At 37.9% G+C, this 60,948-nt stretch overlaps 3 protein-coding genes, 2 long non-coding RNA genes and 1 pseudogene across 6 annotated transcripts in view; 4 read left to right on the top strand and 2 right to left on the bottom strand.

Moving 5' to 3' along the window:
* Positions 1-507: 507 nt before the first annotated feature.
* Positions 508-4,001, bottom strand: LOC103965694 (annotated as a pseudogene).
* Positions 4,002-15,265: 11,264 nt separating this feature from the next.
* LOC103965696 (protein NUCLEAR FUSION DEFECTIVE 4-like) lies at positions 15,266-17,330 on the top strand. The gene has a single exon (XM_009378770.3). The coding sequence runs from the start codon at positions 15,386-15,388 to the stop codon at positions 17,219-17,221; it is 1,836 nt and encodes a 611-aa protein (XP_009377045.1). The 5' UTR covers positions 15,266-15,385; the 3' UTR covers positions 17,222-17,330.
* Positions 17,331-25,599: 8,269 nt separating this feature from the next.
* On the bottom strand, positions 25,600-26,575 carry LOC125469778. Its single transcript, XR_007251988.1, has 2 exons — positions 26,439-26,575; positions 25,600-25,900 (listed from the first exon to the last, which is right to left on the bottom strand). It is a non-coding gene; the product is annotated as an uncharacterized LOC125469778 (long non-coding RNA).
* LOC125469777 lies at positions 26,007-30,771 on the top strand. Of its 2 annotated transcripts, none has more exons than XR_007251986.1 (2): positions 26,007-26,313; positions 30,570-30,771. It is a non-coding gene; the product is annotated as an uncharacterized LOC125469777 (long non-coding RNA). The 2 variants fall into 2 exon arrangements; XR_007251987.1 differs by lacking the exon at positions 30,570-30,771 and adding an exon at positions 26,452-27,252.
* Positions 30,772-54,153: 23,382 nt separating this feature from the next.
* LOC103965699 (serine/threonine protein phosphatase 2A 57 kDa regulatory subunit B' beta isoform) lies at positions 54,154-58,494 on the top strand. Its single transcript, XM_009378773.3, has 2 exons — positions 54,154-55,789; positions 57,903-58,494. Exons 1-2 carry the CDS (start codon positions 54,620-54,622, stop codon positions 58,224-58,226), a joined length of 1,494 nt encoding a protein of 497 aa, XP_009377048.1. The 5' UTR covers positions 54,154-54,619; the 3' UTR covers positions 58,227-58,494.
* Positions 58,495-60,280: 1,786 nt separating this feature from the next.
* Positions 60,281-60,948, top strand: part of LOC108868579 — an 887-nt gene continuing 219 nt past the window's right edge. Inside the window, exon 1 of the mRNA XM_018651996.2 lies at positions 60,281-60,948. This exon is cut by the window's right edge and continues 219 nt beyond it. Within this exon, the coding sequence (XP_018507512.1) occupies positions 60,396-60,740 (345 nt within the window). The 5' untranslated portion in view covers positions 60,281-60,395 and the 3' untranslated portion in view covers positions 60,741-60,948.

Here is a 60,948-nt window from a genome sequence, read left to right as displayed (position 1 = left end):
TCATTTTAGGGGTCAGGAAGACTCATAGCGGTATTTTATCCTCCCTTTAGCCACCATCATGTGATTCATCAACATCAAGAATCGAACCCAAGATACGAGCCTGAAATTCATTCCCAATCATTGAGCCATCTCGTGGTGATCGGTGGTTTCTTTCAATTCACAAGAGTCCTTTTCTCATGCTTTAAAGGAAAAAAAAAAAGGTGTTTCAGGTCACAAAGTTGGAAAACTTTCACCAACTGCAGATAGGTTCACCTATTGCGTTCACTACAAGTTGAGCACTGCTGGACACTTCAATTTTCTATAAAGATTTGCAACACTAATTGATAATTCACATGCTTTTTTGAGGGGATTTTGTACACATACTACTACATTTTGTATAATAAGCGCACAAAATAATAGAAAACATGAAGAATCTATTCACTAGATAATTAAAAACACAAAATTCATGCCCAAAAGAACCCATGAAGGTAAAGGAAATAGTGATTTCCGCACTAGATAATAAAAAACACAAAATCCATGCCCAAAAGAACCCATGAAGGGTAAGGGAAATAGTGATTTCCGTACACCTCTATGGAGGATCAACAAACAAAAGTAACGAAAAGTGTGGGTAAAGAGAAACGAGGTGGACGGAAATCAGTTCTCGAATGTGACAACAATTTCTGGTTCTAGAGCTTCCAATATATCTTCAATTTGTGCAAGATGCCTGCAACTACTCCCCAGAACAAGATCTCACCAAATATCACATATAAGAGGGTTCCCAGCCTCTCTGAGTGCCACACATCGATGAAAACGTGGTTTTGGATCCAATTCACCTGTAAACAGTTCCGGGAAATTGTTACGAAGAAAAGCAATTTTGTATGATTTTTTACAAGGAGGGTTGGTACACTACTTACTAGGTTGTTGTCTTCGGATTCATAATACCATCCGTTTACGAATGCTGCGAAGATGCCCTGAGCTGCCATCACAAACACCAGCATTGCATTCATTCCTATCCACTCTAGGAACAAAAATGGCGTCCGAAAGCCCCAAACATCGATCTGTTTGTGCATCATATAGCAGATAGTCATTAATTATCTCTGCATTAGTTTCTAAATTGCACTTGAAATGAAAATGTGAACGGGCTTGAACATATTTAACTGGCTTACCAATAAGTAAAATGCAGAAAAAACTAGTCCAGCTGCACCGCCGGTGAAACAAACATAGCTGAAGCTGTAGAGTTGCTTGTTGATAGGAATAGCTGAAAGCGAGTGGACACGTTAATTAAGAAAACCTAAAAACATAGATTGCTTGAGACGTACGCGTAGCCAAGAAGGCACCAAAAAGGGAAGGAAGCTTACCGTCTGTGAAATGTAAAATGACGGCTATGATGATCATGACAACAGCCACTGAGACCCATTGTTTGAGCCTCTCCGCGTGACCCTGCATGAGAACCCAACTTCATCATCCTTATTGAAATTTCAAATTTAACTGAGAAGTACTGCAGTAATCTGCGAGTTTAGAGAGATGGGTAACCTTGAAATGGATCAAAATGTGGCCATAATGGATGCCAATGACGCCACTAAGGATAGCTGAAATCGAACTGCGAAAGAAGAGTGACCAAAAGTGGTTAAGTTTCACATTTGTTCCTTACAAGTATGCACTTTCCCTGGTTTTAGTGTTGGTCAACTGACATACCTCAACAAGCCTTCAGGTTCAAATGGCCCCCTGCACCAATCTGGAGCACCCTTTCGAAGAGGACCATCACTCGGAGAGCTAAGCGTGCAGGCCTACAAAATTGTCACATACAAATTAAAAATCATATTATATTAACAACAAACTCATAACGCAGGACCTCAGGTTCATGCATAAATGCTCGTAATGACTTGAGCTACAAGTAACAAACCCTTGCTGTAAGTCACGCCTCTATTATAAATACGCATACACAAACACAATGTAGTGCACTCAGTATAAAACTGCATCAAGTAGAGCTAAGAGCTAACCTTCAAGCGTCTCCAGACGGGTTGTGTGTAGAGATGGTTTATTCCCCAGACCTGTCGATCCACATATCCAACGGCATTGCAGGCAGGTCCCAGATGTCCTCTCATCCCACACTTCACCTGGAAAAAAAAAAGGTAAATGTTAAGCAGTGCCAGAAATTGTAATGTATGCTGAAAGCTTCCGATATAGTTAGTCCGAAACAAATATACATACCAAGAATTTTTTTGGTCCGTCCTTTTCGTCTACCACAAAACTCCAATCTGGAACGTATAATGAAAATGTTGTGATCATGTAGACAAGGAATGCGACGAACCCTCCAATCCTGCAGAATGGTAAAAAAATATATATTCACATAGATCAAAGATATTAAATTTGAATTAAGGATATAATCTGTTATATAACTCACCACTGCCATTTATATGCAGTGAAAATCGAGGTGTGTCCTAGGGGCAAGTAAAGTTGGTCTGAGCTTGGTGGTGACTGTCTCAATTAGAGCAACAACAAAGTAAACCAATGCTATTCTCTGCTCGCCATTTTACCAACACATACACAACACGAGGAGATTAGATTTGGAAACGTCAGATTAATTAGTCCTTAAGTAAGTTTCATTAGAAAAAAAATAGCTTAAACATAAATTTGGGTTGAGGGAAATACCTGGAGGATGCCGAACCATCGGATTTGTTTCATGTCAACTCCATAAGCAAGATCATCGGGGGCATGGGAGTATCCTCCTGCACAACACATGAGAGTGAAAGAATTAAAATTTGGAACAACAACAAATTCGATGTGTTATTATTTAAACAAAGTTTCTTGAAAAGGAAGGCTTTTTTCTTGACAGAGGACTTTCACCTTGCAAAATAATTCCCCAAAACATGAGCTTCAATGTCCTTAGGATAATCTTCTTGACTGCATCATTTATCTTCGGAATTTTCTGCAAAATCGAAAATTTTCACATATTTGGTAGTTATGGCAATGATCCAATTTGCATAAGGAGTATATTAAGAATTTGTTCACTTCTGCCATCTAGCTAGACTTAATTAACCAAAAGTCCAAAGGTAATAAGATTACTAATTACCTTATGTATTTAGTAGTGTGCGTTGCATAATATGCAAGAGCGATAAAAGAACTTGAAAGAAGCCTCTGGGGTTAGCCTAGCGGTGAGGTTGTGTAGGGTGATGGATAGTAGATAACGTACGTTTGAAGTTTAAAACCCTCCAATGTGACTTAAAAAAAAAAAACTTGGAAGGAGCAGTGTGTATGTATATGGTATACCTTGAAAGCAAGGGCTATAGCGACGCCTACAATGAAGAGGAAGAAGGGCATCACGAAATCAGCCAATGTGCATCCATTCCATGGTGAGTGATCAATACGCGCATATGCTCCTCCAGCATCATCTACCAATATCATCACCTACATGTGCACATACAGATGTGAGCAAAATGTTCTCTTACCAGAGCGTTCAAATTATGATATGTTGTTAATTACACAGTAATAACCTTAATAGTTGTTAAGTGATATTCAATACATAACGAATAATGTTGTTAGATTGTGAAGCATAACGGTTGAGTATGTGAAATCCAATGACAAAGCATATAGTAGACTCTTAACTTAAATGTACGTACCACTATGGTAAGGCCTCTAAATGCATCCAAAGTAGCAACTCTCTTGCTCTTTTGCTTAACCACTAGAACTGGTTGCTCCTCCCCCTTGATTTCCTTCTCTTCCAGAGGAGCCACCGCATCAACTTTCTTCCTCTCCTCATCCTCATGATCATGGGCAATGAAATCTCCACTGCCATTACGATCACTACGCGTTGTTACTTTTTTGTCAATCAAATCATCATCCTTCTTATGAAGACCTTCTTCCAATTTCTTAGCATCATCCTCCATAGCTAACTAACGTCTTTCCCCCTCAGAACTAAAGTTTGTGGAAGAAATTAAAGCCTAGACAGCAACAGAAGTGAGAGGAAGGAAAGAGCTAGCTACGTATGAATCTGAGCAAAGACAACTGTGTATGTTACAAGGAGGCCGGCTTTTGTTGGCTTGACTGGAGCAATGGGCCATGCAATTATAGGAAAAATATGGTAACTATATATAGTTGAAGATTTGACATAGGTTAAGGTTATAAATTGACAATTACATAACAATATATGATGACTTAGACAAATCAAAGAACTTTGAGCAATGAGAAGACAGAAATATGGTCTGGATTCCATGGTAGGTAGCTAGTAACTGCCACAGTAATCGTCCCTTTAAAACGAATGGTTAGCGACAATGGTACGTAGTTATCTTCTGTTTTGTACTTCATGGACTGAAACCTTTGGCTTTACTAACTTTGATTCTTGTGTCGGACCTATTATCTCTTGTTGTCAGGATAATGAATTAATGTCACACACTAAAATAAGGCACGTGTGACTATAATATCAGGTGACTTTCAAGTGTACCGATATATTACAAAGTAGATAAAAGTGCAAAATGTATATGAAATGTTTTTTTCAATCTCACTCGTTCATTTCACGTTGCATTGAATAAAACGTGATATTGTGTTTTTCCACAATTATAAACTATAATAACACTATAAACGTTCAGACAGCCATACAAGATAACAACCCATAACTACTTGATCGTGGACGGACTGTTTGACATTTGATTTGCTGTGTATGTGCTAATTAAGCAATCAAGAAATGTTCTAATTAACAATGAGACGGCCTTATTGGATACATCACAAGTGAACAAAAAAAAAATTGGTGGCAATTATGTTCGCAAAATAAAATAATAGAACAGATATATCCAGGAGTTGAGCTATCCCTTTCCTAATCGAAGGAGTTCCATTAGGCATTTTCCTGTGTCGATCTCATATCTAAATGGACTTAAAAATGGTCACTAGCTTAATCTAAATACAGTATTAAGCAAACATCTCAATGCAGGCCAACGAGCGACCAATTAATTTACAAACAAAAGCATGACCATCTAACCCCCATTTGGAGAGAGTAAGTGCCTCGCATGTGACTATTGCCCAATAGCTAGTTTCGTCTGATCTTTCTCTATCTGGAGAAAGAGGGAAAAAAAAAAAAAAAAAACAAAAAAAAAAGCTTGTATCTGAGTTTCGTTCTTTTGACATATCTAATGTAATACTTGATCTTGACCGTCCATTTGTTAGACTGTTTCATGGATAACGAAAACTTGAGTCTATGACAAGAAGTATGATAGTTCTAACAAGTAAGCAAGTAATAAACTGTGTAAAGAAGACTGATTTATGCAAAACCCTAGTTACAGTTAGGTTGAGATAAGTTATGTACAATCTGATGCAAACTTAATAGAGACTAGCAGAAAATACAAGTGAGTCTTGTACACATCAAGAACTCATAGTCGCCAACGAAATTGCCAACAACTTATGCTAGTACTGCAACGACAAAGGCAAAAAAGAGTAGGACTTGTAGGAATCCTTTATTTGGACTCAACTAGTATTGATAATAGTGAGTCAGCATATTTGAAATTATAAGTCAGTTGGGGTTTTTTAAATACGTGGAAAAACCATATCATACAATTGAGGAAGTTCATCCATAGTGCTTGTGGTTTGAAGCACGTGTCAGTTTCACTACATGCACTGCGGAATTAGAGGCAACTGTGCAATAACCATCCTCCACGATAGATGGAAGTTGGGGAGCACTAACTCTATATAAAGGATTCCCTACTCACAGAGAAGTTGTTCTTCGTATTTGGGACTATCACCATAAGAATATATATTAAGGTCTCTAGTGAGTAGAAGAGTCTCTTTGAAACACGACAATGCCTTCTGCAGGTTAGCTTCATCTATGTAATTAAAATTGCGATGTGTTCTAGGGTTCAATGTTAGAAAATATTTGAGTTTATTCCTACATTTGGTAATAGAGCAAACTAACAAGCCCTGGAACCAATATGTTTGTGTTTAATTTTCTGTATGATGAGTTCTGCAATTTTAAATTCATATCATCATGCACTTTTTGCATTATTTAAGTTGTTTAAATGTATACACTTTATTCTCTGGTGATGAGATTCATGCAACGTCCACATTTTTCTCAAAAGAAAATATGTATGAGCAGGCAAGCTATTTGAATCACGCATGGTGTCTTTGTTCAGCATAAACTCTTGTCCAAAGGCCTGAGATATACGCATGAAAAGATTATCCTTCAATGACAGTCTGTACCTCTTGCTCATAAGTGTGGTACAAACATGCATTGGTTAGTTACTGACGATAATCAGTTGTCTTTTGCAGTGAATACTCCAGCCATGAATTTCTCTTCGATTGAGCCTTTAAGTGGAGGAAATTTCAAGAAATGGAAACAAGACATTGAGATTGTCCTGGGCCTGATGGACCTCGATTTGGCACTGAGGGAGGAAGAGCCTGAACCACTTACTGATGTTTCAACCGCTGAACAGAGGTTGAAACATGAGAAATGGGAGAAAGCTAATAGGATGTCATTGATGGTCATGAAAAGGACCATGAGTGAGACTGTGCGTGGAGGAATTGTTGTTGGTGACAAGGCCAAAGACTTCCTGGAGGCAATTGGGGCAAAGTACAGGGAATCAGAGAAGGCTGAAATGGGGAATTTGATGACCACTCTCACCACACTCAAGTTTGATGAAAATAAGAGTGTGAGAGAGCACATTCTTAAACTGGTGGAAACTGCTTCAAAGCTCAAAGACTTGGAGGTGCCTGTGGACGATGCTTTTGTCGTTCATATGGCACTAAATTCACTGCCATCAAGTTTTGAGCAATTGAAGGTCTCCTACAACACTCAAAAGGAGAAATGGACACTAGATGATCTCATATCGATCTGCGCTCAAGAGGAAGCAAGAATTAAGAAGAACCAAATGATCAACCATGTCAATTTCATGCAGGCAGATAGGGGTAAGAAACCTATGTATCAACATGGTAAGATTCCTAAGCCATTCAAATCTTATGATACTGCCATGAATGCCTCCTCCTCTAAGGGACCTAAGATGTCTAAGGAAAATATGGACAATGTCAAATGCTATTTTTGCAAAAGATATGGGCACATGAAGAAAGATTGTGATAAACGCAAGAATTGGAAAATTAAGAAAGGTATTTCTTTTGTTGAAATTTTTGTTTGTTTTGAAACTAATCTTGTTGAAGTCCCTCCAAATTCTTGGTGGTTTGACACTGGTTGTTCGGTGCATATCACCAATTCTCTGCAGGGGTTCACAAGAGGAACTACAACAACAAAAAATGAAGTTTTTCAAGTTTATGTTGGCAATGGAAATAGGTAGTCGAGGCTATAGGGAATCTAAAGTTGAAACTGTCAAGTGGTCATGTTTTAGAGTTGTTTCATGTTTTATATGTACCTTCATTAAGAAGGAATTTAATTTCTGCATCTAAGCTTGTAAAATCTGGTTATGCTTTCGTTGGTGATAATGAAAGCATCAGAATTTCTATGAAAAATAATCCAAACGTTGTTGTTGGAATTTGCTTCTTAGTAAATGATCTTTGGCAGTTGTTGTGTTCCATTTTTTCCAATTCAAATTGCTTGCATGTTGAGACCTTTTTGCCGAGTAAAAGATTGCAATCAAATGAATCATCTGCCATGTTGTGGCATAAACGATTAGGCCATATTTCAAAAGTCAGAATGGAAAGATTAATAAAGGACAACATATTGCCGACTTTGGACTTTGGTGATTTAAAGGATTGTATTGATTGTTGCAAAGGTAAACTAACTAAAGTCAAGAAAAAGAGTTCAATAAGGAGTGAAAAGCTTTTGGAAGTAATCCATACAGACGTGTCTGGACCTTTCCCAATTAAAACTCTATGTGGAAATATATATTTTGTGACTTTTATTGATGATTACTCAAGGTTCACATATCTTTATTTGATCAAAGATAAGACTTCAGTGTTTGAATGTTTTAAAATTTTTAAAACTGAAGTTGAGAATCAATTGGATTTGTCCATAAAAGTTTTAAGGTCAAATAGAGGAGGGGAATATTATGGCAGGTACACTGAGATTGGTCAGGCAAAGGGTCATCTGGCAGTCTATCTAGAGCAGTGTGGAATTCAAGCGCAGTATACATCTCCAGGTACACCACAACAAAACGGTGTGGCTGAGAGAAGGAATGGGACTCTAATAGAGATGGTGAGGAGCATGATGAGTCGTGCAAAACTTCCACAATACTTGTGGGGAGAAGCTTTACAAATGGCAAACTATATCTTGAATAGAGTCCCAACAAAGGCTGTGAGTAAGACTCCTTATGAGGTATGGATAGGGCGTAAACCAAGTCTTAATCATTTGCATATCTGGGGGTGTCGTGCAGAAGCAAAAGTTTACAACCCAAGAGAAAAGAAATTAGACTCGAGGACAATTTCTTGTCACTTCGTGGGATTCCCTGCAAAGACCAAAGGGTATAGATTTTATTCTACTGATTTTCCTATGAGAATCTTTGAGACTGGAGTTGCCAAGTTTATTGAAGAAGGGGAGTGCTCACTGGAACCAGACATTGAGGCATCAAGATTCAACCTTGAAGAAACTGGCAATGTATTGCCTGATAATAACATTGAATGGTTTGATAATGATGGAACTTACGGGACCCACATAATTGAACATGATGATGGAGTGATCAATATAATCAGCAACAAATTGAGTTTAATATTGATAACTTTGATTATTCATTGAGTGGGGTAGGATCAGATTTTCATGCAGGGACCTCATCGCAACTCTTTGGTGGGTTACCTGAGCAACAAGTAACAATGGAGAATAGTGAGCAACCTGACATTGGAACTTCATCACAATCCACAGCGGAGAGAAGGGTATTACCAGCAAGAACAATGAAAGTTAGCCATCTCAAGTGACTACTTGGTGTATCTTCAGGAAATAGAAATGTGTGAAGGCATACAAGATGATCCAGTGACATTTTATGAAGCAATGGAGACCCAACAGTCCAACTATTGGAGAGAAGCAATGATTGATGAACTAAGGTCCATGCAAACTAATAACGTGTAGACCTTGACGGAAGCACCATTGAATGTCAAGCCAATTGGCTGCAAATGGGTCTTCAAGACCAAAAGAGATTTGAATGGTAAAGTGGAGAGGTATAAAGCGAGACTTGTAGCTAAAGGTTTCACACAAACTGAAGGGATCGATTATTCTGAAACTTTTTCCCCAGTTTCTACGAAAGACAGCTTGAGGATCATTTTGTCATTGGTTGCACATTACGATCTTGAGCTCTATCAAATGGATGTCAAGATAACTTTCCTTAATGGAGAGTTGGACGAGGAGATTTATATGCAACAACCTTTGGGATTTGTAAGAGAAGGACATGAGAATATGGTTTGTAAGTTGAACAAATCCATATACGGTTTAAAGCAAGCATCAAGACAGTGGTTTATGAAGTTTGATCAAAAAGTCACAGCCATGGGTTTTATTGAGAACAAAATTGACGACTGCATATATGTTAAGGTATGTGGTTCGAAATTTGTTTTTCTCATTTTGTACGTGGATGATATACTTTTAGCTAGTAATTGCATGAATATGTTGTTGGAGACAAAAAGGTTGTTATCTAAAACCTTTGAAATGAAGGATATGGGGAATGCTTCTTTTGTTCTGGGCATTGAAATTGTGAGAGACAGATCGAACAAATTATTGGGGCTTTCACAGAAGTCTTATATTGAAAAGGTGCTCCAACGGTTCAACATGCAACATTGTTCGAATGGAGAAATACCAATGGGGAAAGGAGACAGGCTCAATAAATCTCAATGCCCAAAGAATGAACTGGAGAAACATGGAATGTCAACAAAACCATATGCTTCATTGGTGGGAAGCCTTATGTATGCATAGGTTTGTACAAGGCCTGATTTAGCCTTTGCAATTAGTGTACTGGGGAGGTACCAAGCTAATCCAGGGGAACAACATTGGGTTGTAGCTAAGAAGGTCTTGAGATATTTACAAAGAACAAAATCCTACATGTTGGTTTATAGGAGTGTGGAGAACCTTGAACTAGTAGGATACACGGACTCCGATTTTGCAAGATGTTTGGATGATAGGAAATCCATGAGTGGTTATGTATTCACACTTGGAGGTGCAGCAGTATCCTGGAAAAGTGTTAAACAAAAGGCTTTGGCAACCTCAACTATGGAAGCTGAGTTCATAGCTTTATTTGAAGCAACGAAGAAAGGGTTGTGGTTGAAAAATCTTATTACTTTCATGAGATTGGTGGACTCAATTTCAAGACCTTTGGTCATCTATTGTGACAATAAAGCAGCTGTATTTTTCTCCAAGAATAATAAGAAATTTGAGGCAACACGCTTGATGGATGTCAAATATCTATCTGTAAAGGAGCATGTGAAGAAATGTGACATATTAGTGGAGCACATTGATACCAAAAGGATGATTGCTGATCCTTTAACAAAGCCTTTAGCAGTGGGAGTCTTTAAAGAACACATCACAAGCATGGGGTTATATGAAAGCTTTGATTTAGCTGGTATGTGGGAGTGAAAAGAATGTTGCTGGATAAATCATGATCACTGACATGTAGGTGTTGCTGCAAATTATGTTTCGAATTTCTTTCAAGCTTATGTATTAATTATTATTTATACTGCATGTACAGACTTATTTGAAGCACTAAATGCATGTGATCGATGTTTGTTCCAAAGAACACATTGTATAAGTTTGTTATGCACAAGAAGCTGGAACTGGATTTGAAGTTCAGTTGTTCGAAGCAAGAGTGTGATAATTGTAGTGCATAAAATGATATGGATTGAACATATATGTATATGCCATTGACATCATACATTAGGACTTGCTAAAAACGTGATTTCAGGGTGCATGCAGTTCTTTACTTGCATTGTTTTCTGGAGTTCGTTTTTAAATAGGACTGTTGGTAGATGTGTATAAAATATGGATTGCGTAAAAAAAAAAAAAAAAAAAAAACCCATTGTGATCACTTAAGGGTGACTTATAATTGAATATGTTGATTCAAATCCAAAGACTAGTTAAGTCCAAGTGGGAGAATGTAGGAATCCTTTATTTGGACTCAACTAGTATTGATAATAGTGAGTCAGCATATTTGAAATTATAAGTCAGTTGGGGTTTTTTAAATACGTGGAAAAACCATATCATACAATTGAGGAAGTTCATCCATAGTGCTTGTGGTTTGAAGCACGTGTCAGTTTCACTACATGCACTGCGGAATTAGAGGCAACTGTGCAATAACCATCCTCCACGATAGATGGAAGTTGGGGAGCACTAACTCTATATAAAGGATTCCCTACTCACAGAGAAGTTGTTCTTCGTATTTGGGACTATCACCATAAGAATATTAAGGTCTCTAGTGAGTAGAAGAGTCTCTTTGAAACATGACAATGTCTTCTGCAGGTTAGCTTCATCTATGTAATTAAAATTGCGATGTGTTCTAGGGTTCAATGTTAGAAAATATTTGAGTTTATTCCTACAGGACTCTCTCTCCTCCTATTTCCATCACATTCCCTTCCTTCCTTTCACACTTTGTTTTTTGTCTTCTTGTCCTTATAAAAAAATCAATATAAGATGTTGATGTGACTTAATCTTAATTGTTTAAATAGAAGGGAAGTGAAGGATAAAGAGATTAGGAAGGGAAATAATCCTCCTCTAGACGAAAAAGGCCAACCTGTCCATTAGAGACTGCATGAACTCAGTACATGGTCAAACTTTCCCAACCAAGCCCACACTTGCTTAAACCCTTACTACTTGGGCAAGCAAAACTTGAAACTGGTCCTGCAGTTGGGCCTTCTGAAAAGGCGAGGCATAAATAATTCTACTAATTAGGCATAAAAACTCCTACTAATTAGGCAGGTTAAGTCGAACTTAAAGACAAATATACTGACTACTCCCCAATAATTCAAATACCCTTGAAGCCAGAAGAAACCAATCATTCAGTATGTGGTCCAATCTGATTGAATTGTCAAATACTTAAACCAATGCCATTCAAATCTGGATTTTGGAATTTGGTCACAAAACATCCACGCCTCTTTGATTGTCCAATTGAATGCATGGATGATTTGATACGCAAATACGTTTTAATTCCTGTTACTTCGACTTTGTGCCTACTACTAATCAACTCTAATTTGAAATTCAATAATACAAGATTATTCCAAAACTTGTTGACACACTCCCTCTATGATTTCAAAAGTTCACTTGATCCAAAATCATAACAAAAAAAAAAAAAAAAAAAAAAAAAAAAAAAACCTTTGAAGTCCAGACATATACATGTGGTATCATATGTTGCATTGTCTGTCATTGATGGCTTTAACATGGTCTCGCTTGTTGGTGATGATTGTATGTCCTATAATATATTTATTGCATTTATTGTCTTTGCGAAACATTCTTAATTATGGTGCTTGTGGTAGTCAAATAGCGATTTACTTATTATGTTTCTCTATGCAAATTAACTCCAAATCAATATACTGATTATTGAAGAAAATATATCCACGTGTCATCCCTTGTAATTGTTCTTGTTGATTAATGAAATCTATCTACCTCTTTTTGTCGTGTGATACTAGATAAGCTAAACGCGTTTGATATATTAAATTTAAATCGTTTGTATTTAAAACCAAACTAATATTTGTATCCAGTCGAAATTTACTTTCGAAGTTGATTCGTATTATAGTATTTATCATGTTAGAAAGATCATCACCCCCACTCAAATATCTTCCCTTATCCAAAGCTCCTAAAAGACAAGATTTGGAGCTTAAGATATAGTCAAATCATACCGTATTGGTATTTGATTTTTCATGTCATATTCCCAAAATACGGGTCTTCCCTTGAAATTTTTCACCTAAAGCAGTCTTTTGCGTTCTGACGGGAATATGACGCAGTTGGTGAGATCATAATTAGGCAAAACAATTGTTTGTTTACTAGACCGTCTCTAAAGAATATGTTAAATTCTAAGTAGAATAACACATAATTAAATTTGAAAGTAGGAAAAAAATCTAAACGTATGTCAATCCTACATGAAATGACATATGAGTATTTTGCTGTCAAATTTGACATATGAAAAAAGTAATATCAATTAATTCTTTAATTATTTTATTATGTAGGTCCTGTTTACACTAATTATAAATCTTAAAAATGTATTTTTATTGATTTTTTTTAAACAGGTTATATAAATATCATTTTTAACCAAAAAAAAAAAACATATAGGTTGAAAAAAAAAATTGACATTACTACATCAACAATCAAATTAACATTTAACAATTATCTTTTGACATTTTCAATAGAGATGCTCATAGAATTCAAAAGTGTCGATAAATTGAGCTTTCATTTCTTATTCTTTTGTAAATTTATGAGCTCGAGCTCTCAATCTTTGGGGTGAAAGTGTTTTTTCAAGGCATGTGTGGTGGAGTAGGACAACAATCCTATCACTGAATTCATTGTTATTGCTTTTCTTAAATGAAAAAGAGTAGTGTTACAAAAACTAAATAATTAGTTGAGGTGCCATATGCATATTATTTGCCATATAAAATGGTGCACGACTGCACGGTACGGATTAAAAATTGTGACGTGACGAGCTTTTAATTGGTTATCTTACATCGCAATGTGTAACTGGTTGTGAAGGTCCAGCTTGAGGTGATAAATATCTTTGCTTTTACGATTTCCACTTTAATAAGGCATCCAATCGGGATAAAAGGGCAGGCGCCAGAAAAGCATAAGTAAACGGTGAAAAACACGTTTTGGAAGGTTCTTGTGGCGTTGGTTGTTACAATGCTGAACGACAAAATAATTAAATTAAAACATAATATATATTTAAATTTAATATTTAACTTTTATTTTTATTATGCGTAATATTCTAGTCGAACTATTTTGCCATTTAAGCCTTTATCAAATGTTTCTTTTTAAGGCATTAGAATAAGTTGTCGCATATGTGAAATTTAACAGCCACACATGCTTTATATTATTTGATTTGTATTGTCTACGTATTCGACTTGAAAATTCATCATACATGAAGAAATGTGTCAACAATGAATCTTATATTAATGAGAAGAATGATCTAGTATGAACTTATAACTCAATTGGATTACAATTTTTATTGCCCATACGATGTACATCAACTTTCATCTAACTTAAATTTTAAACTAATACTGCCATTCAACACTTTATTAATTAAATTTTATTAAACCAACTTGAACTTGACTAAAATGGAAGCCAATAATGCTCCAAAGCCAGCTGTGCAAATCAGCATATAAGCTTCATTACAAGACGTATAACTCCAGCAAGCATGCTCAGTCAACTTTCAAAGATATTTTGGGGTTCCGGAGCTGCAAATTATGCAGAAGATTACTGCACAAAAGCAGGGTAATGGTCATGGTTATCTAATTCAAGATTGACTGACAGTAACAACAGTACGATTCTTTTCGCAAGTACTGTTGATGTCTACGAAACTAGTCAATAAATTTGTATTTTCTTTAATTAAGAGTAACTAAATAATGAGATTAAGACTCAGTTTTCAAATTTGATAGAATCGACGTAAAATTTAGTGAGATTAATACATAGAGAATATCATTGATAGAATATTATCCTAGTTAGGACTGGATTTCAAAAACTCTGGAAGTTGCCGCCGGCCTCGTGTAACATGTTGGTTTAATGCACATTCACAATTCATATGTCCATTATGGACTATTTTCTTGGTTAGTTTCTTTGTTTCCACAAATATTCTAGTTTTGTAAAATAGCTTTCTTACTTTTCAAGGAATCCTATTCCATTTCAGTTCTACACTCATACGTTTCTGAGAAGTACCTTACTTAAGTCATCCTTATCGAAATTTTCTGTATAAAATGATCATGCAGTATGCGCATCACGTTAGTATATATATGCACATGGTTAATTTACACTATTGAATCAGATTCTTTTGACAAAGAATGTTGACGTCTGCTAAATTAGTCACCAAATTTGTATTTTTGTTAATCAAAATCAACTTGTTAGAAATTTTGGTAGGCTGCTTAACTAGGTTAATTTTTACACTAGATAAGTTTGCGCCTCGAATTGATCAATAGGACCAAAATACAAGAAATATCATGTTTATATAAAAATACCTTATATGTATTAGGTACGCGATCGGCAACCTTACTGTAACTTTTGACCTCACATCGCTTAAATTTGTCTGTATGCATATGGTTAATTCGTACATAAAGCATTTTCACATGTTGCAAAAGGAGCACAAACTGAATCCAAAGTATGCAGTGCACACTAAATAAAAAAAACCTTTCAACGATTCCTTGAGGTGGGCCAACTAGTCAATGTGAAACCTCCAGTTCTCACTCCCTTCCAGCCAATCTGTTAACCATATATATATATATACACACACCCATTGGAGATGCACTATACTGCTATAAGTAACAACTCAAAACCCCAAGAGTGTTGGAAATTCTTATCCAGAACAAAAAAAATATGGTGGCGGCTGAGTTCACCTCGGGTTTTGGGAACAAGGAGATGAGGAGCTTTGGCTTTCAAGTTCTCCATGGCAGATGGTTCATGGTTTTTGCATCAATGCTTATCTTATCCATGTCCGGCGCGACGTACATGTTCGGCCTCTACTCAAATGAGGTCAAAACCTCTTTAGGCTATGATCAAACGACAGTCAATCTTCTAAGCTTCTTCAAGGACTTGGGAGGTAATGTCGGGATCATAGCCGGGCTCATCAACGAGGTAACAGGGCCATGGGTGGTGCTGTTAATCGGGGCGCTGATGAACTTTTTCGGGTACTTCATGATATGGCTGGCGGTGACTGGTCGGACGTCGAAGCCTCGCATGTGGCAGATGTGTTTGTACATCTGCATAGGTGCAAATTCACAGACGTTTGCAAACACCGGCGCGGTGGTGAGCTGTGTGAAGAATTTCCCGGAAAGTAGAGGCAGTGTTCTGGGGATTTTAAAGGGACTTGTTGGCCTAAGTGGTGCAATTATCACGCAGCTCTTCCATGCTTTCTATGGAAACGACGTAAAGTCTCTGATTTTGTTAATTGGTTGGCTTCCGGCTTCTGTTTCGATGGTGTTTCTTCCGATTATTCGGTTGATAAAGTACGTCAGACAGTCGAATGAGCTCAAGGTTTTCTACAATCTTCTCTACATTACTCTCGGCCTAGCTGGATTTCTCATGGCTATAATTATTATACAGCACAAGTTCAAATTTTCAAGAATTGAGTACATCGCAAGTGCTTCAGTTGTGACTCTGTTACTCTGTCTACCCCTCAGCGTTGTTATATTCGAAGAATTGAAGATCCGAAAGAGTAAAATAAGAGCGTTGAACGATCAATCTGAGCTCAAAGTAGTAGCTGAGAATCCAATTCCAGCTCCTCCTCCTGCTCCTGTTGAAGTAGCACCGCAACTTGCTGCAGAGTCTCCACAAACACAGAGCCAGCAGAAGCCAACTTCTTGCTGCTTCAGCCGGCCGAATAGAGGTGAGGACTACACCATACTGCAAGCAGTTTTCAGCATCGACATGCTGATCTTGTTCCTTGCCACAAGCTGTGGTGTCGGTGGAACTTTAACCGCCATCGACAACTTGGGTCAGATTGGGAGCTCATTGGGTTACCCATCTGACAGCATAAGCACTTTTATATCTCTGGTGAGCATATGGAATTACCTCGGAAGAGTCACTTCTGGCTTCTCCTCGGAAGTGCTTTTGAAAAAATACATGTTCCCTCGGCCCCTCATGCTCACTCTTGTGCTTCTCTTGTCATGTGTTGGCCATCTTCTCATAGCCTTTGGCGTCCCCAATTCTCTTTACTTTGCTTCGGTAATCATTGGGTTCTGTTTTGGGGCACAATGGCCATTGATTTTCGCCATCATATCGGAGATCTTTGGCCTCAAGTACTACGCTACTCTGATCAATGTTGGTGGTGCTGCTAGCCCTATTGGGGCTTATCTTCTCAATGTCAAAGTGGCCGGAAATTTATACGATGCGGAGGCCATGAAGCAATTGAAGGCTTTGGGAAGGACTAGAAAAGCAGGGGAGGACTTACGTTGTGTGGGAGTGCAATGCTACAAATTGGCTTTCATTATAATGGCCGCAGTGGCATTTTTTGGGAGCCTTATTTCTTTTATTTTGGTAATTAGGACAAGAAAATTTTACAAAAGTGATATTTACAAGAAGTTCAGAGAGGCAGCGGAGGCAACTGAATCGGATAATGTAGCTGCTGCTTCAGGTGGTTTGGTGCCTCCGAGAGAAATGGAGTCCAAAGCTCCAGTGAATTCTGCAAATCCATCAACCTCCTCAGATCGTTAGGGTAAAGCAATGAGATAGTTGACTAATAGCTCTATGCATGTATGAATGATTGTTCAGATGGTATTCTTGTAGTTTCCAAGTCATTTGCAAAGCAATAATCTTTGATCAATATGTTAGTAACATGCTTAGCTTAACAAATCTACAGTTGAGATTATTTACATATTTCTAAGTGATAAGAGTAATTAAATTTTTGCTAAACGGAATGGTTTTACAATTTGACTACCGTCTACCGCATAAAAGGACATGTTCCAACCGGTTTCTATGTAACTTGCTGGCTTTAACATAAAATAAAGGTCAGCATGTCATGAATTCGACTTGTTAGATTCCACAACTTCTGGATCCTAGGCCTTTTGGGAGCTCACTGGCTTCGAAGTTCATTAAAACTCTGAAGTTAAGCGAGTTCGCGCAAGAGCAATCCTAGGATGGATGATCCACTGGAAAGTTCTCATGTGAGTTTCTAGAAACAAAACCGTGAGAGCGTGGTCGGGGCCCAAAACGGATAATATCTTGCTACGACGGAATTGGACCTGGAATGTGGTGGAGCCCGGATCAGGATGTGACCCGACTGACCTGAATAGATCAACTATCATACTTACCAAAAATAGTATAATGCGCAATTTGATACGCATAAAATTTGTGTTCAAGCAGCATTAAAATTGCGATCCGTGGGGTGTTAGGTGTGTGATTTGCAAATGCAAGCATATAACTAACATGCAAGCAAATTGATATGTAAAGAGTATCTTTAAGCTTTATTTGGGATTGTTTTTTAAAATGTACTTTCATTTCAAATGAGCAGAAAATGGGTTTTTAAAATATTTTTTTAGGGTTAATCTCAATTTAGTACATTAAATTTTGTTAGTTTTCAATATTTAGTACATCAATTTTTTTTTTAATTCCAAAGTGGTACCTAAAACGAAAATTTTAGAATAGTTTCATACACTCATTAAGGTTGCTATTAAGTTAGTAGTACAATAGCCTCTACCTCCTATTTTGTTAATTTTAGAATCTTTTCTTTCATAACAAAAGCTTTTCAAAAGCTACATGAATCCCAAATGATCATCCACAATATATGGTGTAGGTATGTACCAGCTTAAATTGTTGACCATACCATTGGTCAATGTATTACAGATCAATCTGAATTGTTTTGTTCCTTTCCTGCGTGGAGTAGTGTGGACCAAACCCAATCGTGTGGGCACACTAGATATGTACCACCACTTCAGTCATGGGGTATGAAAACTCAGCCTAGCTTTCCCAAACCTAATTTTGTTACCTTGTTTTTTATTCTTTGGGGTCGACATGTATTTGCCGGTGCCACATTAGCTATATAACATCTGCCCAACTTTGTTCTCTCATCCACCACCTCCATATCTCCTTCAGATTCTGCAGAAAGCTCCCAAACTTCGTCCCCTTTTTACGTTGGTAATAGTGTAGTCATTGTTCTAAAAATTCCCGCTTAGCGCCGTCTAGGTCCCGACTAAGCGCTAGGCGACTGGCCACCACCCCGATTAATGCCTAGGCATTTGAAAATTAAGAAATGGCGTCAAGACCGCCTAGACACTTGCCTAGGTTGAAAATAAATAACTTTCCTTTTGTATTTTATTATTTTCAATAAATTGTAAGACACTTATTGAACACTTAAATAAAAACACATTATATGTTTGCTCCCCATATTTTTATTATGTTTCAATACTTCATAATATATATATATATATATATATGTCATTATATTTTCTAGTTTATGATGAAATTATATATATTTGAAGTATAAACAGACACTTATTTATATGAAATACAATAAATTTACTTAAATCCGCCTAGTCCACCTAGGTGCCTGTCTAGGCTCCGCATAGCTGCCTAGGTGCTAAGCCCCAACCGCCGCCTGACTAGTGCCTAGCGTCTTTTAGAACCTTGAGTGAAGTAGGACTAAAGTTTTTCTTACCTATTTTATTGGTTCAAGGACTCAAAATCCCAGCTACCATTCAATTTGTGGCAGCACTAGCACTCTTTCGGCAGAGCCTCGTCATCCATCAATTTGGTCATACGATGTGATAAGAGAGATAAATACAAAATTGTAAAGAAAGACGGCGATAGAGAAAAAAAATTTCATAATTTGACCGTCAATTGCCACAAAACCTAAAAAAGCACAAAATATGATGTGTAAGCGTGCAATTATGCTTTTTGACGTTTGGGAAAAAAGTTGTGGTTATACATACATGCTTGGAGACACATGCAGGTGAGACTTTAAATTTTTAGGGTTTTGTGGGAACTTTGTTTGTGCCGCTGCCTACCGGTGGTGTGTTTATATCAATGTATATATCACCATTTAATCATCTTATTGGGGCTTCAACTTTTCTTTGCCTCAAGTTCTATGTGCTTACCCCACAACACCAATAATTTACAAGACAAAGAAAACAACTCACATCGACCCCACTGCTGATTGCTGTCTTATGAGGGTTACCGGCCCAGATTAAAACACAATTTTGTTTATTAATTAATCAAGAAGGAATCATTATGTTTTTACTCAAAATTTGCTGTAAAAATTCACTAGAATAAAAAAAACACATAATTATTAGTTAATTCAATAAATTTCATGACTTGAGTTCTTGCTATCCCTCTTGACTTTGTCTTCATGCTTGACTAAAAGCATAATCATCTTTTTTGATTAATAACTTAAACCGAAACAAAGTTTGCTTGGAGACGATTTCCTTTTTCTTTTTCTCTCATTGTTCTAATTGTTTCTGTTAGAACTTAGTAACACATCACTAACCATATTATTGTCATAATTGTTGATTATATCTCCCCCACTTGATAATTGACAATATATTGATTTTCAACCATGTCTTGGTCTCTAGTAAAATTTTGTGCCTCTGTGAGTTTCATTTGATACGCGATTCACATATATCACATAAGTAGGTTGATGATATCAATCTAAGAATTATATCCCCTCATAAAGGATTATAAAATCATCTTCTATGTGCTGGAGAATAGCGGGACGAGCCATTTCATTATTATTCTCCCATTTATAACCCGAGATCCTTCAATGCATGTATCTCCCACTTTAAATTGTATACAAAGTTTTCTCATGGATTGGAAGGTATGTGGTCCTTCTTTATCATGTGCAACGATCAATTTCCATATGCAAGTCCTGGTTATGGATTTCAATGCAAAACACCAAAGAGTATTGAGCAGAAGTCTAGAACCAACCAATTAGCCCAAACTAGAACCAACCAGTTTTAGTGATTTGAACGATTAAGGCGACTAACTACTCCTCCATGTGTCTTTTCTGTGAAATTTTGAGTTCTGTGCTGTTCTAAAAACTTTTGGATACAGTTTCTAAAGGACACAACTGATCAATTAAAATACCAGTTTATAACCCACCAAGTAGAAATATTAGAGAGACGGGCATACGGCCCACTACCAACAACATCGATATTATCCTTAATTTGGTAATTATCATTTGCACAATCTGCCAGGTGTAAAATTTTATCACAAAAAATCCCGGTTTTAGTTAAAGTAGAATTAGGATATTTAAAGTATTAGTTTTCTTTTTGTATGACTGAAGTGGGATTGGATCCCACTTCAACAGATTGGTGCAGACTTTTGTTGATTACATGGACGCCTTATATAAATAGAAATATCTAGATCGCGATTGTCTGCGGATTCAGAAAAAAAATAAGACTTTAATCTGTACGAGCCTCATGTAAAAATCTGAAATTTGACACAATTCCCGAACCGTGTGCCTATCCTTATCCCTTTTGATATCGTTGACCTTGCAATACCATTTTATACATTAGGCGTGTATAAAACCAATTTGTAAATTTGGGACCAGTCACTTCAGACATGAAGTTCCAATTAGCATCCCAGTATCACTGATTCACAACACAGATACTTGAATTCAACCTGACCAACTTCAATACCACGAATGAACCAGACGAATAAAAACCAGATTTCGTACCTTTGATTCTTAAATCTCCTTTCCCTTTTCAAATTTCTTGCTTATATAATATCAAAGAGCCTTGCTCTGATATCACTGATGATTTCACATAATCGTCACAAGATTGAACTCTAATGTCGTTAGACTATTGATTAGTAGTGCCAAGAAAGAAATAACACCCTGGAAGAAGATAGTTTGTTTTACTTTGAATATGATTGTAGGAATGAATCTTCCTTTTATAGACTTCATCATAATCTTTTCAAAGAGTTGTGATACTTCTCTAATGATCTTATCATTTCGTGATAAAACACATCACTTATAGAAGGGTATAACCCTTATGTTAAGTTACACCTCTTATCACACCCTTGGTTAAATGTATATCAATACACAGATCTTATATTACACCCCCATATACATCAAATACACACATAGTAAAGCCAAGATAATCCTGTCATATTCCAACATATATATATATATATATGAATCTGTTCATGTCCAAATTTGGTTCAATTGAGATATTGATGTGATTTTTTTTTTAAAGAATCAATATTATCTACACTAAGGGGAGGCTATGGTTCAAATTCTTCTTTGATGAGAATCGAACCTAAAACCCCTCACTTATCAGTGAAAAGGAATACCACTAGACCGTAGTACTAAGTGACTGATATTGATGTGATTTAATTTGTCTCTTAATTAGTAGGAAAGTTGGAAACCCTACACCGTAGAAAATTATTGTTAGAGTGACACCATGTGGTGTCAGCTAACACACTACACTATTATCTGGAAAGAGTAAATTATAGCAATAGTTTTGAATTAGGGAATTGTTATTAGCATTCCAAAAAATCTCATTCTACACTCCTCACAAGTGTATTTTTCTTTCTAATTATAGAAAGTTTGAAGTGCCAAATGAGATTTTTGGAGTGCTAATAACAATTCCCTTAAATTAATACTTGATATTCTCATTAATTTTAGCCTCTACGTTTGTTCGTTTTATGAATTCTGTAGTCCTCAAGTCTTATTAAGTGTTTAGCTTTTATCTGATTTTCTATCTATTTGATCGGGTTTTGATCACAAAACCTTGTTTTAAGAAACGACAAGGTGATACTATGTCGCTACTCCCACAACGATCCAACCGATTCAACCCACTTAGTAAAACGCCTTCATTTTGCCATGTACTATCCAAAAGTTGGAGTTGGTAGGATCGTTAGGGCAAAAAATGACCAAAACTCTTCAATATATGACTACACAAACGGCTAGTTTGTAGAATATCGACAATTGTTGGATGCTTAACACCTCTTCGTTCATATCTATTGTTAGTCAAGATAAGCCTTACTAAAGGATTCATTAATACCTCTCGTAATTGTCATTATTAACCAATATATCCATTAGGAGTTTATCTTTTGGCCTTAACTAATTTGCTTATAATCATATGTCTAGTGAATTAACTACTTTTAACATAATTTTGATTTTCTCTACTTCTTCTTTTACTCTAATTTATACTTAATAACAAATATGTGTAAGGGTTCATTACTACATTTTACACCATCCTGCTTTTATTACTCGCTAGGATGCATGCATAGCCAAGGGAATTAATGCTTACTTCTTCCACTAGTCATTGAATTGATCTGGTAAAGGAGTGGCTGCTATGGGCCTCTGAGTTCGTGTTGTGGTGTCATGCAACACGTGAATCAACATGGAAGAAATAAAGAAAGATAACCCAATTATCTCCATCTCATGCATGCCGGCCGGTCTCAACAACTTTCTTGCAAACAAACCATCCATAAGGTTGGTTATACTAATAAATCAAACTAAACTGTTTGCTTTTTTGGGTAATAGAGGTACATTTATTTCGATAAATAAGAAAAGACAAAAGAGAGCAACACTTCTGTCGATGGAAGCCAAAGCTTGTGGAGAGTATAGGTAAATTTTTTTGGGCAATTAGTGGGAATGGTTAGTTTTTGATATTTGATTGCATAAATGATCGGTTTTTATCATGTTATCATTATATTATTTTTATGTTGTTATTTAATTGTTGTATTATCGATATATGACCAATATGTTGTCGTTACTAAAAACTTTAGTAACTGATTATTTCTGCAACTAAGTGTTAAAAACTAATCATTCCAGCTAATTGTCGAAGACTTTTTTTTTTTTTTAACACAAGTAAGTGGGAGAATGGAGGAATATTTTAACACAGTACCTCGAGTCATAATGGTAGAGATTGTTAGCTATATGAGTTGCCCTTGCATCGTTAACCAAGGTTAGACTGCTCACTGAGCCTAGAGGTTTTTCTTTTATTTTATCGAATTCTCTTGGTGGTCGATTTTAGGGCAAAGGGGCCAAAAATAAGCCTAAATGAAAGCTCTACCCAATAACATTTCAGCCCAGCCCAAATCAAAACTTAAATTAAAGGGCCGAAATGCAGACATTGTTTGCATGTCATGTTTTGTTAGCGCATTTTATTTACATTTTTCTGAAAACTGAAAATTAAAAGTAGTTATTAAATAAGTTTTTAATTTTTGAGGCAAAACAGTAGATTGATTAATAGTAATCAAGCACTACAATCATTCAAAACATCACGGATAATGTCCAGAGAATCCTCAAACCAAAAGAAATTATGATCAAAGTGCAATGCCAACTTGGCTATTCTATGCCCTATGACATTAACCGAATGTCAAACATGGAGGATGCGAGAGTTGGGAAGAGAATTTTCAACTTTAAAAAATGTGAAAACAAAAATTAAAAAACTGAAAACTGTTGAAAATGCTAATGGGTAGTGAATGCCCAGAGTGTTTTGGTGAAGTTTTTCAATGCCCTCATAGATTGGCTTTTAACATTTGCATTGTTTATGACTAAACATATACATTGTCAATTCCCATAATAGTTTGAAATTTGACTTTGGGAATTCAGGATATCATTTTGTCAAAAAGTGTGTTGTAAATTTCAAATGTAGTAATACGAGTTGCTCTATAAATAGAGCACTCGACTGCAATCAAAAGATACAGAAAAATATAAGAAGAAGAGAACGAGAGAAAAATATCAGTAACATCATCTATTCCTCTGTCTTTATTTGTTCTCCTCTTGTGCTATATTTTTAGTGTGACATTTTACATCTACCTTGCACGTACCAATAAAAAGGTTATCTCTCTAACTTTGATCTATTTATAACAAAAACAAAATAGTTATTAAACATATTTTTTAGGCGAACAACTCCCTAGCTTCTAGAGTTCACTGCTTTTCCCAGGCCGGAGAAGGGCTTATACTGCTCGCCTATTTTAAAAATAGGAAACTGAAAACAGTTAGTAAACAGATTTTGTTTAAAAAAAAAAATGAAGAAGTACAAACTAAACAAAATTAATGGCTAAAACACAAAATTAATGGTTGAGATTGAAAATTGAAGATCTAATAATTGTGAGAAATACAATCTAATGGCTAAAACACTCGTACCATTGAGTGTTAGGTAGCATTAAAGCCACACCTAAAACTAAAAGTTAAAATATAAAAAATGAAAGTAAAGTGGTTATTAAACAACCCCTAAAACTTCTTGTTTTGTAAAAAGGAATCATTTTTTAGAATACCTAAATTATTGAATGAAGAATCTTCGTAGCTTGTTTGTCCTTTAGCCAACCAAATTTATCATACAAATCTGAAGTAGTAGCTCTAACAATTTGATTTTTTTTTTTTTGAGCAATGATATTATCTATATTAATGGAGTGAAAAAGTAAACTAAACTTCAAACTAAGCTAGTCATAATAATATAGTTCAAATATATTCATAGTTCATGAGTTATGACCAAGTCTTCACAGCGTTTTTATGCTTCTACACGTGTCAACCATCTTGAAAATTATCGAGTTAAAACTGTGTCATTCAAATATCTCTAAGATGACGACATGATTCCGATCTTGTGTATCAAACCAGATAGGAACGTCTTATTAGGGTTTAACACATTAATTAGATTGCTAACCTCAATCCTTATCTGCTCTAAAAAACTAAATATTAAAAATTAATACAGAGTCCCTTCCAAATTTCCAATTAGTTTTCAACATTCGGGTCCACTTTAGTACTAAAATTCCTTACCATACAATATGACGATGAGAAGTTTATTGAAACTAAACTTCCGTCTCAGCCGTCATTCAGTATTACGGTCTGTTAGTATTTATTTTTACTTGAAAATGCGAGGTCTTAAGTTTGAATTTCGTGGATAGCGAATTCGATACCAAATTAGGCATGTCTATTCTGCGGCTTAGCCGAACTCCTTTTCACTTTAGTATAAAAATATAAATGTACTAAAAAAAAAAAAAAAAAAATTCTTTCTGAGCAAATCAATTCCACAAAGTGAATTCATCATGGAGGTCAATCTGAATGTAATCCCCTTATTGACTTTAACCATACCACGTTCATATATATGATTTATGACGTTGATGTTGATGGTGTCTAACAACTCTTTTGACAACCCTCGACTTGCTTCAAAATTTAATTTTAGTTGCCAGACTATTTCTGGAAGAGAACAATACACCCACAACAGATGCACCATTATAATAACCAGTCACGCTACAAGAAAACAGAACTTTAGTGACAATGCCGTGTGATTGCAGATAAATTGTCAAATAGACGAGGCCGTGTGAGCTGCTTGCTATGAAGGAGAGAGTTTGAGAAATCGACGGGTAGAGATTGATAGAGCGAGAGATCAATGAAGATTGAGATGACGCCATGTGAGCTGCTCGCTCTCAAGAAGACACGTAGTTCTGTTTTATGAAAAATAAACGCTTATGACTTATAAATAAAATTATTAAAAGAGAAATTAAATGGGCAGCAATCAGGTACATGTTGTTGTAAATAGTATTTTGTTTTAGGAATGTGATTGTGTAAACTTAAATAAGAATCTCAATGATTTGGAGATCAAATTCTTATAGACTTTGTATTACTGTAAGACAAGAAACCCTATCATGATTAGTATAAATAAAAGTATAATGTCATGTGGTGAAACATATTTGTCACAAACACCTTAGCCCTTCATCTTTCTCTGTCATCCCTCTCTCTCACCCACTCTTAAAATGTAATTTACAACACATTATCAGCACAAACATGACTCTGCAAGAAGGAGAGGATCCTTGAAGAAGTCATGCGAAAAGCTTTTTTCATCTTCGTCAACATCTAGGTAATCCTAAACCCTAATCTATTTTATTTTAATTTATATTTATGCCATGTACATTATGATTACTGTTCTATGCTATATGTATGTTATATGTTGGTGTATATGTGTGGGTATACTGAAAAAGAAACCTTAAAATCGTAGAAGCCGTGGCTGGAAGCTGGGCCTACGTCTTAGCTGCCGGACTGATTCACCAAACCCCTGCCTTAGACTGGACAACCCGTCGTTCTTGACGTTGCCCCATCTCCTCGACAGAAGTCGAGAAACCCTAGGGCCGCAAAAGACTAGTCACCACGACGCCTAAAGCCGTCCTCCTGAGGTGGTGATTGTCTCTGAAGATCGAGGCTCGAGAGATTCTGGGAGAATCTTAGTAGATTGAAGGTCGTTTCACCTCGCTGCCATCCTTGTAACGACGTCGGCATCGATACTCGGACTCCGCCACCATATTTATAGGTGGAAGACTATGCCTCGTAACCCATGCCAACGTTAAGATTCCTCCGTCGTGCCCTATTAGGTTACCACTAAGAATCCACGACTTTTCTCCTCTAGAACCACATCCCTCGATGATTTCGAGGTTGATGGTGAGGTCTAGAATGTTTGACTCGACCCATAACCTCCAGAGGATGCCTGAAAGCGGCAGACTTGTTTATTTTGGCGAGGGAGACACCACCAGTGATTCGGATGGTGTGTGTTGAACAGTATTGACTCTACTTCGGCTGAAGTCCGTTGAAGAAGACGCCCAACTTAGCTAAGACCTACTGAAGAACACGCCCAACTTCAGCTAGGACACATCGAAGAACGCACCTAGCTTCAGCTGGGTGTACCAAATCTACTCACCCATCTTTGGCTGGAGAGTGCCCATCCATGTAGAGACTTGAGGTTCTCCATGTCTTAAATCCATTAAATCATACTATGTCCCTAGAACATGAGGGGAAAACTTTTGAATATGCTAAGTTCATAGAGTAACGTATCGTATGCAATTAACAATTACAAGGAGGAAGCATGCTTGTATGCACTAAAAAACTAAAACTTAGACTAAGAAATTCAAAACCTTGTAGTTTGGCGAACCAAAGACTTAACTCAAATTACAAAGAGAGTTGAGATTTCTTATACCTTTGAAGATTCTCTATACCTAGCAAATGGTAATCACCCAAAGTGAGGGCCTTCATTACTTTCCTTGAGTTAGACACTATAACCTTCATCTTCATAACTTTGCTCCTTGGATTTAGATGCTTGAATGGATTTTCCAAAGCTTCCAAAATTGCGAGCCTTTAACTTTCGACACCAAGCATGATTGAGGAAGAAGATGAGTGACATGGGAGGAATAAAATGGTAGTGTTCTTCTCCCATGTAGCTTGCATCCTAGAGTGAGAAGAGAGAGTTGTATTCTCTCTTCTTTCTTTATAGAAACTTCTTAGTGAAGGAAATGGTCAAAAGATCTCTATGTAGCCACTCACATGTGAGTGGCACAAGCGAAATTCTCCTTTCCTTACTTGTATGGCTAGCCATCCCAACTCATTTGGGCTTTTGGGCTTCTTGAATTTTGTTGTCAAGTTATTATACAACTTAAGTTAATGGGCTTGAATTGGAAGCCCATTAGGCCTTGAGGCCCAATGTGTTTTAAGTTGTCATACAACTTAAGTTAATAGGCTTGAGTATTTAAATTTCATTGGGCCTTAAGACCTAATACTAACTCAAGGTCTAAAATGAACATATTTTTTATTATTAATTAGTCATGCCATAAACTATTAAACTGTTTAATTACTCTTACTCAACTTCGTTATATTCTTCAATCATTACATTACACAATTTGTGATCCATTAGGTTCTTTTTAGCGAGAAAGTGAGTTATTAGAACTCTTACTAATCGATTGTGAATTGAAACTTACTTTCGTTTCTCCCTTAGTGATTGTTAATTACCATGGTCTAACCCATAAGAGGCATCTAGCAGTATGTCATGACTCCTATGCAAACCAAAAGAGGTTGGAGAACTTGTTCAGTTTGGGATTACAATGCAATACGATCTTTCTCTAAATCAATACTCTTGATCACATTGTTTAGTTGATAGTTTATTCATGTGTACTATCTAATGTGATTCTCTTATCTATATGATTACCTTGGGTGTAATTTGGAATGTACTTCCTAAATCTCATTTATACTTTGGCCAGAGATTCTTAATTATATTATGGAGTATTTTCCCTCAATGGTTTGAAGGTTAGAGATACCTTGTTGTATATTCACATGCCCATGTGATTAAGTAGCTTAACCCCAATTATGTCGTGAACACTCTGTAACGGAATGCCTTTAACATAGTCAAAGATTAATGACCTAACCACAAGACAACTATGATGCCTCAAGTCAAAAGACTACTTTGCATTATCCCAATTAGTGAGTTCTCATACGACATAAGTATGAGGACTCATGGTTGATCGCATTTAGTGGACTCATTCTGATTGAGCACCTATACACTTGTCTTGGTGTCATTCATACCAATGACTTGAGACCCGTCATTCTTTGAAGAGAAGACATAGTATGTAATGATTTGTCGAGATTGTCAATGCCTAATAAATAGTCCTATGTTTAGGAATGTTTAGGATTTGTATAAAAAAAGTAAAGTCTTAGGAATCTAACATCTTTAGAATACATTCTCTTAGTTACATATTACTTGAACTTATCGTTTAAGTGTATAACATTTAATGATACGGCTTTAATCAATAATCTTTACCTTTATATTAAACTAGATTAATTTAATATGTGAAAAGTTTGTGAAGTATCATCTCATGATTTGCTTTAGGGCTCATTTCCAACAGTCCTAGCCATGATTCTTGTGAATATTAATTCAAAGCACTAATTCACATTTTGTTTATATACAAAATATGAAGCTCAAGTGCATACACGACCTAAATGTGAATATTAATTCAAATAACTAATTCACTATTTCACAGCCTTAGAGGTATTTGGAAGAAACTACCTCAAGTAGATACAAGATAGGAAGCCCACCTAACTACAAAGGATATTAGAAGCAACCATTGAAGCTGAGAACGAAACAAGTGAAGCTGAGAATGCAACTATTACAATCTTTATGCACTGCCACATGCATGATGCATTACAGACTGAATATATGTTGGAAAAAGATCTCCAAATTCTCTAGCAAGCATTAGCTGGTCATTTTGGTCACCAAGAGCTGATCCCTTTGCCTGAACCAAGACATGATTGGATTAATATAAGGCTTTAGGACTATAAGTTTTTGAACGAGTATAACTCTGAAGTAGGGGTGGGCAAACGGGTAAAGGATCCGTGGGTCGGGGTGAGGCGGTGGTATTTATGGGGCGGGACGGGTCCTAATCTTCAAACCCACGGGGCACTAGACCAACTCGTTTCTATAATAGAATGAATGGATGTGATTGATTGATTAACAATCATCCACATCTCAACTGTTGGATTAGATATGTTTCTCCCTACCATAATTCATCCTCTCCCATCCAAACCACATGCACTCATACTCCCACTCCTTTCCTATCTCTCATCCTTGACGACATCACATAACTCAGTCCCAGACCATTACCGATTCACCATTGTCACCTATCACTGTCATTGCGACCATCACCACCCCATCCTTCATCCTTAAAGACATCCCCAAAACCCAGTTTTCTCGCTCTTGATTCCTATCTCTCTTCCTCAACGACATCACAGAACCAAGGTCCTAGACCATCACTGATTCACTATTGTCACCCATCATTATCATTGCGACCATCACCATCTCATCAGAGTTGTCGATAACACTACCATCATCGAAGCGTCCTGCTAAAATTTAGGTAATTTTTGAATTAGGTTTTTTTTTTTTTTTTTTTTTTTGGTTTAGTGATTTAGGTTTTGTGAAAATCTAGTAGATTTTGTTCTGGTTCTCAATATCTGGGTTTGGACCTTGTTCTATATTTTTAAATTAGATTTGTTAATTAATATGTTGATTTGTTGACAAGTCCTTTGTTCAGTCCATATCAAGAGATTTGTTAACAAATCAACATATTAATTGACAAATCCTAATTCTGGGTTTGTTAATTAATATGTTAACAAATCCTAATTATGGGTTTGTTAACAAATCAGCATGCTCTGGGTTCTGGTATTCAAGCCTCAAATTGACATCAAATATGATCAATATTAGATTTTCAAATTCTCTTTTTAATTTTATCTATGACCATTTCATGCAAATTGGATTTGATTGTAAATTCATTTTTATAAGCTATTATTTGTAACTATTAACAGGGAAAGATGGCAATTTATGAAGCATGTATTCACCCTCTTAGAATTGGGAGAAGGCTGCGAACACCTTATGCTGACAACAGAGGCTACAAAGCCTTTCTCATTATTTTATAACTTTTCTTATCTAGCAACAACATGACTAATGAGCTATTTATTTCTATATTTTCAAATGATTTAAGTAGTCGCCAAGTTAGCCTAAACACAATTCTCTCTTTTAATACAATATTCTACTCGGCAAATATTTACAAAGAAAATGATATAGACTTACAGTGATAAACCAATCCAAATAATCTATTAATTTTTTTTTTTGTAATTTGGACTCATGGACCAAGCTCGATCTGGCCTGTTTCAAACGGACCGTTGCATTTTAAAACGGTCTAGTTCGGTCCCTCCAACTTTAGTCCCGGCCAGACTCATGCCCACCCTTACTCTGAAGTATATAGATCCAATCAGTCCTGAAGTATTGTGAGGTTGGGTTCACAGAAGAGGATCTTTGGAAAATACTTTTCTTGCTATGAATAATTTCCTGCATCAACAATATCTAGCGCAAAAATTTACTAAGGCACCATCTGTGGATGCAAATTTCTACCATCTTTTCCTTTGATAAAAATGCACTTGCAAAATAATAACACCTAAGATTAAGGCCAAAAGCCTCACGAACCCACGATGAATTGGGGAGGGGTCTTTGGCCGAAGAATCTCCAATGCCAAAGTTAGAATTATGAAAATAATGTGTTTAGGAGTTTGTGGGTAGCAAATGACTTGGCTTTTTAGTGAGAGAACATGGCTATTTATAGGGGAGTGGTTGTCTCTATTTGGCAAATAGTGGCCGGCCATATATGGTGAATTTGTGCGAATAATTGCAAGAAATTATGTGAAATAATATCTTGCAATTAACATGGCAATTAATCTTAAATTAAATTGGACAATTGGGAGTTACCTTTTGAATAAGGATTTGATGAGGAGTGATGAGAGGGATTTGAATAGATACCATTTTGATAACCTTTGACTTTTCCTTAGTTGAGTCGTTATTGTCCGTTGCACGTGCATGGGAATCCCGGTATGTCTCGAGGGTAATTTTGTCCTTTTCATTGAAAAGTCCATGTGTCACCTCCATAATTTTCTTGATTATTTTGGGCTCAACAAATGCCCCCACACTTGTTCGGCAACTCGCAGGAAAGGGTAACAGGTGTAGAGATCTTCCCTTACTTTAGGAAACATAAGATCGTTTCCTATATTGATGTAGATTCCCACATTTAATTGGAAATTAGATCATTCTAGGAAAGAGAAATAAATCACTTCCAAAGGCTATTTAAGTCTACCTTATGTAGATGATTACATCAATTTTAGAGAGCAATTTATTCTACCCTACAAGAGAGAAAGCTAGATGATATTTGTTCCCCCTCCCTTAGCAATTGTCTTTTGTTACTTTCTTCATATTCACGCTGCACCAAGGTAAGAAAAAATTACTTTTTCCTTGTCTTTGTAATTTTTTAGAGCCTCGGGGCTTGAAATTTGGCTTGACGGGGGTCGAGGATGTGTGAAAAATGGTTATAAGGGCCACGACACTATTGCCATGGGTGGCATGGTGCGGTGGCAGCTCGACTTAAGCCGTGGGCTGGCGTTGTGATCCTAGGGCTCGGCGCATGGCTGGTTTGGGCCTGGTGCGCTGATTTTTTTTTTTTTTTAGCTGTCTAATGATTCTTCCTTGTATCTTTGTAGAATTTCTTCGAGTATGTCATCTTCAAGCCACAAAAGTGATGATGATGCGCTGCCGTTGTATTGCCAAGACGGGTCTTTGAGTAAAGTGGGCTATTTTAAGGCTGCTTACTTCAAAATTAGCTCCGATGACTCGTTTAGAGATTTCCTTAAAGTATATGGGCACGCCATTCCGTCTGGGATGCATGTCAAGAAGGGTAGCAGTCGTGAGCTATATAGTGGGGCTCGAAGAGCCATCAAGTTTCACCCGTACTACTTTGTGTTGGGATTTACTTTTCCCATGCCGCATTTCTTCCAAGTAGTGCTTTGCTCCATGAAGTGTGCCCCCGCTCAATGTTCTCCAAATGAGGTTCGTGTGATGGTGGGATTCCTCAATCTAAGCCAATTCTTAGACTTGGATCTGATCGTCAACGAATTCTGGTACTTCTTTGACATAGACCATATTGATGGAGTTGGGCAGCTGCGATCCCGCCATAGGCTTTGTGATCATTCGAGCAAGGGAGATCATGGCTGGTCTAAGGAGACTTTTGAGATAAATGCAGAGTGCGAGTCTGATTCTTCCCTTGAGCTGTGCGTTTCGATGATTTTCATCATTGGTAAGTAGACTGCTTAGTCTCTAGGCTGTTTTATGCTCTTGCTGAGTTGCTTTCTGATTTGTTGATTGTCCTCTTCTGCTTCTGTAGATTTGAAATTCGGCTCAACTCCCAAGATTTCTCCAGATATGAAGAAGGTGAATGTTGCTTTAGGTATCCCCGTTGAGTACCATAAATGACGTTAGCTGCTTAGTCCTCTTCGTCAGGAGAAATATGGGCTACCCACTAGAAATGAGATAAAGCAGATCAAGATGGATGCATTAGCTTGTCCGATCGTTGTCATGGAGCCTGTTGTGAATGAAGGTGAAAAAAAGAGATCTTCCCTACCTGCTCAAGAGATACTGGTTGAGAAAAAATCGAAGATTTCCTTCGCTGCTCATGAGGGTCCGTTTGTTCTCAATAGGCTTGTGATTGACTTGACTTTTCCAAGGGAAAGAAAGATGATGCCGCTAGATCTGAGCCGGTGACGCCTGCCATGCTGAAGGTAGCTAGTACGATTGCTGATAGAATTACTCAGTGTAGAGGTTCCTTGTGCCCTTAGTTACGAAATTTGTGCTAAGACGTCTGGTGGGAGCTAAGTCTAGTTCACCTTTGGAGAGGCTTGCTACTATGAAGAGCGATAAGGTGGACTTTACTGCTAAAATGGTGCCAAAGCCTATTCCTCTTGCTGCTGAGATTTGTTCGCCTGCTGAGAAAGATGAGACTGCTCGTGTAGGAAGTTGTGAGAAATCCACCAAGTTTGTTTCTGGAGAGGCTGCTGACATCTGTGCGCTTTTGCTGCTGACATATGTGCGCTTTTGAAGCCATATTTGCTTGAAAACATAGATGCGCATGCCAAACTTGTTGATGACGTTAGATGGGTTATTTGCCCAAGTTCCTTTGCGAAGCATATGACCCAATATAGAAGGACTGCTCTGCTTGCTATGATGCAGAAACGGTGATTCTAGCAGCCGAGTCTATGTTCCTTAACCAAGAAGATACCAAAGCTGCCAACAAGATAACAAAGACTATGGCAGTTGAAGCTTATTCTTCTGCGGAAATGATTAAGAGGTTGGAGTCTGAGCTCGTTATTTTGAAGAGGTCCAATATCTCTGCCCCTACTTTTCTGCAGCTTGAGACCGCTCGTCAGGAGATCGTTGACTTGAAGACTAGGCTTGATACGATCCAAGTTAACTATGAAAATGTAGATAAGGAGATTGGATGTTACATACCTCAGATTCAAGATCTTGAGCGTGCCATTTCTAAGATTCATTCTACTACTTACGTGGAGGATGAAGAGTTGATTGCTGCTTATAATCAAGTGATCAACTTCAAGAAAGTCATCGATAGGCTTGAACCCCAAGTGTTAGAACTCCAACGTGCACTAAAGATTAACAAAAATTTGAAGAAGGAAGTGGATGAGTTGCAGCGCGTCCATGTTGGTCTGCTCGATAAGAACGAACAGCTGAAGGGTTTGAGGCTTTGCTTGTTCAGAGTCAGGCCGATTTCTATAAGCTGGGTTATGTAGATCATCTTTTTGGTAGGCCGTTTAACTTTGTGTTTCCTGGGAAAGACTTTAAGACTTTCTTTATTTCTCCAAAAGACTTGATTGCCTTTACTTTTAAGGCTTCCATTGGTGAAGTAGTCGAAGAAGTTGGTGCGTAGGCTGGGGCAGCTGGGGGGTTAACCACTAGATAATGCCGCTGTTGAAAGCGTCGCGGCTGCTGAATGTTTGGTGATCGAGTAATCGTGGGATGTCTAAGCTGCTGAAGAGTAGTCTTCTAGGTAGCCTTTATGATTTCCTTTGTTTTCCTTGTTTCTTTTTGCTTTGCTTGAACTCATTCAGCCTTTGCTAGTTGTTTATCAATTTTGCTAGAAAATTTAATAAACTTGCTTCTTTTGCTTTTCTTCGTCTTCGTTTTTCTTCATCTTTGGTTGTTTTATTTACGCCCTAACCTTTGACCTTTAGACCAACGACATATGTGCTGATTTTCTATAAGCAAACAGGCCCATGTAGCCTATGCAGTCGTAAGTGTTGGTGTATAACTTTTGCAAAGTTGTTAGCCATAGGGTTGGCAATCAGACACCTTACTTACAAAAGCAAACGAGTTCGCATGACCATTTGGCTGTTAGCCTTGCCTTTCTTCAATCCTTTGAGTTGTGTGGCTGTATCACAACATACTAAAGATTTTTGGGTCATGAAATTCGCTAATCTTTCGTATCAAAAGTAAGTGGTTGTATGGAATTTCGTAAGCAAAGGTTTGAGAAACCTCTTTGCTCATTATGTAACCAATTTCGTGGGTTGCGTAACAAGTATGACAACACTTTAGGAATTAGTGTAGATCTAAATGATCATTCCGTGCTTTGCAGAGGTGAAGCTTATCGACTGCATAACATGTTGACAGTGGATAGAGCTTTGTATATGCACACTAACTGTTTAACCTTTCACAAAAATGTGCGGTTGTATAAGTTTAGCACAGCTTACTGCTTGAAGCAAGCTAGAGGTAGTCTTCTGGAAACCACAGACTGCCTTAATGCACTCAGTAGCAACTTTAGGATTCCAGGGCAATCGTTCATAGGGCGTACTACGTAATGTGCCTCTTCTGTCTCTAAGGCCCGGTTCCCCACAGATTAGGCAAAGAGACCAAAAATCCTTCAATTAGCTAAGCTTTGAAAAAGAACATTGTGGCTACTTCTAGGAATCCTGGCGTAAGCCATCGTACACCTAGTTACTCCAGGGCAGCCCAACTCATCCACGTCTGGATATTTAAAGTGTGTAGTTTATCCTCCCGCATCGGAGAGCAAACTCAAGTGGGTGTTAGGGAATTGGTTTACCCTCTTGCACTAGAGAGCATGGTTGGTCTCTAGAGGGTGTAATTCCTGCAATAAGTCTCTAAGAAGGGCGCAGTCTTCTTTTGAAGTGCAAGGGTGATCATTTGTTGTAAACATGCAGCCAAGCCAAGTTGTAAATTACTTTTGAATTCATCATTGAAAAACGAGTGAAACGAACGAAAACCTAACTGTAAGGTAGGAACTACATAATAACTGGATAGTCCTTGCTTGCGAGGTGGTGCCCATTGAGTTGTTTGATTTTTCATGCTTTAATGTAGCAGGAAGTCACGCATAGTACTTTCTCAGATTGTAGGCATTCCACTGCTTTTCGATCTCTTTGTTGTTGTTGGTGGTGAGGGTGTAACCACCCTTACCACCTACTCTGTTAATCTTGCACAGACATTTCCAGATGGATTCATCTTTTTGGAACATTCTCTATGGGTAGTGATGAAAGCTTTTCTTAGGACTAGATATCTGGGCTGGAATTATTGGATCTTGGCCCTTTTGTTATAGTTGGAGAGAAACTGCATTCGGTAGATTGTGATGTAGATGATGACCTTCTTGTGTTTCTCCTCTGTTAAATCTAAGTTTGTGGTCATCTTCTTTCTGGTCAGCTCGATGCTTGGTAGTAGAGTGTTGGTACTTGGTACGATGACATTAGGAAGAATGATTGCTTTTGAACCAAATGCCAAAGAGAAATGAATCTCACCGGTTGCTCGTCATTTGGTTATGCGACACACCCATAGACATTCAGGAAGTTCATCTGGCCATTTTCCCTTCTTGTCAAAGATGGATTTCTTGAGGCAGTCGAGAATCATCTTGTTGCATGCTTCAGCTTGCCCATTGCCTTGGGGATACCTTGGCGTGGACATGTGCTGCTTGATTCCATATTTTTGGAAGAACTTCGCCAAATCTTTGCCTACAAATTGTAGGCCGTTGTTTGTGATGATGGATTAAGGGATGCCAAATCAGGCAAATGATGTTCCTCTATATAAAGCGCTTTATGTCCATTTAAGTTATGGTTATCTTGGGCTTTGCTTCCACCTATTTGGTGAAGTAGTCTGTTGCCACGATCATTATGCCTCTGCCCCCAGTAGTGGGTGACATTAACCCTACCAAGTCAATTGACCATTGCATGAATAGCCAAAGACTTGTCTGCAGATGTAGTTCACTGGCAGGTAGTGCTAGTACCGGCTTGTAGAGTTGAGAGCAGTTGCACTTTTGTACTAACTTCTTAGCGTCTTGATGCATAGTAGGTCATTAGTAGCCTGCATTAAGAGCCTTCTGTGCTAAGGATAGGCATCCAGAGTGATTTCCAAAAATGCCTTCGTGGATTGAACTTAGAACCTTTAGGTCATCGGGAGGCGTTAGGCAGCGGAGATGTGGTCCAATATAAGATATTCAGACGAGAATACCGTTCTACATGTAGTAACGTGTTGTCTTTGTTTGGAGCTTTCTAGACTCTAATCTTTCCATAGGGAGTGTACCATTGACCAGGTAGTCTATAATGGAATCTTGCCAGTTTGGAGTTGTACTAACATATGACTCCTCGGTTGCTGGCTCTGTCTCTATGCTTGGTTTGTCTAGATATTCCATCGAAATAGAGCGTTTGAGCTGATGGTCGAGGGCAGAGCCTAGGCCAGCTAGTACGTCCGCGTGTGCGTTGTCTACCCGCTGAACTTGAGTGAGGGTGTAAGTCTGAAATGCCTAAAGTTGTTTTTGTACCTTCTCTAGGTATTGCGCCATCTTTGGATGTTTTACCGTGTACTTCCCAGTAATGTGGCTGGGAATCAAAATGAATTGCAAGCTTTTTCACCGCCAAGTATTTCATTATTTGAAGACCTACTAGTAGGGCTTCGTACTCTGTTTCGTTGTTGGATACTTTAAAGCCTAAAATGATTTCCTGCTTGAGCATTGAACCATCTAGGGTGACAAGGACCACGCCAGCTCCCAAGCCTTTGTAGTTGGATGCACCGTCGACATGCAAATGCCAAAAGTCTCCATTGAGTGAAGCAGGCGTGGCTAAGGCATACTCAGTTGCCTCTAGGGCTTAGTTGGTCGCTCTATTGCATTGCCTAAGTTAGGCGTGAATTATGCTATGAAGTCCACCAAGGCTTAAGCCTTTATCGCCGTGCAGGGTTGGAAAACTAACCCGTATTGGCCAAGTTCCAACGCCCATTTCATTACTTGTTAAGAAGTATCTGGACTATGTAGGATTGATCGTAGAGGATACTAAGTCATGACGATGATTGTATAAGCTTGAAAATATGGTCTGAGCTTCCAAGCCGCAACAACTAGTGCCAAAATTAATTTCTTGATCTTCAGATATCTAGTTTTCACATTGAGAAGAGCTTTAGAAGTGTAGAATACCGGCAGTTGGGCCCCCATCTCTTCTCGTATGAAGGCAGAGTTCACTGCTACTTCTAAGACTGCCAGGTAGATGTATAAGTCTTCTACTGCTTCCGGCTTGGATAGTAAGAGAGGTGATGTGATATACTTCTTTAGGTCATGGAAAGCTCTTTCGCACTCATCATCCCATTTATCTCGTTGTGCCCTCTTGATTGCTTTGAAAAAAGGGTTGCATAGATCGGTGGATAGCGAGAGGAAACGATTGAGCACGGCTACTCGTCCGGTCAAGCTTTGGATCTCCTTCAAGGTAGTTGGAGACTTTATTTCTATGATTGCTAGGATTTGCTTGGGATGTGTTTCGATTCCTCGTTGGGTTACTAGGTACCTTAAGAATTTGCCTGAAGATACTCCGAATGTGCATTTGGCGGGATTGAGCTTCATCTTGTACTTTTTAAGGATGTCGAAAGTTTCCGCCAAGTTATTGATGTGGTCTGATCGCTGTTTGCCCTTCACCATAATGTCATCAACGTAGACTTCCATGGTTACTCCAATTTGCTTCTTGAACATCATGTTTACTAGTCGTTGGTAAATAGCTCCCGCATTCTTGAGGTAAAAAGGCATGACCTTGTAGCAGTAGGTGCCTCGCTCGATTACGAACGCGATTTTCTCCTTGTTGGGCTCGTGCATGGCTATTTGGTTGTAGTCGGAGTAGACGTCTAAAAAATTGAGCAGTTGGTTCCTGGAAGCTGAATAAATTGTAGATCGATTTAGGGAACTGAATATGGATTATTCGGGGGCTTTGTTAAGGTCAGTGTAGTCCATGCAAACCCTCCATTTACCCTTCTTTTTCTTCATTACTAGCATGACATTGGCAAGCCATGCTGAATGTGCTACCTCTTCTATGAATCCGACTTCTAGTAGTTTGTCGATTTCCAGTTCGATGATCGTCAATCGTTCTGGTGTGAAATGTCTTCTTTTTTGGATCACTGGTTTAGCAGTGGGGTCGATATGCAGCTTGTGACAAGCTATCTCGGGGTACATTCCGGGCATGTTGGAAGGTGACTATGCAAAGACGTCACGATTTTCCCTAAGGAAAGCTATAAGTTCCTCATTTTCTTTCGGGCTCAAATGTGAGCTGATTTTAGCAGTCTTCTCCGGCTGCTGGGGATTAAGAATGATGTGCTCGGCATCCTCTTTAGGTTTTCATCCTGTCTCGTCTCCTGGCGCGTTGATTTGGACACCATCATCTTGATCCGTCTGCTGTAATTGCTATTTAGTAGCTTTGTCGTCCCTTTGGACCTCGATAGCTTCTACTGGGGTAAAAGTCTTCTTTTTTTACTTCTTCAGTACTTGCACAGTGCATCATCGAGATGTGGCCCGGTCAGACTTGATTTGTTTGATTCTTCCTCATGGGATGCGGAGTTGGATATTTTGATACTTGGTGGAGGTTACGGCATCCAGCTTTATCAGCCAAGGTCGCCGTAGAATCCCATTATAGGGAGATGGGTCACTTACTATCGTGAACATCTGCTTTGAGTCAACTAGCAGTGTTCTCATGTTAAGTATAATGTTGTCGATGGCAGTTGAGGTGTGTCCGTTGAATTTGGTGATTACCTCAGCCAAGGCCGTCTTCTAAATTATTGAGAGCTAAAGTAGGTTGAACTCACTTTCATTATCAACTATCATTATGTCGACTATAGCGTAGACACTGTGTGGGAACTTGACGCCTTTGGCATCCTACTCGGTCAAGCCAACGATGGGTTTAGGTTGGGTGTTGACTCTTGGAGTTGTTGATGGCCCCCAAGTGCTCGGATTCGGCGAAGATGCTAATGATCTGGATTGTCTTGGTCGATGGCTTTTCGTCAGCGTCTACGTTTCTTCTAGGATGCGCAGCTGGCTTGTCCAAGTATCTATCGACCTTGCCTTTTTTCACCAGCTTCTCTAGGTAGTTCCTCCAAGTGTAGCAGTCGTCAGTTGTATGATCGGGACCTTGATTGAATGCGTAGTACTTGGTGTGGTCCACTTTAAAGGTATCTCCATTTGATTGCTTTGGCAGCTTGAACCATGGTTCGTTCTTGATGTTGCAGAGGATTTGATGGATCAGGATTGAGAACTTAGAGTAGTTATTTGGCGTAGGGCCTCTTTTAGTTGGGGATTGGTCCTTACGCTTGGCTTCCTGCTTACTTTTGTTGTTATACTGCTTCTCGTCCTTTTTCTTTTAAGTTACTTTCGATTCTCTTCGAGGCTGCTTGGGTGCCTTGTTTGCTCGCCAAGCTTCGTCCCAAAGTGCATGTTTCTCTGCCAGAGTGAAAGAGTTTGCCAGATTTAAATCTTTTTCATGATCAATTCTTCGAATAGTAGGTAGTCTCCTAGGAGTCATTTTTGGAAGGTTGCACTAGCTATCGAGTCATTGCATCCGATTATCGTTGCCTTCTTGGCTTTAAACCTCTTCACATGGTCATGAAGCAACTCCTTTGAGTTCTTCTTGACGTTAAACAAATGGTCGGACTTCTTCCTGATCGAGCAGTAAGATGAATACTCCTTGGTGAAAACCAAAGAAAACTCATCAAAACTTTGGATAAATTGTGACGGCAAGGTATGAAACCAATCTTGCGCCTCACTTTGTAAAGTGATGGTGAATATTTTGCACATCAGAGCGTCGTTGTTTCGATAGAGGATCATTGCACTTCGGTAATGCTTTGGGTGTCTCTCTGCGTCTTCATCCCCTTTGAAGGATGTGAAATACGACATGCTGAACTTACGTGGAGGCTCTGCCCGCTTGATTTTGTCTGTGAAGAGTGACCTGTTTATGTTAGTTATGTCCCATCATACTACCTTGTGAATGACCTTGTTGCGTTGGAAATCGCACAATCGCTTGGTTATGAGCATCTCTACTTCTTCCTGAATTTGTCTTTGTTGGGGATAACGGAGCTCTCGGCTGCCCCCGGTCGTGACTTACTGGTCTAAGCTGTTTTTCCATGTGTTCGGCTAGTCTATGCCGTAGCTGCAGTGCATGTGGTATGTTCTTAGCATGCGAGCAAATTTCTTATAGGTTGCTGGTTGAACTTGAGCCGGATTAAGTGACTGTTTCTCTCTGTCCGTCGTGCTGCCTACTCCGATATGAGGTGAATGATGCTCCTTACGGGCTTAACGGTGAATGAACACTTCACCTGGATGGTTGCTCATGTCGTTTATTAGAGTATGGCCCCAACAGTGAATGTATATTCATCCGTGGGCCTAACCGAGAGTGCACGTTCCTCCGTATGTTAAGGTAAGAGTATACGCTATCTCAGGGGCCTAGTCGGGAGTGTATACTACCTGAACGCTTGGTCCATGGCTAGTCAAGGGGCTGCTTGCTAGGGACGTTGTCGGAGAGGTTCGTCGTCTGCCTTTGTCCTACTTCGGGACATCTGGTTTGGGGCGCGCTGCATCTTAGCACGCTGCAAAAGGGCGCTTGTCAACTCTATGACTTATCGGGACAAGTGTTGTTTACCATTTGAGTTAGAAGAGCTTGGATGGTATGCGTCTCCTTATGTAGTAGAAGTGTAATAGGCTCCGAGTACGAAATTTGAGTGAGGAAATGTCAAATCTGCGAAGAAATGGGGTGAAGATTCCTCTGGTTCAATCTTTGGTCCAGAAATCTGAAGTCGAGATGGTTGAACCAGTCTTGGACTAATTTGGATTGCTATAAGGGCCATGTGTATGAGCTACCCCACATGCGGCCCTCATAGACCCACGTGGGCTGGAGTGGGCTGGGCGCTGTTGCCATGGGCTTATAGCCGCTTGGTTTTAGGCCTGCATCTCTTAGGTTTGCTGGGGCGCAACATTTTGGGCTGCTTCGTGATAGGAGCATATTTATACAACTTAGTTAGCTTGTTTTCTTGCATTTAATTAGCTAAACTATGTTAATTATAGTGTTTAAAGTTATTTTCGTGCAATTTCAGGTTTTAGTGTCAAAGTATGCAAAAAGAAGCAATTTGGAGCATTCTAGAGCATTTTTGGGCCAAGATTGGATAGTGCAAGCATGGAGGCATGAGGATGGACGAATTTGAAAGGCTTGAATTCAGTTAGGGAGTTGCAAGGGGGCCTAAAAACCTGATTTCTAGAAGGCTACATTAGAGCCACATGCACTTCCATCCTTTTATCCATTGCAGCCACATGCAATTCCAACCTAATCCACATGCATTCATCATCATAACCTAGCTGTCATTCCACCTTTATGCATTCATCATCATAACCTAGCTGTCATTCCACTTCATTGCACATGCATCTTCAAATAAATCAGCCATTCCACATGCTATTTCAGCCACATGCATTCCCCTTTTGCATTTCCAGCTTTCCAACAAGTTCCTAGCTGTCATATTCCTTCTTTTTCACCTATAAATAAACATCCATTGCAGCCACAAGGGGGGGGAGTCATTCATTCAGAAATTCATTCATTCAAACACACATCCACACAAGCCTTGGTCGTGCTTATTCCACCATTCCATCCATTGCAGAAATTCAACCATCACACCATCCTTCCATTTCCACCACTCCCCAAACCATTCACACCATCAAACTATCCTTAGACCTTGTGCCACAATAAAGAGGAAGAGAAGAGGGCCTAAACGTTCATACAATTCAAGTTTGAGTTGTTGGAATGTTTAGGTGTTTCTTTGATTTCAATGTTTAATTTCAATTCTCTTTGTTTTGTACGTATGAGGAACTATACCCCCCCTTGGCTAGGGGGGATTCGAAATATATGTTTATGCTTGCAATATAATTTGATTACTTCTAATTACGTTTCACAAGTTGTGAATTCAATTTGTTTAACTGTTTGATTGATAACTTATTTATGTATGTTTATTGAGAGTGCACGCTTAATTTTCATGCATGAATATGACGCTAGAATATAAGTGAGTTTCACCTAATAGTTATGAACTTATATTCACAAGTAGTGGAGGTTGCTTATAAACAATCGCGTTAAATGAATTCTTGGCAAGAGTATCATGCATTCATAGTTACAATTGCCTCGTCAACACTTATAATTTTCATAGAGCATAATGATCTCTCATTGTATCTCTTCTATGCATTCATGTTGAGAACCATTGGAGAATGATTTGAATTGTCGCATGCATCATCCAATTCAATAACATAAGGAAAATTTGAGAGTTAATTAGTGCATCACGGTTAACTTGGGGTGTAGAGCATCATGGTTTATTGAAAAGCAATTGGAATTCATTTTATATGCAAGTGTAACATGTGTGGAGATGAACCCCTTAGCTAGCCATCCCATCCATTCTATTCCATCAAATTCGTTTTACAATCTGTTTTGTTTCCAAGTTTCTGTTTTAATTTCAAATTCATCCAAAACCAATCCCCCTTTACTTTATTGTCCAAATTAGTTAGAAAGTGTCTTAGTTTGTGTTTATAAGTGTTTTGATTCAATTTGTTGCACAAATTCGTCCAAATTCACCAAGGTGCTCAAAACTGCCCAGAAAGTGTTTTTAAGGCAGTTTTGAGTGTTTTGGGTGATTTTTGAGTCTTTTGGTTTGTTTTAGTGTTTTAAGCGTTTAGTTTCGCATTCTTTGAGTCTAGTTTAGTGTTTTAAACTTTATTTTACATTTTTGAGTCAGTTTCCAAGTAATTTGCAATCCCTCCTAATCCCCGGTTAAGAACGATCCCTACTTACATACTTACTACAATTGATAAAAAGAGGGTTTAATTTGTGTGCGTATAATTCACGCATCACTTCGCGCTAGGCTTGCAGCTTTGTGGCACAGGCCTCGGTTTGCTACTGCGAGGTGGTGCGGGCTTAGGCTTGTTGCTGCATAATTGTCTGCTCACCATAGATAGAGGGCTTGCCAAGGGTGCCATGGTAGTTGTTGCCGTGGTAGCTGCCACGGTGGTGCCCCGTGGGGGTGGTTCCGCTCCACTAGCCATCGTGTTAAGCCTCGTAGATCGTCGTGGTGGGGCTATGCCTCGATCTCCATCGTTTGGTCCAAATCCTTGAACGTAGGAAGTTCCGTTCGTTGTGATTTCCGAATTTCTAGTCATTGTACTTTTCTTTTACATTTATTTAAAGAACTTTATAAAAAAATTCTAGGAACAAGAATGTACGAAAAATCTACAAATGAACGAGAAATGAGAAACTTTGAATGCGAGAGTCTTCTTCGAGCGTATGAATCAAGACTCTCAATGAAAGCACCAATTTGTGGATGCAAATTTCCGTCGTCTTCTCCTTTGATGAAAATGCACCTGCAAAATAATAACACTTAAGATTAAGGCCAAAAGCCTCAACCGCCCACGATGAATGGGAGGCTTTGGCCGAAGAATCTCTGATGCCAAAGTTAGAATTCTGAAAAGAATGTTTAGGAGTTTGTGGGTAGCAAATGGCTTGGCTTTTTAGTGGGAGAATATGGCTATTTATAGGGGAGTGGTCGGTCCTATTTGGAGAATAGTGGCTAACCATATATGGTGAATTTGTGTGAATAATTGCAAGATATTATGTGAAATAATAACTTGCAATTAACATAGCAATTAATCCTAAATTAAATAGGAAAATTGGGAGTTACCTTTTGAATAAGGATTTAATGAGGAGTGATGAGAGAGATTTGAATACATACTATTTTGATCACCTTTGACTCTTCCTTGATTGAGCCATTATTGTCTGTTGCACGCGCATGGGAATCCCGATATGCCTCGAGGGTAATTTTGTCCTTTTAACCCAAAAGTCCAAATGTCACCTCCATAATTTTCTTAATTATTTTTGGCTTCACACCGTCAGAGGCATAAAGGATGCTAAAGACCTTTAAATCTAAACCTGTGAACACTGGGAGACAAATTTGTGGCTAGCATTGGGGAGATGACCACTGTAGGCGTGATTCCCTAGCTTTCAAGGCTTAAAATTCAAGAGTAACGCTAAAGCTGCCAAAGATTCCTCCGACCTTGGCATGTGTGTTATCACTGTGGTGAACCAGATCATTGGTCCTGTGTATGTTGTGGTTTCCAGAAGGTTGTAAAGGAGTATCACCCAAAGAAGAACGTTATAAAGGCTCATTTTCCACAAAAGACAAACTTTGCCTAAGTTTAGAGTCCTGCAGATACGACATTGGAGACATCTGACTTCTAGATGTTCGTGGCAAATTCTGGAAGACTAAGTTTTGGTGATAGAGCCATATAGAGGCCGAAATTACCTAATTGTTTTGGTTTAATTTGTGAACAGTTTTTATGTTTCCAAATTTCGAATTGGTGATTGTTTTCTTTAATTTTAAGTTTGAATATTAATGAATGGATTTTCTCGGTTATGTGATTAATTGAATATCCAGTTTATTCTTAGTTCATGTGACCAATTCAATCAAATTATCATTAGGTATGTTTTTTCAGGGAAGTTAGTTTTCTAGTTGATAGTGCTATGACGCATACCATATTGCATGAACATAAGTATTTTACTAACTTCATACCTAAGATTTTTCTTCCAACAACTCTCAAGCCCATCACATCCTGGTTGAGGTCTATGACACAATCCTCATAATGTTGTCCAATGGTATAAAATCACTATTCAAGATATTCGAGCTAATGATTATCACATTGAAAAACAATCGAGTGGATTATTTTTGCATAACTTCCCACGAATACGGCTGACAATGTATTCTAGAAAAGATTAAACATCTACTGAATGGGTTATACTCAATCACTATTCGAGCCGTAGAGGCGACTACGTGGCTAGCCTTCCTCTACGTTTTTGAGTCCTTACACGCTTGAGGATATCTGGGTCATAGTGTGATGTGTCATATACTTTGTTTCTCTCATGGCATCCTTTTTACCCAAAGTAAGGATATTGTGCCCATTCGCACACAATGTCGATCTTGTTTATAAGGGAAATTGCACATTAGACCACCCCTTACAAAGATTACTACTGACCTTCCATATTTTCTTCAAAGAATGGACATTTGTAGACCAATCCAACCACTATACATACCATTTAGATACTTTATGGTTTTGGTTGATGCATCGACCAGATGGTCATATGTTTGCTTATTGCCCACAGAAACGTTGCATTTGCTAATCTCTTGGTGCATGTTATTAAATTGCAGGCTCAGTACCCTGGTTATTCCATAAAGTCCATTCGACTGGATAATGTTGGACAATTTACGTCGATGACTTTTGACAATTACTGCATATCTCAGGGTATTGAAGTTGAACATCCATTTCTCTATGTTCACACCCAAAATGGTTTCATAGAAGTGTTCATTAAGTGTCTTTAAATGATCCAGAAGAACAGAAATCACAGCCCTGAGCGGTGCAACAATATCGAGGCTGAGATTGGAAAGCTCAAGGATGCTGAATTCATTGTGGAAGCTTTCCACTCAGAGTGGTTAGCAACATGGTATTGGTTAAGAAGAAAAACAGCAAGTGGCGTGTGGATTTTACATATTTAAACAGCGCAAGATCACTTTGTCAAAGATACTGAAAGATGGAGAAGTTAATCCTGACATTGGTCATGGTGGTGAGGAAGCTGAGGCCTTACTTTAATTTATTCCGGATCTTGGTGATGACTGAGTTCCCACTCTGATCAATCCTCCACAGTCATGATGGCTCCACAAGAGTCAATAAGTGGCTTAGTGATTTGGGGCAGCATGGCTTATTTTACAAACCCAAGATAGCCATCAAGAGGCAGGTGCTAATGGACTTCGTTGGGAATATTTGTTTCCTCATCTGTCCTACGGATGACGCAACCTTAGTTAATGAGAAGCTGTTATATGTAAGGCAAAACCCTAACCTAGGCTCTCTGCTTGAACGGCAGTTTGGTTATTTCACAACTTCTTGACAGAAACGTTGATCTTCATCAGGTTTCCCAGATTTGGTCTATGAAGGGGGCTATGTACTGATTGGATCTTCATTGTCTCCAAGCGCGATCGTTGCTCCATGTATGCTATTACTTGCCCCGCGAGTTGTAGTGGTATGCGGTAGCGAGTTATTCGTTCCTGGGATAACAGACGCATCAAAAGTCAGGTTATTTCTACTGGTGGGATTAATGTTGGCGTTAACTGAGTTTTCCCTGGCTGACAAGTTAGTTGGTGAAGTGATATAGTCGAGAGGAATATAAGTTCACTCTCAATGAAAGCACCAATTGTTGGAACTAAATTTGCGCACTGCCGTGAGTTGTGGTTGAGCACAAACTCGAGCAACCTGCAAAACAGTAAACAACAATGAGCCTAAGATAGGAGGGAGGGCGTGCGCTGGCCAAATGCTCTCCGATGGTCAAGTTAGTGAATGATTTTAGACTCAAGCAATAGGGCAATAGAGTTCAAGTGTTTAGATTGCGTTACCATAGATGAACCCTAGACGGGTGTATTTATACTGTGGGGAAATAAACCTTTTAGGAATAGAATCCTCGTTTTGAGCCAGAAGAACCCTAGAGTATATCTATAAGTAGATATTGCACCCTCTTATAAGTTATGATTACTTGTGGTGCACGCCAATTCCTAAATTGTAAGAATTCCAAGACTTGTAGGATTTCATTGTTTCTATATCTGGATCAAATCGTGTGTCTTACGAAACAAACATGGTCATCTAGCGAAGTCATTAGGACTAGGCCTAGTACCCCGGATTAGAGTGATTGTGGCACCATTACTCCTTCTGATATAGCTCCGCCCAGAGCTGGTAAGTCTATGAACGAACTTCTAAGGTAACTATATTCGGATCAGCCATACTCCCGCCCTATTAAATTCATGGTTCCACATCAGGATATATAAGTTGTCCAATCCGGATTCAATTGCAATGCGATCGTCTGCGAACAAATAAGTCCACGAAGAACTCAACTTCTTACGCCCCACCATAGGCTTAACGTCAAAAGTGATCCCTGATGTAATTATTACATCATATCATCTTTTTCTTAGAACTACACTAGTGATTTGATTCTCCATCCTGGAGAATTGTAGGAAATTCTTCTTGGATTCATTCACCCCCTTATCAACCAACCCTATTTTTTATTATGAATAAAGAAGTTTTATTTTTCAATGTATGTTCTTTCTTTTTTCTAGTAATGCAGGGAATATCTCATCCACCACAAACAAGGTATAAATTTTAAAAACTTCGTATGAATGTAAGTTTAAAAAAGTTCAAAAGTAATACTGTCGGATGAGCCTCTTTTAGCCCATCTCATCTTGAACGGTCAGCAGCTTGGGAGACTCGAACCATAATAAGCGTGGTTACGATTAGTAGGCTACGAGTATGGGCACATGGGGCTTTAACCCTAAAGTCCAATGCACCGTCCAGCCTCTGAAAAGTTTATACAACTAGCAAAGTTGTGGGTTATAGTGTTTAAACATGGGCTCTACGCCATTCACGAGAATAATCAAAAGGGCAATCTAGAAATCATCCAAAGGTGGCTCTGAACTCCGACTCTAAGTATGACTACTTTTATCCCAAGCCAACATACTAAGTCAAGTATGTTTTGCAACATCATATATTAGCAGGTGTGAATGAGGCATAGATTAGGAAATCTTCAGGAGAAATTTTATTCCACTGGAGCTCTAATATGTGGAAATGCTTTGGCTAAGCCAAGCCAAGGAAATTTGATCAGAAATGCTTAGGTCCGACGTATAGGTCTGACAAAAGGATTTAAAAAGTGTTTCCGACTCACATGCCGACGACCAAGTCTCCAAAGTACTTTTGTGTAAGCTTCATTGGAGACGGATATGCAATCCAGTCTAGGAAGAGAAATCTCTCCTTATATTACATTGCAAGTATTGAAATCCTTGATCCAAGAATTGACCGGGGCAAGGTAAAGAAATATTATTGTTATTAATTTCCTCTTTGCAGATCGTTTTAAGTATGGCATGAACTTCTTGAATCTGATAAATGTGTTGTTGAGCACGAAGCGAAAGATTCTTCATAGGTTTAATGTTTAATTCTTGGTACCAGAGTAAGGTGGTACTCTGACTAATGCGAAGGAAATACTTTATGGATGCTTAATTTGGGAGGTAATGTTTTTCCAAACCAACATTGTCGAGATGGGCTTTTGAGCTCTGTCCTGAACCTACAAACTTACTCTCGTTTTGCTCTATTGTTGATTTAATTTCTCATTGTTCGTTTACTTTAGAAAAGTTTATTGGATTAAAAGGTTTTCATGGATAAGAAGGTGCCTGACAAGTAAATATTCACACAAGCACATATTTATTATCAAAGGCCCAATAAAAGAGTTCAAGTTGGTACAATGGTTTGGGGAAGAAATACCTTTACCCCTGGAAAAGAAAGATTTTGAAGGTTGTATAACATACTTGGCCAAAGAATATCAATTTTGAAGGAATCTCTGTCGCCAGATCAAATGCGTATTATACCCATCTAGCTGCTTTCTAAGCAAGATACTACATTGAGGGCTAGTGTTCAAACAAAGATCTGTCACCGTCATCATCCACAATAGAGGAAGAGGAAGGATAGCAGTGACGAAAAACCCTCTAAAAAATCTTAACATGTTGCTGAGATTCGACCCATATGCAGAGGCTGTAGGGAAAGTGCTACGGGGAAGAATGTTATGGAACAAACCGCAATAAGCGAGGGATATTAATATGGAATTATGGCTAAATTGGTATTGCCTATTTGGCAGAGATTGGGGAGAAAAAAAGGTTTTTTGGTTTAAAGACTGTGGACATCGAAAGATCAAAGAGGAAATTGGGTAAAGAATGAACGTTTTAGTTAAAACGCAAGAACCTTATGGTATGAAGTTTAGAATGAGAATGGAAATCTCAAAGGAAAATCAGTTATTTAAAGGCAGACCGTTGGAAGATCTCACTCTTGAAAATGGAGAACCTTTTGTTCAGAGATCGATACGTGCAAGGATCAAATTGAATTAATATCATGCATGTTTAATTCTTTGAAGATCATGCACACGAAATGGAGATGTTAGTCATCATTACGGTTGATTTTGTATGATTTTAGAAGATGAGTGACAGAGATCGAAGTAGCAGAACTACCTCACTTTAATGTCAAGAGTCAAGCCAGTGCACACGAAACTAAAGATTAAGTGATACTTATTCTAGCTTACTTTGAAATGCATGGTCTTTGGATAACAATCCATCCTGGGAATGGTTTACATCTCAGATGGATAGTTAAGGGCAATTTTGGGACCCTGATTTTCCAGGGCCGGAGCTAGATCAGACGAAGTAATGATACCACCATCATCATGTTCCGGGGCAATAAGCGAAGTCCTAACGACTCCGGTGGATAGCCATGCTTATTTCATAAGACACGCAATTTGATCTTGATATGGACAAAATTAGATCCTTATACATCTTGAAGTTCTTACAATCTAGGATTGGCATGTGCCGTAAGTAATCATAATTTCTACGAGGGTGCAATATCTACTTCTAGATATCTTCTAGGATTCTTTCGGCTTAGAATGCGGATTCTATCCTAAAAAGGTCTATCTCCCCACGGTATAAATGCTCCTATCTAGGGTTTATGTCTGGTAATGCAATCTAAACACTTCAATTGTCTTGCCCACTACTTGAGTCTAAAAAATTATTCACTACCTGATTGTAGGAGAACCTTTGGCCGGCACACGCCCCCCGGGTCTTAGGCTTGCTCATTATTGTTTACTGTTTTGTAGGTTGCTCGAGTTTGTGCACAACCACCACTTACAGCGGTGTTTGAATTTAATTCCAATAGTTGTCCTTACCTTTTTTGTTGTATTTTTCATTAGTTTTTATCGTCTCCTAGTTTATTTTGCCTTATGCATTTCCTAGTCCAATTCCCAATTGGTAGAAACCATATCAACACTTATATAACTCATTTGGAAGAAATTTAAGAACTACCATTAAGATCTTCACTGTTTTCGCCATTATACTGTCATCTTCACTGTTTTTGCCATCTTCATTGTTTCATCTAGGTTTGCTCACAAATTATTTGTAACTTTTGAGCCTTTGAAATTATGGTGTGAATTTGTGATTTCAGAGTTGGATTATTTATGGGGTTTGATCTGTCCTATCTAGTTTTCAAGATCAAGTTATGAATTGTGCATAATTGTCTGATGCAACCTTGCCTGTTAGTAGTTGGACGAAATGTCTTGATGAATTAAGAAACTGCTTTCTTCAAATCTACATTCAGTCTAATTTCAAGATTATATCATTGTGTAGGTAGCATGTTGTAATTGGTAATTTGGATGAGTAGTTGTTAAGGCACTAAGCCATTTCTAATTTGGTTTTGTTGACAATCAAGATTATTATTTTTCAATTACAATTTGAATTTTTTTTTCTATAAGTGGATAATTTTTTCTGGTTCAAGATTCTTTCGAGATTGAAGTAACTAATGGTATTGCAAAAATCCTTGAGGGTGAAGATGGATTTGTCTAATCTTTTCAATTGATAAGACTTTTGATAATATTTCTTGGTGGAGTAGTGAGGTATGAACAACTTTTCTATAAGTTCCATTACGGATTGTCAAAGCATGATCTTCTCAAAGTGGTGTAGCTTATCCTCTAATGCATGTTAGATTATGTATTTACCCTATGTTTGCTAGAGAGGCTGTAATGTTTGATTTCGCTTGTACTAAGAGCAACCCATGGTCCAATTGATAATGCAATTGGGTTGAATTACCTTTGGTCTAAAAATGGTGGTTCGCTAGTGCAAAAAATGGATGCCAATTGGGCCAAAGGCTTATGCCTTCTCAGCGATCATTGCAAGAATTGCATGGACTTGTGTTATTGCAGCAGAAAGGGAGCCCTCACATGAAATTTCAACTTCATTTTGTTGCACAATACATCAGCGTTGGATTTCCAACAGTAAAAAAAATTGCAACTTTTTCTACAGCTGCCACTTAGTGAGCTCTTGGGCATCCAACATAAATAATTTGAAATTCAAAGGACGTGATTATTCTAACGATAAAATTTTTTAAAAAATACCAAAAAAATACCCTTTTTTTTTCCTGTAAATATCCAACCATCTTCATTTTTTGTATTTGAAATATGTTATTGAAATTAGACAATCATTTTATTTTCATGGAACAAACTTACAAAGCATAATAAAATAAAATACATATTGTTAATAGTGCCCTTGCCTTTTACAAACAGACAATGGCAGATCCAGGATTCTAGCATTTGAACCTAATCAAAAGACGTTAGGTGCTAGTTTGGCGGCGAGCTGGGACGCCAATGCTCCTAGATAGGGTCTTGGCAAAGGGCTAGGCAGACTAGGCGGATTTAAGTACACTTACTATGTATCATACAAGTAAGTGCCTATTTACACTTACAAAAAAACTAGTATTGAGAATTTAGGGTTTATTATTTTAATTAGGTATTACTAAACTATAACATACGAAAATTTCAGAATTTTTGCTTTAGTATTTTAGTAAATTTGATGGTATGAGATGAAAGTGCAAGTGACTACGAGTTCATAGTACTTTACGAAATACTTTTCAAATGTCGTATGAATTTATAGGAAATTTAAATTTATAAGAAATTAAAAAAAAAATTAACGGTTATAAACATATGGTATAAAAATATTGGTTTAGTAATACACCATCGCTTTGCTAATTAAAATGATAGGGTGACACAACCTGATTGGAAAAAAATTAAAAGAAAAAAGAAAAAGAAAAACAGGAATTAGTCACGTCGGAAATGGAAAGAGAAAATCTTTCTTGTTCTTTGTAACCAAGGTTCAAGAACAACAGAGCCATTGTGATTTTCTCTAAGTTCCACTTTTCTAAAATTAGATATTTTTTCTTGGTTCAAAGCTTCTGTTATAGAACATCTACACAACTGTGGTGGTATTTTATTTTCCCCACATGTCCAAACCGTTTGGTGGTCCTCAGAGGTCCTCAAAGGCCTTTCTTTAGACGTTTGGTGGTCCTGGGACCACCTCAGTCCAACAGTGGATCCACCCCTGCAAATAGGTGGACTTGTACAAAGGTAATTACTGTTCATGGTGAATGATAAAGGTAATTTCATTGCCTTGCCCTTACCCTTCTAAATGGGTAGACTTGCTCTAAGTTTAGTCGAGGGATTGTAATTTAATTTACATCCAAAAGATCTTAATGAAAAGAAAATAATGAGTCTCTATATGAAAATACATTAAACAAAAATACTTTATTTTTCGATGAAACATTCCTGGATGGTTTTAAAAAATAATTTCTTTCTTTTCTTTTCAAGATTATAATTTTTTTTTTTTTTGGGTAAAGCACAAAGTACTAATGTCATTGAGCAAATTAGGCTTTTGATGAGAAAAAAAAAAAAAAAGACAAAATATGAACCAACCTAACAATAGAAACTTTACTATTTTTTGGCCCCAACAATTATCCTCAATACAGTTGGGGCCCACCAACAACTACAAGGATCCATCCAATCCAACCTCCAACTCCAATGTTCTCTTCAAGGAAACTTATCTTAAGTGGTGGTAATGTTTACTATCGTATTTAAGTTTGCAATTGATCTATATCCACAACATAGATTTTGAAATTTAAAATCTTTCAACAGTAAATTCAATAATAAATAGAATGGTGACACCATTATTAATTTTAAGTTGTGAGCAAAAATATTTTTCTATCATTAGTATGGTAAAATCTCCTTCACAACCTCGGCAAAACAACACATCTCACATTTATCTTACATGATCCCATGCCACGTGTAAAACCACAAAAAATATTAAAATTCAAATAAAATAAGATTTATTTAGCTAACAAAACATTAAGAGTTAATCTCAATTTACTACTCTAAAGTTTTTTGATTTTCAACATTCAAGCATTAAGTTTTTTTCATCGCAGTTTGATACCTAAAATCATAATTCTGGAACTTTTTCATACATCTTTGTTAAAACAACAATTAAACTGTGACGTGATGCCCACGTATGCAATAATTGGTGCCACATGTCAATACAAACCTACATGAATATTAAAAAAAAAAAAAACGTTATTAATTAATAAAAAATAAAAATCTTTTTTCTTCTTCACCTTCAAAATAATAAACTAAAATTAACTGAAATATGAATTATTTGTGGTTTAACCGAAAAAGAAACAAACAAAATATTCATTGTTTATCAAAAACAAACAAGTGTCAGTATTTTAGAATTATTTTTTATTTTTTATTTTTAAAGGGAGTTAATGCAATCATTCCCATTTTTCCTGTTTCAAACTTTTCTTGTTTTTCATTTTGTCCATAATTATCCACCCTCCACTTACATACTCACACACTCTCTCTCTCTCTCTCTCTCTCTCTCTCATCTCGGGTTGATCGCCGGAACGACCACCGTCCGATCAAGTCGCCGGCATTCCGGCGATCTGGCTCAGATGACTTTGAATTCGGATCCACCAACAACCACTCAGCGATTCCAATCTCCAAAGAAGGTATATTTCTTCGTATCCCCACGCCCCCTTTCGATTTCAATTTCAATTTCGTATTCCGACGCCGAAATCGCCCATTGAATAGAACCACTCGGGGATTTGATTGATTTGTGGAGAATCTAGGGCCCTCGTTCCATGCATGTTGAATCAAATCATCGCCAATCGCCGATTGCTTCCCCCACGTCGCCAGAGCTGCTTCCCGATTCCCATATCGATCGCCGTCCTCAATTCTAGGGTTTAGGATTCGTCTCTGCATTGGGAAATTATGTTTAAGAAAATCATCAAGGGAAACAAGAAGCCCTCGAAATCCGAGACACATGATCCTTCTTCGTACGGGTACGGGCAGCCCGGGACCCGCAATTCTGGGGCTGTCTCGGCGAATGTGGTCGTAAACCATGCCTCCCGCTCTGGGCCGGCTGCTTCCGGCACCAACGCAGTTGGCGCCGCAGGGATTACGGCGTTACCGCCTTCTGGAACCATCGAGCCTCTCCCTTCGTTCCGTGATGTGCCCGTCTCGGAGCGCCAGACCCTGTTCCTTCGCAAATTGCAGGTTTGTTGCTTTCAATTCGATTTCTCTGATACCCTTAAGAATCCTAGGGAGAAAGAGATTAAGCGTCAAAGCCTTTTGGAATTGGTTGATTTTATACAATCTGGGTCGGGTAAGATCACCGAGACTTGTCAGGAGGAGATGATTAAAATGGTGTCTGTTAATATATTTCGGTGCTTGCCCCCTGCGTCCCACGAAAACACAGGCCAGGAGAATACCGATCCTGAAGAGGAGGAGCTTTATTTGGAGCCGTCCTGGCCTCATTTGCAGTTGGTTTATGAGCTTCTTCTTAGGTACATTGTGTCATCTGATACGGATACCAAGGTTGCCAAGCGTTATATTGATCACTCATTTGTGTTGAAGTTACTTGATTTGTTTGATTCTGAGGACCCGCGTGAGCGCGAGTACTTGAAAAACAGCCTTCACCGCATATATGGGAAGTTCATGGTACACCGACCCTTCATCAGGAAAGCCATCAATAACATATTCTATAGGTTTATATATGAGACCGAGAGGCACAGTGGCGTGGCTGAGCTTTTAGAGATTCTTGGGAGTATAATTAATGGGTTTGCTCTGCCAATGAAAGAGGAGCACAAGTTGTTCCTTGTTCGGGCACTTATACCGCTGCATAAGCCGAAGCCAATTGCCGTGTATCACCAGCAGCTGTCCTACTGCATAACCCAGTTTGTTGAAAAGGATTACAAGTTGGCAGATACGGTTGTAAGGGGTTTGTTGAAATACTGGCCGGTGACCAACTGTCAGAAGGAAGTTCTTTTCCTTGGAGAACTTGAAGAAGTTCTGGAGGCAACACAAGCTGCCGAGTTTCAGCGGTGCATGGTTCCTCTTTTTAGACAGATTGCTCGCTGCCTCAATAGCTCTCATTTTCAGGTTTGGGAATATTTTCAAATTTTATTGGGTTTGCTTCATTTAATTATCCATTATGGTTATTTGTTTGTATGGAGGACTAGAATTTTATTTTGCTGGAGCTTTAAACTAAAACTTTAACTTGTTTATTTTAGACAGACTTATTTTGTGAATTTTACTTGGTGGTATTTATCTTGGTAAAATTTTTCCTTTTCCATTTTTTTCTTCGAATTTTGTTATTTAGTTTTGCTTTTGTTGTACACATGATTACAATGAATATTGGTATTTATCTTGGTCAAAAGTTTTTCCTTTTCCATTCTTTTCTTCAAATTTTGTTATTTAGTTTTGATTTTGTTGTACTTATGATTACTTAATTGTATGAATGTATTGAATTGCATCATGATATGAAATCTTGCTCAAATGGAAACTGCTTCTGTTTGTGAAAAGTGTCATTAGTGAGCATTTATTGTAACCTAAATACACTTTTCCGCAATCTCTCTAAAGCTACTTTTTGGTTGAATACTATGTTATTGTTCCCCTGACCTCATTTCACTTTTTGCACGAGGCTGCGTCCTTATTAGTTTATTCTAGTTTGATAAATTTACCTGTTGTCTCTTTCTTTTGTTGCTGATCTCCTACTAATGTGACTGCCATTCTGTTATATCGTGGTACACATAAGTATTTGCTTTTCGTGTTCCTCCAATGGGAGAAATCTGCCTTGAGTACGTAATTTTTGTTGCCTTAGCTGTTTTGCCCGTTTCTTTTACATTTGATATGATCTTTTAGTAATTTTTCATCCGTTCATCTTTAAAGAAAAGGTCAAAAATTGATACGTTACTTCAAAAGAAAAGTCAATTATGCAATAATTTGGAACACTGATCAATAGTTTGACTTGGAGGGGTTTTCATTTCTGGACGTTTGATGAGCGTGGAAGGTAGAGCAGTTGTTATAGATGGCTAAAGATCTTATGTTAATGTTTTAGGAATGCACATAATATATTAAAAAACACTGGCGTCCTTGTCATATTGATTTTCTATTGAATAAGCAGACATGGAACAATATGGTGGGTGACATTGACATATGAGATCAAGTTGTAGTCTGGCGGTATATAGAGACCATATAATTTGAGAGGGAGAAGTAGTTACTTATTACATAAAGGACCATCTTAAGTATCTGAAATCATATAGTATCAATATTATGGGGGCAAAAGCACAAGATTGCCAGGTTAGACAAATCCCCAGGAAAGTGTGCATTAGGCAGTGGAAAACCAAGTGTTTGTTAGACATGAGTGTTTATGAAGCAATGATGGATGCAACCTTCTCGATTGACATTTTATATTGATATCCCTTTGGTGGTTAAGATGATCAATTTATGAAGAGAAACAGTTCACCTTGATTAATCTAACTTTCGATGTATTTTTTTTGCAAAAATGCTTGCTGTATTTGACATAGTTTTAAATTTCATAGTTCCCGTCCACCCCTATTAAGTGTCCTGCTGACAACATTCCTGATTTGTTAAGAAACCTGAAACCTTTATGTAATGTTCAGATGAAATATCATGGGCTTTTTATAGTTGTAACTTGTAACTAACAATATGTATGTTTTGTTTTTCTGCCAAACAGCAGCAGTTGTTTGAATTTAAATGCTTTTTTTTTTTTTTTTGGGAAGTGTTATTGGCACTCCAAAAATCTCATTCTACACTCCTCACAAGTGTATTTTCTTTCCAAATATAGAAAGTTTGGAGTGTAGAATGAGATTTTTGGAGTGCCATTAACAATTCCCTTTTTTCTTTTTCTTTTTTGCTCATTTTATGGATTTATTGTTATTTAATCTTGTCCCCAATTAGACGGTTGTCTAATGCTGTCTTTTGAAAGTATTGGTATGGCCCAGCAAGAAATGGGATTCTAGTTAGCTTTTGTGCTTGCCGTCATGAATATAGGTGTGTCGACAATTGATCTTGCTTTGATAATGGGGCTCCGTTTTGATATTCTGTTGAAAAATCTCAATGAAATGGGGGTTAACTCTTTAACATTTATGAAATGGTGAAGGGATAAGATTCCAAATCAAAACTTCTAAAGTTGTATTTACCTAATAATTGCATTCCTTGAAAGTTTTTCTGAGTCACATTTTTAATGCAGGTTGCGGAACGAGCACTCTTCTTATGGAATAATGAGCACATTGTCAGTTTAATTGCTCAGAACCGGAATGTCATACTACCAATTATTTTCGAGGCGTTGGAGATGAATATCCAAAATCACTGGAACCAAGCAGTTCACGGCCTGACTGTCAATGTTCGGAAAATGTTTTCTGAAATGGATGCTGAGTTGTTTGAAGAGTGCCAGAGGCAGCTTGCAGAGAAAGAAGCGAGGGCAAGAGAGGTGGTAGAACAGCGAGAGTTGACATGGAAAAAACTGGCAGACGCGGCAGCACAGAGAGGGGAAGAGGACATGGTTACGAGCTGAATGATCAACCAGGATTTCATGTACCGGCATTGGTGGTATTCTTTTTTAATATATTTTTTGTCGTTTAATTTTTTTGATCCCGTTCAAATCATTGAAGATATCAGAAGCAGCGATAAATTGTAATTTAAGATGTACGGAATTTGTTAGCAATATGCTGCAGATTAAGAATGATTTGGGAAATATGTTGTGCTTCTCCCTCTCTTCATTTTTCGATTTCTTCTACCATGTTGGGAACAAGAATTATTAGGTAAAGTTACACTTTTTGGTCCATCTTTTGTCAATAAAACATTGGAAATGGAACCTGCTTTCCCATGCGCATAAAGTGAGTTTAAATTTGTGTGATGTTTTGCAGACGAGAGCGTAATCCAGTTGGCTAGAGCAGGGGCTCCAAGCCACTTTGATGTGGCTAAGTTTGATTTCTTTTCTTGTAGTATAATTAGATTAGAATATCGTTAAAATCGAAAGAAAATTTTGTGATTTTTCAAAAAAGGAAATTTCTTAATTTTCAAAAGAAATATGTGGTGTCATTTACTTAACAATTATAACTCAAAATATTTACCTCACCAATGAAATGGAACTAATGTTACCTTAAATTGGGAAGTTCCAAGTTCCAACCTAAAAACTTGAGAAGATTAGGATACAAGCACAACCCAAATACATGTATATTTCAGGAAAACCTTTTATGAATTTCCAATTTTCTGGAGCAAAATATTATATGTAGAGGATGATGCACTGATTTTCCGTCAACAGATTAAAAAAAAAAAGGAAAACAATAACTACACATTTTTTTTTTCTTTCTCAATACTCACGTTTAATTTTGTTTGTAATTTTTGTTAATTCATTTAACATGATGACTACTATTCTAAAAAACCCCGCCTAGTGTCATCTATGCGCTAAAAGGCTGGCCACCGCCCTGATTATCCCTTAGGCGTTTGAAAATTAAGAAAAGACATCTAGACCTGCTTAGGCACCAGCTAGGCTGCCTAGCCCACCCAAACCTGCCTAAGCAACCACCTAGTCATGACTCTCAGTTGGACGGAAAATATATAATTTTTATTTTGCATTTTATTTTTTAATAAATTGTGAAGAAACTTGTTTAATACTTAGATAAACACGCATTATACGCTTATTCCCCATGTTTTCATTATGTTTTAATATTTTATAATCTATATGTCATTCTAATTTGCAATTCATGTATCCCAATATAATTATGCATTATTTAAAGTATAAAGAGATATTTATTTATATGATTTATAATAAATTTACTTAAATCTGCTTAAATTCCTGCTAGCCTTTTAGGCGCTAGGCTCTAACTCTCTGCTTGACTAGAGCCTAATTTCTTTTAGAACCTTGATGATGACTAAAAATAAAGAGGGTACATGTAAGAGGAGAAAAAAGTGGGTATCATTTCTCAACAAAGAAAAAATCCTAAAATTAAGAGTGAAAAAGGGAAATAGATTAAAAAAAAAAAATTATCAAAAGGTTTTCGTCAACCAAATATTACAAAGAAAAAATTTAGTTTAACAACGGGGTTAAACGCTCAACAAAAACAAACTACAATAAAACATTCTCAGCAGCTTAAGGGATGTCAACAAGCTTGATCAAATAAACGGGACCAAAACAATACGAAGAAATCAAGTCACCCAGTTCATCGGCCGCAAAATTCACTAATAAACTGAGACATAGCAGACTCAATTAGAATATAAAGCAGTTGATGCTTTAAGTGGCGAAACAAAATAAATTATGTTTATGGACCTTGATGTGGGTTCAATTTAAATCACTTCCCCTTCGTCCTTAACAACTTACCATCTAACCCCATTAACAGTGTCACTCTACTAAAAAGAGTCAACAAAGAAAAATAAAAACAAAAATTTTATTTTTACAATTTATTTGTACCATCTCTCTAAGAGTAACTCCACCGTTGCTAAGGCCCCCTAGGGCTATTCACTATTTAATCCACCCAGTAAACAGTAACTGAATAGCCATGGCAATAGACAATAAAATAATAGTATTTTTTTATTTATAAAATAATACAAAATAATTATTTTAAGAAAAGTAAAACAAAAACCCAAACACCACCCAGCGATGACTCAATAGAATTGAACATAATAGAATCGAATAGTTCCTAGTTCCGTCTCTTTCTGTTTCTATCACTCTCTGCAAATTGCAATGTCCGGAAACCACCATGTCCTCCGCCTAGTGCTCTCATGCCACAAAATCACAGCACAGGTGACGAGCCCTAGCAGCTCCTCAATCATAGCCATGGCCTCCTCATCCGAGCAAGAGTTTGTCGCTCGCTACCGATCCAATCTCAACCGCTTCCCTTACTCCCAAACCTTCTGGGATGCCAAGGTCGCCTCTCGCGTCAGCGAGAAGCTCGCCCTTCGTCTCCAGGATATTGGCATCATCGGCATTGAGATCGACCTCTGCGAAGAGCTATCCAGGCCCCTCCACCACCACATCAGGGTGTTGCTGCTCTTCGACTTTGTCCAGGCCCGTCCACCATGTGGCTGACGTTGCCTAGACATCAACCTTGCATCACATGCCCTTCGGGCTCTCGGGTTGGCAACTCCTGCCGAGCCTTTCCCTTGGGCTCGCTCCGGCTCCATTGCCCGCACACACTGGACCAAGTTGCTCGGGCTTTCTGGCCTTGTTTGAGAGCTAGTCCACTGGGCTATTGCCCACGGTGGAACTGCTCTAATAGATTGAGATGCATAGGTGA

The sequence above is a fragment of a genome, unplaced genomic scaffold, assembly GCF_019419815.1.
Source record: "Pyrus x bretschneideri cultivar Hongxiangsu unplaced genomic scaffold, Pyrus_bretschneideri_v1 Contig45, whole genome shotgun sequence".
In the NCBI taxonomy this organism is placed as follows: domain Eukaryota; kingdom Viridiplantae; phylum Streptophyta; class Magnoliopsida; order Rosales; family Rosaceae; genus Pyrus; species Pyrus x bretschneideri.
This window is presented reverse-complemented; position numbering and strand designations above follow the sequence as displayed.

Bases quoted from the DNA above. Each gene is read 5' to 3' on its own strand.
- LOC103965696 (XM_009378770.3), top strand. From the start codon at position 15,386: ATGGTGGCGGCTGAGTTCACCTCGGGTTTTGGGAACAAGGAGATGAGG.
- LOC103965699 (XM_009378773.3), top strand. From the start codon at position 54,620: ATGTTTAAGAAAATCATCAAGGGAAACAAGAAGCCCTCGAAATCCGAG. The intron at 55,790-57,902 runs GTTTGGGAATAT...TTTTTAATGCAG, and splicing joins TCAATAGCTCTCATTTTCAG to GTTGCGGAACGAGCACTCTT.